General features: G+C 37.4%; 2 protein-coding genes and 2 long non-coding RNA genes across 4 annotated transcripts; 2 read left to right on the top strand and 2 right to left on the bottom strand.

Annotated features, from left to right (window-relative positions):
* Nucleotides 1-18,137: 18,137 nt before the first annotated feature.
* On the bottom strand, nt 18,138-20,047 carry LOC135746403 (uncharacterized). Its single transcript, XM_073815680.1, has 3 exons — nt 19,829-20,047; nt 19,025-19,309; nt 18,138-18,921 (listed from the first exon to the last, which is right to left on the bottom strand). Exons 1-3 carry the CDS (start codon nt 19,907-19,909, stop codon nt 18,889-18,891), a joined length of 399 nt encoding a protein of 132 aa, XP_073671781.1. The 5' UTR covers nt 19,910-20,047; the 3' UTR covers nt 18,138-18,888.
* Nucleotides 20,048-20,527: 480 nt separating this feature from the next.
* LOC135746449 (uncharacterized) lies at nt 20,528-23,075 on the top strand. The gene is made up of 6 exons (XR_010531571.2): nt 20,528-20,930; nt 21,071-21,144; nt 21,759-21,851; nt 22,020-22,083; nt 22,150-22,248; nt 22,920-23,075. It is a non-coding gene; the product is annotated as an uncharacterized lncRNA (long non-coding RNA).
* A 17,756-nt stretch (nt 23,076-40,831) lies between these two features.
* On the top strand, nt 40,832-53,107 carry hpxb (hemopexin b). The gene is made up of 10 exons (XM_065265061.1): nt 40,832-40,968; nt 41,449-41,471; nt 45,162-45,287; nt 45,390-45,547; nt 45,643-45,796; nt 49,065-49,280; nt 49,399-49,491; nt 49,929-50,059; nt 50,205-50,352; nt 52,682-53,107. Exons 1-10 carry the CDS (start codon nt 40,904-40,906, stop codon nt 52,906-52,908), a joined length of 1,341 nt encoding a protein of 446 aa, XP_065121133.1. The 5' UTR covers nt 40,832-40,903; the 3' UTR covers nt 52,909-53,107.
* A 10,062-nt stretch (nt 53,108-63,169) lies between these two features.
* LOC135746447 (uncharacterized) lies at nt 63,170-65,817 on the bottom strand. The gene is made up of 4 exons (XR_010531570.2): nt 65,352-65,817; nt 65,152-65,220; nt 64,943-65,054; nt 63,170-64,156 (listed from the first exon to the last, which is right to left on the bottom strand). It is a non-coding gene; the product is annotated as an uncharacterized lncRNA (long non-coding RNA).
* Between the last annotated feature and the right edge of the window lie 6,272 nt (nt 65,818-72,089).

Genomic DNA, 72,089 nt, shown 5'->3' with positions numbered 1-72,089 from the left:
GTAAGGAAATATAAGTCAATGTAAACGTATAACGTTATTTTATTCACATATACAAAGTGGTATGACAAAAAAGCACGATGCCAAATCGGGTTTTTTTCTGTTAGTTGCGAATGTATTCGTTATAGTAGTTAATTTACTAGTCCACGGGATGTTCCCGCCGAAATTGGATTTCGTTATTATGAATATTAATAAATTAATAGGAGGTGTGTTTTTATCAACTTAACCACTTGGTTGTTTTTGCTTCAGAAAAGCAACTAGTTATAAATTTAAGGGCTTTTTGGACAACTTCGGTGAAAAACTGTTGATTTCGTAGTTCAGTCAGCGTAACTTATATCCGAGAGGTCTTACAGGCGCCACAGACACCTATCAGCCTTTTGTAAGGAGGAGCAGCTCGAGTACGGTCCGGTGTCGTGAGCAATCCAGTCCCCCCGAGCAATTCTGCCCCCCTAGGACCCCAATTGGTACCTAGCAGTAATGCCTGGTCAAAAACTTGTCATCGCGATATCTTGATGCTAATGGCTAATCGAAGCTGCGTTAGTGGTGTAGCAAGCTAGGTACTTTTTACAAAATAGAAGCATACAAAATATTTTTAAAATAAAAGCTTACAAAAATAATATAATTAATGAACTAATATTCATGTTGCAAACACGTGAGCAGCACGTAATGACACACGTAATCGCCTAAAAACCCAATTAATTGCCTTACACAACAAAAACACATTTCAATTTTATGTTATTGATTACTAAGTTATCTGAACGTGAAACATATTTTTTTAAACCTCAGGATTAAAAAAAATGACATTACGTTATTACGGTGAGTGCAACTGGTGTTTGTGTTAAGCTATTTTACCCGATAGCTGTATGCTAAGCTGGTACGTCACGTTAAGCTAATTTAAAAAAATCTAAGAACGAGATTTGGTAGATCTCACCACCTAGAGCATCAGTTATATACTACTATATTAAACGGATAATTTAAAATAGACCAATTGTAATTTTAACAACATTCTAACGATATAAATCATCACGAAATTTTGAAGGAATTGTAATAAGGCGCTACAAAGGCTACCCATGAGGAGTTTTTTCAGCCAATGGAATTACGCGGGGTCCTAGGGGGGCAGAATTGCTCGGGGGGACTGGATTGCTCATGACACCTGTCCGGTCAGTGTTAGCTGCTTAGTTTCTCAAATTACTATTACTGATAAAGTGTTAAAACTTAGATGAGATGTTGGTGTTTTATGGCTCACGAATTCGCAATAACGGATACGTATAGCAGTTCGTGTTAATGACATTAATCCAAACTTATTGATGACATGATAACATGGGCGTCGAACCCAATATTAATCATGCTGAGGTTTTCTCGACGGGGTAATGGTACGGAAGCCGAGAGAGGACATGCACTATTATTATTTTTTCTTGCTTGTTTTCTCGTGATCACGACTTAATTTCTCGTGATCTCGAGATAACAAAAGTTGTTTTCTCGTGATCACGACTTAAATTTCTCGTGATCTCGAGATAACAAAAGTTGTTTTCTCGTGATCATGACTTAAATTTCTCGTGATCTCGAGATAACAAAAGTTTGTTTTCTAGTGATCACAACCTAATTTTCTCGTGATCTCGAGATTATAAGTTGATAACAACCACTCAGAACGTGTTTGTTGTTTGGAAGGCGACAAAAGCGAAATCAACATGGATGAACAAATTCGTTACTATTTTGATCAGGGACTCACTCAAGCTGAAATTGCTTTGTGTCTGTCAGTGATTGACAATTTTCACATTAGTGTTCGACATTTGAGAAGGAGGCTGTCAAGTTTACATCTTTATCGTCGAAGACAATATAGCGACCCTGAACGTGTTGTCAGGTTCATTGCCAGTCAACTTGAGGGACCGGGACGTCTGCATGGTTACAGAATGTTTGAAAGATGCCGTTTAAATGGTTTGCGGCTGCAGAAATGGTGAGCGATATACAGTTAAGTCTGGAATGGATCCATTAGGTGTGGAGGAAAGAAGAGGTAGAAGGTTGCGGAGGCGACATTACCGAGTACCTGGCCCTAACTATCTGTGGCATTTGGATTCATATGACAAGATAAAGCCTTATGGCATATGAATTAATGGCTGCATTGATGGTTTCTCAAGGCACATCATATGGATGCAAGCCTACTTCACCAATAACAACCCAAGAGTAATTGCTGGGTATTATATCCGTGCCGTTGCTGAAAGAGTCGGTTGTCCTCAAATAATCAGGTCAGATTTTGGTACTGAAAATGTACACGTTAACAGGCTTCAGCAGTTTCTCCGTGAAGATTCGACGGGAAGTGTTCATGGACCTTGTGTCTTTCAAGGAACAAGCCAGGCGAACCAAAGAATAGAAAGTTGGTGGGGTATAGACGGCAAAATGCAGAATATTGGATGGACATGTTCAAAGACCTGCAATCAACTGGGGATTTCACTGGCGATGCAACTGACAAAGGCCTTGTACAGTTTTGTTTTCTCTCATTAATTCAGGTAACTGCACATTGTTTAACTTGCTTATTTCCCTTACGAAGATTAACCATGGTTAAACACAAAAAAAAACATGGTTACTGTAAACCCGGGGTAGATCAATACACCAAAACCCCATGGTTACTACACTTTTACAACAATAAAACCATGGTTAATTTACGTAAGGGTTATTACAATTTATATAACTTATAAAACAACTTATCATAGCACACGCCTATGTTGTTGGTATTAAATTGTATTAGACAAGAGAGTCATTTATAGCTTATTATTCGAAAAGTAAAAACTACTAGCCTATTCGTATTTAACAAATTATCAAATTGCGACTTAAATACCGTTTTGATTTTTAAAATTACTGTAATTAAATGTATAGACAAACCGCCTCAATAAACTTAATCGAAGATTATCAAGAGGGTGGGGCTTCCTTGTTACCAAATATGGTTGAAATGGACTAAAATATATTTTAGCCTTCGTCCTCCCACTAAAATAATAAGGTAAACCTAATAAAATGAGAAAATATGAATTTACCCTTCAACACGCCCTTTAAGTCAGTAAGGCCGTCCCAATTCGAAGGATCAAATTAAAAATCAAATTTACTATACATATTATTATTGACGCATACTACATGCAGTTTTATAAATTCCTGCCCAGAATTTTATTAAAATCATCGGAATAGTGACGCTCGTCGCAGCTTAATGCATTCAGTGCTATTAAGGATTAAATTCATACACCTTATGGGTCATATAGCCTATATAGAGTTTTATTAACTCCTGCCCAGAAATTCATAAAAAACATTGGGACATAGAGCTAACACATTGATACAATGCTATATAAGGATCAAATTCATACATCTTGGGTCTTGCATTTTATTAATTCCTAAACGGTTATAATAATAAACATCGGGACATTAATGTAAAGCTTAACGCATTAATACAGTGCTATTTAAAGATCAAGTTTACTATATTCCTTATTAAAGAGTGATACTACATATACAGTTTTATTAATTCCTGCGCAGTATTTAAAAAAACCTTGGGACATTATGACACTTAATTTGCATGCTTATGCATTAAATACAGTGTTATTAAAAGATCAAAATCACTATATACCTTATTAATGAGTCATATACATATTCAGTTTTATGAATTCCTGCCCAGAATTTAAAAAAACATATTGGGACATTAATGTGACGCAGTAATCACTGTAAAAAATTATTCAGTGACTTTAAATCATTAAAATACCTTTATAAAATCTCTTTATGTCACTTCAACCCTTGGGTGTTTTTTTTAGTTGGACAAACCAAAATAAATAACTAAAAAATAAACAGAAATTTTGTGTAAAATTTACAGATATTATTTAGGTGTATACTTAAAGTCGCCATGAAACGGAAGATTGCCTTATTTTCCACGTGTTGACGTATATATCCGAGTGAAACCGGCATCTGAAATGAAATAAGGCAGGGCTGGATATGAATTTGTCTATCAGATCAGGGCTGGGTTTCCCCGATAACGATTGAACTTAGCACTTAAGAGCGTTTTAACGAACATTCGTTGTTCATTTACGTGCGTTTTCCAAAGATGCACGTGAAACGATCGCTCGCAGGTGGGTTTTAAGTGCTACTTATGAGTCGCTATCCATTCGTCAAGTGCTGAAATGTCACCTATAGAATGACTCGAATTTGTAGCAGAAGCTTGTTTAGGCTAATGATCTTCAGCCGATGTGCAATAATATTTGTATAATTTTCATTATTGCTCAATTACTTTTTAAATGTTTTAATAACTTGTGCGTCATGAAATGTTTTTTCCGTATTTAGTTAGAACTCGTCTCCCTGCGAAATGCCTTCTGCATTTTATATTATAGTTTAGATTAATATTATTATTTGTTGTTTATTATCTATGTTTATTTATTATTATGGATTATTGCATTGTACCGTAAATATTTATTTGGTTTCTTAATTAGATGCCATTTCCCTTCAAAACAATTTTTAGATGAATTGTAGCAGCAATCGGTAGGAACTATTTATCAATTTGCTACCAACTTTTACCAAAATACAAAAACTTTTACCAACTTGTACAAAATACGTTTTCCTTCTTTATTAATTTATGTTTAGTCATTTAAATTTGATTTCTCATTTGAATTTTAAATATATTATATTATATGTGAAAAAAAGGGGAATCCAAGGCACTCTTCATATATCGAAAGGTTAAAAGCCTTTATTTAAATATGGCTATAACATTAAAAGCATATAATAGGGCAGTAACCCACGCGTAGCGGCACAGATAGCCTTCTTCAGGGATTCCCCTTTTTTCACGTTTTTGTATACCCTACACCAAAGAGCACCTAACTAATTTTTCCCAAACAAAATTTTTTTTCAGCTATTTTTGAGCACTTTGGATTTTTTCTGATTTCATATTATATTATATATTTAATATAAAATAAACAAATAATAACCCAATAAATAAATAAACATTTAAAACATTACATTATCGTTATTGCAGGAGTGCAATTTGCTGGTTGTCCTGCAGGTGTCCTTGTAACTCTGTTGTCTTACGATGCACTTAAGAATTAAGGATTACTCCAGTGCACTCGTAGATCTACGATGATTTTCAAGTGCTACTTAGATTACGAAGCTTTTGGGAAACGGCCCGTAATTCTAAGATGATTCGTACGATCGTTTTTACGATCTACTTAGCCTTACGATGCTTTTGGTAAACCCGGCCCAGGTCTAAAAATGAGGTGCGTTCAGGCGCATTTTTGGCGCGTTGCTATTTTGAGGCAACTAAAACAGACTACGCCATTGACCAACAAAAACCTACAACGCGGTTTGCTTATCACATACATAAATGCGCAGCAGCACAAAAAACGCTTTTAAATATGAAAGATTAAAGGATTGAATGTAAAAGATTATAATTGAGTTTCTTGAACATAAATGATGACCGATTCTGAGACGTTAAAAGGCGCAAAGAGCTGCTATACCTGTAGCCTGGTAAGTGAATAAATGCTTTGTTTTAAACAAATGCATCGGTTTAAAATGTTTTTTTTAATGCTACCTCACGGATTTATTGTATATGATGACCTGTGGATATGGTGAGATGAGAAACATTTTTAAGTAATGCTTAAAAAAAACTGATGTCGCTGTCCAAATGCTGAAACGTGTGGAGAGCCGTTTGTAAATTCTTTATGTCATGTTAGTTACAAATAAAGTATTTTTAGAGTACAAACCTTTTCTTACTTGTAAATAATTTTTTGATGATATTGGATAGCCATACATTTAAAGCAATTAAAAGCCTGTTTTTTTACTTCCATGACAAAAAGAAAACGGGTTTTAAAGGTTTTAATAAAAAAAAAAATAACAATTTCAATACAAGTGAAAAACAACACAATTATTTAACATTAATCTTAAACTGGTGGTCTTCTTCCTCCGCGTAGTTTTTGGGCTCTATCTTACACCCGGCGCAATGCGCGACGCAAGTGTCTTTTGCTAATTTCCACCCTGCACAATTATCATTTCCACGTTTAGCGCCACGTTGTTTAAATAGCAAATGCATTTGCGCCCAATGTTGCGCCCATGGGCGGTCTGATCTAAAAACGAGGTGTGTTCAGGGGCCTCATTTATAAAGCGTTTTTACGCACAGATTTGATCTTAGATCGTGCATACGCTCAAATCCACTCCAACGCTGAGATTTATAAAACTCGTCTTTGACGTGGAAAAGTACTTACCTCCACGTCAGGTTCCGACTTGACGTACGCACGTTTCCTTGTGGCAGTATTGCAGGTAGGCATATCCGAAACTTTTACAGAGTCAGCATCATCTTTATTGGAGCTTATTGAGACGTTGTGTCCGAATCCGACCCGACCGACAATTTAACTGTAATTATTAAACCCGACAATGTTTTAATAGTGCGCTATTCTCAGCTACAATTCAGGGCCCGGTTCCCCGATAACGTTCACTCTTAGCGTGCTAAGAAGACTCAAAAAGATATATCTTACCAAAGTTGTTGATGTTCCTAAGTGTGTTCCCCGAAGTGTCTCTTAAGAAGCTTCTTAACACGCTGCCTCTAAGAACGACGTACAATGGCGCTGTCCCAAGTGAAGGTGCTGAATTATTTGCAATCGATCACTCAGGGATCGATTTTCCACTTCACGCGAAGGTGCATTACGACGTTAAGAAAGACAACACGTTATATACAAATGGAACATTACTCAAATTATTCCAGTCACATTTATTTTAACATAGTTTAAGTTATCCGTAAAATATAGACTATTAATTAAATGATCAAATTGTCAGAAATACGGGTAGACGAACCGGGTATCCCTCGCTCTTTATCCACCCTCCTTATCCCGTTGTGCGCAACCCGTTCTCACCAAGATGCGTACAAATGACACGCAGTGTGATTATCGTGCAATAGATACGCCAAATTCCGATTTTGCGTGCATATGATACGCCAGTCCTTCCCATTCACTTATATGGCGAATCGTTTCGTGACGTTTTATTTATTGTTTTCTCATTTGTTTTCTGTTTTTTAAACCATTTTCGCTTGGGTTTAGGGTTAGATTTCACATTTGTTTAAGCAGGTTATTTAATATACAGGTTTCTCTAAGTTTGTATCTATATTTAAGCCATGGTCGCTTGGAGTTGGGGTTAGAGTTGGGGTTTGGGTTAGGATGTCATTTTTATATAACAAAAAGTTGTTCTAACCCTAAACCCAAGCGAAAATGGTAAAAAAAAAACAGAAAACAAATGAGAAAACAATAAATAAAACGTCACGAAACGATGCAGTATTTCTGTTTAATGCGGTAGGCTATTGCTTACCATTAATGTTTTCAATAAAAAGCAACCTAGGTAGAGAATATGGTCTGAGAAGATCTAGCAGCTCCATAATGAGTTGTCTTGGAAGGCGATTTTTTTATTTAGCCTCGTCAGGCAAAATGTCAAAAGGTTTAAGGGTTGACGAATAAATAAATTGGCATGGACTTAACAGTTACGCGGCCGGTGTTGTGTGGAAGTCTGTTTCCCCTATGTTTCCCTTTAGTATAGTATTTTTATAGCATTTTTATCACATTATACGTTTATTATTTATATACATTGAAAGTTTTAATGGCTACTGAGATGTATATGTGTGCATTTATGTAATGTATCTTGACTGTTCTTGATTGTAAGTCATTTATTTTTACAGTATGAATCATATTATATGTATAATATATATTTATTATGTTTGGAAACATAACAGTTTTAAAACAAACAGTAGAGAAAAAAAGAAAAGAAAAGAAAAGAAAAGAAAAAGACAGGCTATGTTAAAAGACATAAAACTGTCACATATGAAATATTTAATAAATTGTATAATAGAATACATGATATTATTGCTTTTTAGTATAACCAATTGAAATCTTTAATCTTTCTAAATAAATTATAAATGTAACGTGATGAAAACGCTATAAACATAGAGGGAACAGACTTCAATGAGGAACAAACACCGGCGCCGTCTTTGATTCATTAGTTCTGATACCAAATAAAGTCAACTGCATAAATAGTCCTGTATCCATTGCAAACATATTTTATTATAAGTCTTAAAAATGTCCATAACATAAAATCATTGTCAGCATACCATAGTTTGACTTGCACTGCGCTGCGCTGATTTCTAAAGACTGCGACGATAGCGTTTTGCACTCAAACAACGCTAAGAGAGAGCTTACGAATGGTCCAGACCAACCTTACGAAAGTGTGACTTACAGAAGATATACTTCGCGTACGAACGTTTTGGGAATCATGCCATAGAGTTAAGAGAGAGGTTAAGGTATAGGTTAAGAACTACTTAGCGATAAGAACGTTTTGGGGAACCGGGCCCTGATTTGTTTGAACCACAGAAATCTGTTCAGAATTCTCTTAATGAACTAATGCAACAAGGACGAAGCATGCAAACCGCGCTGTTGGTTTATTCAGAATAGGAACATAATAAAAAACATGCAACAATGATGCACACAGAAAATTAACAAGAAGGAAAGGCATACTTTTCCAAAATAATTTAACAAGGTTTTAGAATATATTTTAAACAAAATATGTTGGCCTATTTTGATATTTTAAAATGTATGGCAATCCGATGCAAAAATGTGTCCATAGGTTCAGGAAACGATTTTCTAGTTCGTCATCTGTTCAAAAAATATAAAACAAATATAGCAAAATTGTTTCGCGGTGTTTAACGCATATGTAAATGTTACAAAACGTGCTTATTAAATGAAAGTAAAAAAGAATTCAATGATTAAAAGGACGTGAAAGGAACTACATTTTAAAGCCTCGATGTAGCCTACAATAAGGGACATGCGACATTTAAGAGTGATGGGTATTTAAAAAAATTCATATAAATTATTCCCATGCATCGATTTTAATGTTAAACATCTGTAAATCCAAATTAATCCATATGGAATATATTCAGACAGTTTATGATACGACCTTTGAATTTTAAAGTCGAAAAATCTCTTATTTTTACACCGCTGTGCAGGAGGCATGGCAAACTGAAACAAAACGTTTAAGACACAAATATTACGTTTACGTGTAAAAAAATATATTTAAATGGGTAACACTTTACAATAAGGTTCATTAGTTAACTACATTAGTTAACATTAACTATATGAACTGCACTTATACAGCATTTATTAATCTTTGTCAACAATTACTAATACTTTATTAAAATCTTGTTAACGTTAGTTAATGCACTGTGAATGCGAATTCAATTTTTTTAACATGGACAAAACCTTTATTTCTATTAACTAACATTAACAAAGATGAATAAATGCTGTAACAAATGTATTCCACTAATACAGTGTACTAAGGTCCACTAATAATCGCCTTAACTCGAGTGATATCAATAAAGTTTCCATGTTAGAATTTAGAAATATTAAAAACTTAAGCAATCAACAACAAAGATGTTTTTTTTTTTGACCACTGCCATTGTAATCAGAGAATTTGGCCTTTGATAATTTAATATTTATATGCTAAATAATTAAATTAGGGGCGTTTACAAGGCGGAGTTCTAAGAGCATTCGGCTGCGCACAATTTTAAGATCATTTGTGATTTATAAACTGCACATCTGGAAAAGAGGCGTGCACATGTTTTTTTGTGCGCACACTCCTTTCCTCTGAATCACACGTACGATCATTTCAGAAATGGTCTTAGATGAAATGTAGGATAGTTCCTACGTCGCACTTTTATAAATGAGGCCCCTGGTCTAAAGTCTAAAGTCAATGGCGCAATATGTTTTTTTGTTATTTAAAGGGCGCATTAGTAATATGCGCCTATAAACGGGAGGACAACGCGGATTTGCTAATCACACACGTGGATACGCAGCAGCACTAAAGCTTTTAAATATTAAAAATTAAAGCATTAAAATGTAAAAGATTATTATTGAGTACATAAATTATTGGACATAAATGAGGACCGATTATGAGACGTTAGAAGGCACAAAGAGCTGCTTCACCTGCAGCCTGGTAAGTAAATAAATGCTTTGCTTTAAACAAATGCATATGTTTTTAAATGTTTTTTTTAAATGGTACCTCACGGATTTATTGACTCTGTACCTGTGGATATGATGAGATGAGAAACATTTTTAAGTAATGCTTAAAAAAACTGACGCTGTCCAAGTGCTGAAACGCGCAGAGAGCGTTTGTAAATTCTTTATCTCCTGTTTGTTACAAATAAAGTATTTTTAGAGTATAAACCTTTTCTTCCATACTTGTATATTATTTTTTGATGATATTGGATTGCCATACATTTAAAACAATCAAAAGCCTGCTTTTTTACTTCTATGACTAAAAGAAAACGGGTTTTAAAGGTTTTAATAAAAAATAAAATTTTCAATACAAGTGAAAAACAACACAATTATTTATTACAATTATTATCTTCTTCCTCCGCTTAGTTTTTGGGCTCTTGCGCGACGCAAGTGTCTTTCGCTAGTTTCCACCCAAATTTTCACGTTTAGCCAGTGTTCGAATTGAAGGGGGTCTGGGTGGGGTCCCAGACCTCCTATAAGCCCTAAGGGACCCCCCATAAAGCACAAAAATATAAAGTAGGGGGGTCCCCTGGTTTTTATTAAAATTAAAATACTACATGAATTTAAAATTCTCATGTTGCGTGTCACAAAGCGAAACTGTCTTTATTTGTCCCAATTTCGCAATAAACTAATTCAAATGACTTCTGTCTGAAATAAATAAACTCGCAAGTGCGCCTCATTCTGTTTTCTGGAGGAATTGACAGACAAACAGTGGCAAAGCTATCCTCTCAGACTGACGGCTGGAAAGCAGAAGAAATCACGCTTAAATGATAATAAATGATAGTCTCTTTAATACTTAACACATCAGGGCAAATAAACTGCACTTGAGCGTGTTTGTGACCAACCGTCATTGATGACAAGCACACATACATAGCCATACCATACATTCGCACATTTGTGAGCGGCATTGACAATTACATAAACCCTGCGCGTGTTTGCTGTAATTGTTGTTAATGATAGAGAGCACAAACCATTTGATATTTAAGATTAAATAAAACTATCACTAAGTTAAGCAGATCCTACTTGTAATTGTCATCTATGTGAGTCGGCACTCAGCAGCACATCATCATTTCAAATCCGTTTACTTTACAAGATGAATTCTCTTGTTATGTTAAATATGAAGTTTACATTGCGTTGTAAAAATGATGAAATTATCTTCATACGTGCTTAATTCATAATGAGAACGTATTAATACATGTCATTTTTTATACAAACTATAATTCTATCTTGACATGCACATTATCTGCTTCATGTTGGTCCGGTTTAATTCAGAGGACTCATTGCTTTGGTGTATTCATTTTCATTGTAAGCCTTAAAAGTAATTATTTTAGATGCAATTTTGTAATATTTATAGCTTAAATTATCTAATATAATTTTTAAAAAATTTAAAATCATTTCGCAGAATTCCGCAGATTTTTCCAAAACATTTGCAGAGATAAAGCAAAAAAAGTCCGCAGATTTCGGCTGGCCCTGTTTATCGCTCAAATACGCATCATTCAGAAATAAATAACTATATTTATAGACAGTATCTTATGTGTTTTTTTAAACCTTGCAAATGTTAACATGCACGCGATTTTAAACAATTTGAGCACAAGATGTTGAAGTGAGCTGTTGTTCAGTATGTGCGCAAAGACAATGACGCGCACACAAACTTAAATGGACGCAACACTCATAAGCGGACGCATGGAGTCACACGTTTCCTAAAGCATGCAAACACAAAATTATTTTGAAATACCACAGTCTTGGCACCTATTCTCATAAAAACATTCAGTTATGTTTTAAAGTGAGTGCAATCAATTCAGAAAGAAATCAGATGTTTGTGTTGGTCTGAAAGTAGCAGTTCTTATCTGCTTGTGTTTCTGTCATTTATATTAATTAAACAACAGAAAACAAAGAAAAATCACTTCTGTATCTAAAAAAATATTAATTATACGATGAAGAAGACAGTGTTATTATTCATTTGATTCTATTTATGTACCTAAATATAACTTACTTTAATTGTAACTTTGTTATTTTCTATTTTTTATGCTCATAATTTCTTAACTTGTTCTTATGTTATTTTCCCACCCCCAGTTTTGCTGATCTGAAAAGTATTCGATCTATGACTCAAAAACGCAATGTAATCCATTTAACCACTACTATATAGTAAAATTATGTAATTTAAGAATGAGGTCCACCCTATTTTACCCCTATTCTGTGTAAAATTCCTGGCCTTGCCAGTGTTTCACACTAATTTGAGGGGTAAAAATGTTTAGGGTTTGAATTAAGGGTAATTTGGGGTTTGTTTGATTAAAACCATGATCAGATGATTGTTGATCAAGGACGATCACATCTTACTTTGTGAAATCACAGCGACCCTATGATAAGGGGGTGGGGCTTGGCCAGGGGGTGGGGCTTAGATAGGGGACCCCCCATAAGCTTTGACATAATTCCAACACTGCGTTTAGCGCCGCGTTGTTTAAATAGCAAATGCATTTGCGCTCCCTTTTGCGCCCATGGGCGTTCTGGTCTGAAAACGTGTGTTCAGGCGCATTGTTGGCGCGTTGCTATTTTGAGGCAACTAAAATAGACTACGCCATTGACCAACAAAAACCTGGTATACACAATAACAATTTCAACACAAGTGAAAAACAACACAATTATTTAACATTAATCTTAAACTGGGGATCTTCTTCCTCCGCTTAGTTTTTCAGTTTACAAAGTCCGTCATCTAAACAGGGATTAGACATAGCGCCAGCGCAACTTGATTTTAAAGCGGATGAGAGCTGTGACTCTCATTGGTTTACTGCACGTTACGCCCAAAATACTCCCATTACAATAGGATCAACCCTTTTCAACCATGCGCTTGGCGCACAAACCATTTTTCCCATCGTTAAATTAGCAAAAGTGCATTCGGACACGCTAATTAAGGGCCCTATTTTAAGATCTAAGCGCATTGTCTAAAGCGCACAGCGCAACGTCTAAATGGGCGTGTCCGAATCCACTTTTGCTAATTTAACGACGTGAAAAATCGTTTGTGCGCCGAGCGCATTGTCGAAAAGGGTTGGTCCTATTGTAATGGGAGTATTTTGGGCGTAACGTTCAATAAACCAATGAGAGTCTCAGCTCTCATCCCCTTTAAAAGCCCGTTGCGCTGGCGCTATGTCTAATCCCTATTTAGATGACGGACTTTGTAAACTGAACAACTAAGCGGAGAAAGAAGATCCCCAGTTTAAGATTAATGTTAAATAATTGTGTTGTTTTTCACTTGTATTGAAATTGTTATTTTTTTTATTAAAACCTTTAAAACCCGTTTTCTTTTAGTCATGGAAGTAAAAAAGCAGGCTTTTAATTGCTTTAAATGTATGGCTATCCAATATCATCAAAAAATAATTTACAATTATGTTAGATAAGGTTTGTGCTCTAAAAATACTTTATTTGTAACAAACAGGAGATAAAGAATTTACAAACGGCTATCCTCACGTTTCAGCACTTTGGACAGCGTTTTTTAGCAAAGAGTTTTTTTAGCATTACTTAAAAATGTTTCTCATCTCACCATATCCACAGGTACAGAGTCATCATATACAATAAATCCGTGAGGTAGCATTTAAAAACATTTAAAAACAGATGCATTTGTTTAAAGCAAAGCATTTATTTACTTACCAGGCTACAGGTGAAGCAGCTCTTTGTGCCTTTTAACGTCTCATAATTCCTCATTTATGTCCAAGAGACTCAATAATAATCTTTTACATTCAATCCTTTAATCTTCCATATTTAAAAGCATTTTTGTGCTGCTGCGCATTCATGTACTTTGTGATAAGCAAACCCGCGTTGTCCTCCCGTTTATAGGCGCATATTACTAATGCGCTCTTTAAATAACATAAAACATATTGCGCCATTGACTTTAGACTAGGTTTTTGTTGGTCAATGGTGTAGTCTATAGTTGCCTCAAAATAGCAACGCGCCAACAATGCGCCTGAACACACCTCGTTTTTCAGACCAGAACGCCCATGGGCGCAAAGGGGGCGCAAATGCATTTGCTATTTAAACAACCCGGCGCTAAACGTGAAAATTAGGGTGGAAACTAGCGATAGACACTTGCGTCGCGCATTGCGCTGCATTGCGCCGGGTGTAAGATAGAGCCCTTACACGTTGCGCTGTGCGCTTTAGACAATGCGCTTAGATTGTTAAAATAGGGCCCTTTCAGTTTACAAAGTCCGTCTTCTAAATAGGGATTACACATAGCGCCAGGGGATTTTAAAGGGGATGAGAGCTGAGACTCTCATTGGTTTACTGCATGTTACGCCCAAAATACTCCCATTACTCATTTAAAAAAAAGGACCAACCCTTTTCGACCATGCGCTGGGCGCACAAACCATTTTTCCCGTTGTTAAATTAGCAAAAGTGCATTCGGACACGCCCATTTACACGTTGCGCTGTGCGCTTTAGACAATGCGCTTAGATCGTTAAAATAGGGTCCCATATGTGCTGAACAGTGTGTATGTTTGAAAACAATGATCACCTGAGCGGTGACTTCACAAAATTATAATTTACAACAAAACAACATCAATAATATAAGAGCTTAAACCTCTATGACATTTTATTAACAAAAATTTAATTTGTGAAAATTCTTATAAATTTTTATTCTGTGAAAAAGCAGAAAACAATCAAAATATTCAGGTGCAAAGGATTATGGGTATTCCTCACATAACAAACTAGTAATTTTGTACATTAAAAAGTTAAATGAACTAAACTTTTTGAGCATTGGTCAAAAAAAAAAAATATTAAGTGATATTTACTTCATTGTTTATGTAAAGACAAAAGATTAAGAGTGTACATTTTACAATATATGAATCAATACAGAGTCATATATGGTCCATCCATATGGCTATATAATGTAAAATATAATGAATGTCATGCAAAAATTTGATTTTGACTATTGTTAATCAACCTCTCTAAACCTACGCATGAGCTTGCTTAACTCATAAAAAATACTTTGTTTCAATAAACATACATGCAATAATGTAATACAGTTTTGTTTGTATATCAATGTATTTTAATATATGAATCAATATATAGCAATAGGTTGTCCATCCATATATTTCTATATATTTTCAAATATGTGAGGAAGTTTCTGATACATTGAAATATATTTTTGAATGCATTGCAATAAATTCTAGTATATTGCGATATATTTTTGCTTCGTAAGGCGCAATGTACCAGTGAGAGTTTTGTTTACTTACAAATTTCCAGATTAACAATTTTCAATATAAAAATGTATGATATTTACAAATTGTTGGTCAAAGTATCAAAGTATGTTTGTATCATTGTACTGTATTGTACTAGGTTACTCTATTTATCCCTAATGTGCTTTGTTTTTAGGATGAACTGGACACTGTTGTAAACATGTGGAACAACCACCGAATTCGACGTAGCAATGGCCGTGACTTGCAACATGGGAAACCCTTCCTCATGTACAACTTACCAGAACTGTATCTATCAAAAGATTACTTGAATCCTATAGATCCTGAAAAAATGGATGTGATCATCAATGAAAATGTCTGCCTGTGGAAATCAGACATACCCTGTGACCGTGACTTGTATGACCTCTGTGTTCTTGTTATGGAGGAGAATAATTTACAACCAAGTGCAACAGCTCCAGAGGCATTGAGACTCTATAAAAATATTCGCCCTCTGATTAGAGAACTTTTAGGTATATAGATGATGCTTATATGGCATAATCATGAAAAGTGTATGTGTATAAAATGTAGTCATTCTTATGTCATGTATATAATGTTTTCATTAGCTGTATTTCATTAAAAGAAACATTTTATTTTGATATGTAATTAAAGCAATAGCAAAGTAATTTCAACAAAACGCAAATTAAAGAGTTTTAATAAAAGCAACTGAAAGATCCATACACAGCACAGATTGTAGTTTACAAAAATATGAATCAGTTAAAGCAAATTGAACAATTGTTGTGCAAATGTATTGCTTCGATAACATATGATTTACCTGAAGTACACACAAACATTCCTGGAAAACCCTTTGAAAACAGGATTTATATTAAACATTAAAATGTTACTTGCATGTGTGCAAACATATGAGTTGAGTCAAATAAAACAATTCAAGTGCAACTGTTCTGCTTCAAAAACAGATTATTACAGATACCCATATACTGTAAATGGAAAAGACTGATCGGAAAATACAAACATAGGCCTACTATTTCAGTCAAAATAAAATGACTCCTATTAGAAATAAAAACAATATAAATGTTTAAACATAAAAACTACTTTCAGTGTAGGATGCTTTAGTACATAAACAAATAATCAGTTGCTGCAAATAAAGCTTCATTAGCTTTATAAAACTTCATTGGCAAATACAAATTCAATGGCTTAATAACGCTTAACACTATGTAAACATTATACTGAGAAATAGTACAACACCCTTACAACCCTGTGCAATATCTGAGAAAAAGACCAATCATGAAAAGTGTATGTGTATAAAATGTAGTCATTCTTATGTCATGTAATGTTTTCATTAGCTGTATTTCATTAAAAGAAACGTTTCATTTTTATATGTTATTAAAGCAATAGCAAAGTAATTTCAACAAAGGGCAAATTAAAGAGTTTTAATAAAAGCAACTGAAAGATCCATACACAGTTTGTAGTGTACAAAAATATAAATCAGTTAAAGCAAACTGAACAATTCTTGTGCAAATGTATTGCTTCGATAACATATGAGTTACCTGATGTACACACGTTCATTACTGGAAAAGCCTTTGAAAACAGGATTTATATGTTTAAACATTAAAATGTTACTTGCACCCTATTATAAAAACTTAAAACAAAAATATGTGCAAACATATGAGTTGATGCAAATAAAACAATTCAAGTGCAACTGTTCTGCTTAAAAAGACAGATTATTACAGATACCCGTGTATACTGTAAATGAAAAAGACTGATCGGAAAATACAAACATAGGCCTGCTATTTCAGTCAAAATAAAATTATTCCTATTAGAAATAAAACAATAAAATGTTTAAACACAAAAACTACTTTCAGTGTAGGATGGTTTAGTACATAAAAAAATATTCAGTTGCTGCAAATAAACCTTCATTAGCTTTATAAAACTTCATTGGCAAATAAAACTTCATTGGCTTAATAACACATAACACTAGTATGAAACATTATACTGAGAAATAGTACAACATTGGAAAACCCCTATAAAACCACATTGTTCCATTAACAATAAATGTTCACAGAAACTTCATTAACAGGATATAATGTATTAAGATGAAAAAACAATAAACTAAACACTCTTGGTGCTGGCACTTCAGCCTAAACACTTGTATGTATGCATCTATATCATATCCATTATCCAAACTCCAGTGTTTAACACTGAGGAAAACTCTGACCTAAATTCTGCATAGGTGCTGTAGTCACATGCCAGTTCCAGTTGTTGTGTACAAGTGTGGGCAATAGGCCTTCTTGAAAACTCATTCATTTCTTTAAATGTTACTTGAATTGTCTTGGAAAGAAATAAATCGGACCCTGTGCAATATCTGAGAAAAAGACCAAGCTCTCTCTGGTCTCTTTCCCTAACAAATCGCAGGAGATGATGTGATACAGCTGTTTCAGATGGAGACATTGTTGGTGGGAATTTAATTGACTTTGCTACACTTCTTGCTTTTGGTTGGAGATTTTCAGTTATCTGGTCCAGTTTTTCTGCAGTCATGGTCTCCCCAATAGATTGCAGAATGGGTTGCCAACACTTTATTATGTAAGCTGGTTGCTGCATCATCTCTTTATGTGCAATTTCTTCAATTATTTTTTGAAGATTATTTTGATTTGGAAGCACAGAGCAGTTGTGACTGCTAAGTACACTTAGGACCTCATCCATGTCAGCACTTTGGAAGTCTTGAAGCGCTTCACTTAAGACATCCTTCTCTGTTGGGCTAATGTAATTGAAAAACACCTCCATTAGACTGGTCTCTGATGATGGAAGGGAAAGTGCTTCTTTGAGAAAAGGAGGTGCAAGCTGAATAGGCAAGTAGCCAAAGCGCAGCCATCCAATGGCAAAAATTCGTGCAACGGCTTCACACTCTCTGTCTTGATATGTGTGGTGCAAAGTGGGTATCTTATACGTTGTTCCACAAGTCCTTGTTGCAAAAAATGTCTCCCAGAATTCAGTAAGACAGTCTTGGAACACTCCATCTCCAATGCCTGCTTCCTCCTCACCATTTTCAAGTACACGTTTAAATGTTATATTGGCGTTTAGTATGTTTTTGTCTGAGAAAGCCTGAATCATATCATTTACACAGTGAACTCTGCGTACAACAATTGTTTCACTTTCAGTCACATTTCTAGGATTTTCAAAGAATGTGTAATTGTTTATTGGTTCCTGGGAGACAGTTGGCTGGAGTGGATCTTCTGTTACTGGCATGACCTCTTCTAGGATGCAGACTGAACCTGACTCAGATGGAACACTTTCAAGAAATGTGTCAGTCACCACATGATCAACATGTACAGGTGAGTATACAAGCGTGTCAGAGACCATGTCAAAGGAAGTGTCTAAATCATTACCCAGAAACACCACCACCTCATCTTCATCATTTAAGTTCATAGACGTAGAGGGAGGAGTGTGCAGATATTGACATGAGGTACTCGGAGCTACATCTGGGGTGGAGGATAGCTGGGGTTGCTTTAATGTTAAATGTCTGTCATTTTCTTTACTCTGATCACAATCCTGATCTCTGAGTCTTGTGCACACGTAGAGTCTAAGGATTTTATAATGTGTTGCCTCGTACAAGCTGACAATTGTCTGGTTTTCTTTAAGTGGTTCTTCAGAGCCACTGACACACAACATAAAGTTTAAATCATCAGCATTCCCTTTTGTTGATTCACCTTCAGGAAAAAAAAGTTTTTTTCCAATATCCAGAACATATGACACAGTGTCTTCTTTTTTAACAACAATTTCTCGTGTTCCACCTCCATTGGGTCTTCTTACCTGTTTGTAGCTACAATTTTGGTAGTGCATCCAGCCAAGCTCAATTTTCCTTGTCTTGGTTTCAGCATTTTTATTGCCATGTCCATACTTTTTTTTCTGATTGGAAATTGCTGGTAGATTCATTTTTTCTCTCAATGGGTTAATCAATTTCTGTTTTCTTTCTTCATTTCCATTTTCTTCTCTATTAAACTCCAGCCAGTTTTGTGCAAAGACCCTGTCACCATATCGAGGAATATACTTTGACAATTCTTTATCATTCAGTAGTTTGGCAACATTAGGATCAATCTGAAACACATCAACATAACATTTTTAGTGTTGTATGCATGCATCCAGCTGGAAAGATGAAAGAGCATTAATATGCTAGATTTTTAACATTATGAATATAGTAATTACATCCTTTACGAAAATTAACCATGGTTTTATTGTGGTAAAAGTGTAGTAACCATTTTTGGTGTATAGATTACTATCAGCAACCATTGTACTACATAGTAACCTCAAAATAACCGTGGTTACCATGGTTTTACTACAGTAACTATGGCTTTTTGGTTTTAACTTAAGTAAAAATATGGTTAATTTTCGTAATGGCTATTAGCCTAACCCACGTACATATTCATAGTACAATGAGCTGTGAAACGTCTCGAAACTTACAGCAGATCTAGTTTACAAAAAACTGACAGTCAAGAGCTTACATTTGATCTTCGTTTACAGTAAAAACTGAATTCAGTGTTATTAACGCTAACGTGCGTACTCAAGCTTAGGATTCCAAAAACCACAACACTTAACATTAATCATATCGCAACTTGCCTTATCTTCCTCCATTTTTGTGAGGTTCTCCTCTGGAACACCCCTCTCTCTCAATGCGGAGATAAAGTCCATCTTTTTCATCGGATATTACATTATTGTTTAATGGCGGAGAAGACGATGCATCGTGTGTGTACAGTTCCAGCAGTCAATTGAAACCGCCCCCAACCCGAAAAAATATACGTCATCGGATTCTGATTCTTTATGTCGAGATCACGAGAAATTTAAAGGCGGAGTCCATGATGTTTGAAAGCCAGTGTTGATATTTGAAATCGCCTAAACAAACACGCCCCTACCCCAATAGAATCTGGACCTTCTGTTGATAGACCCGCCCCACACATACGCAACCCGGCATTTGATTTGATTTGATTGGCTATAAGTGTGTTTTGGTAGTCGGCCCGTCTCCTTTTCCAAACCGTTTTTCAAACATCGTGGACTCCGCCTTTAAGTCGTGATCACGAGAAAACAACTTTTGTTATCTCGAGATCACGAGAAAATTAAGTCGTGATCACGAGAAAACAACTTTTGTTATCTCGAGATCACGAGAAAATTAAGTCGTGATCACGAGAAAACAACCGTTGTTATCTCGAGATCACGAGAAATTAAGTCGTGATCACAAGAAAACAACCATGCAAAAAAATAATAGTGCATGTCCTCTCTCGGCTTCCGTAGTAATGTGTATAAATGCAGTTATAAAATTAAAAGGGACAAGATAGTCGACGTGACCCTCATGTTTCCATGGCAATCACTCAATTACGCTTATGACGCTCACCTGCGGTCATTCGCGCAGTATCCATGATTTTAAGCGGCTTGAAACACTTAAGTTAACTCCTTTGTACGAAAATATCATGTCGTGTAAGTTTGCATGTTCTATTTGAATTGAAATACATTGTAACGGTGTAATTTTGCTTACTTGTTGAATAGTTAGCAAGTTTTAATGGAAATAGAAAATAATGGTTATCTAGACAAATGCTCTTGTTTTTAGTATATTTTTATAACTCTTTTGTAATGTCTTCGTTATCAGAGCCCTTCAAATTAGAATAGTGAGGATGATCTTGTCAATGCTGAGATTTTCATGCATCAGCAGCCACTACATCTGGATCAGGTAATGTTGTGTTAACCCTGCTATTCTACAGTATTTACTTAAATGCAGTATGCAAGTGTATGTATTCATGTTCTGATAAAAGTCATTATAGAATTCTCTTCCAATATTGCACTAATTTTTCTTTTTTATATTTTGTCAAGATTGAACAAGAAACAGACAGCAAGGGTTGTCAGGTCAGAAACAGAATGACACACAAACACAAGAAACTTCACAGGTGAGAATTGAGAGTGGCTTTTTAAAAACACCTGCTACTTGTTTCTCAAGACTGGTTTATCATTGTCATTAGGAAAATATAAGAAACTAATTTAGGATACAATGGTTACTTTTCAGCACAGCAATTAATTTCTTTTGTATGCCACTATTCCTTCTACAGTATGTAGGCCTACATATTTCAAACACTTTGTTTTCAGTATACAGAGAAAAAAGTTAATCCAGTGTTCAGAGTGGATGTTGATGCAAGTTTTATAGAGGCTTCATATTGACAGGAAAAAAATGGGTCTTTGTGGTGGTGTACATGACAGCATTTATTTGTTCTTATCTTTATGTATTATGGCTTTAATCATAATTTTTTTTAATTGTCAATGAGCTACCACCTACCCTGGTAATGCACCACCAAGATACCATGTTGTAATAGAAATCCGTAATTTACCATTTCTTTTTTGTGAAACGTTTCCCCTAAAACCTTACAATGAATTTAATATTTGTTTTGTAACCAAATCAAATTCTACTAATCCTAATAATTAAGATGCAGTGTTTTGTATTTCACAATTTGTTTTCTTTTTAAAAGGGGCTATGACTTGTTTTTATTTTATGTGTTTTAAATTGTAGGCAGATCAACATGCAATTTGAAGACGTGTGATAAAATACAGAGAGGTGAAGTAGTGTGTCTTTCCAGATCCCCAAATCATTCCTTCTTAAAAGGTAATGAATAGTGTTATGACAAAAAATGTAAACATTCTTAATTTCTTTAAAAGTTGTACTTGGGCCACAGTTTTCTGTATTTCTAACCAAAAGATTACATTTATATTTCTATACTAATGAAATTTGTTTTTCTTTTTCCAAACTTTATCAAATGCAATGATCGCTAAGATGAGCCTGAAGAGGAGATTTGGGAAGATGCTGTTTCGTAAGTCGCTTTGCCAGATCACCTGTGGTAAGTTTGTAAAACATGTATTAAAAATAGGATTAGAACATCTCCTAATCAAAAGTTTTTGATCAGGTCGGGATGTCTGCTAACAAGATGCCTTGCTGGTCTGGGCGAGTTTAAAGGCTTACACAGACAATCCAGAAGTTCTGAAGTCCATCTTTGATTTCATTGGTAAGGGACTACACAAAAGGCTGTTTGACCCACACGTAAAGCAACCTGTCAGTGTTTGCTTTGTTAAGCATCTCTTTTAGGGGTGTTGAAAATATAAAGTTAATATCACTTAAGCATTCAGTATTGGATTCATTTGTAACCACATCGATCAGAAGCACCATTCACAACCATAGTATTCTTTATCCTACTATGTAAGTCAATGGTGCTTCTGGTCAGTTTGGTTGCAGACATTCCTTAAAAAATCTTTGTGTTCATCAGGACGATTTAAGGTGTAGAAACATCTCAGCAACCTCAGTTGTTGCAAAGGGTCTGAATATGTATAATGTAAATATGATGTTTTCTTTTTTCATACATTTGCAAAAGTTTCTAAAATTCTGTTTTTACTTTGTAAAAATATCTAAACAATTACAGTATCATGCAACAACATAAAATTGAAAGTGAAAGGTGTATGATTTCTGAATGCACTGTAGATGATATTAATTGAACCTCATTGTCATCTTCGTAAACACAACAGCTTTGTTCTTTCATCAGATGGCTATGCAATGTTTCAAGTCAGACTATCAAAGAAAACGCATCTTGCCCTGATGTGCAATAACAAGATTTTTTTGTACATGGGCTAAAATGCAGCATTTTTTGAAAATTAAATATCTTGTGTTTTTTCCCCTCCTTAGATGCTGTCATCATATTAAGTACAGCATGAGCCAGAATAGATGGGTGGTGGTGGCCATAAGAAGACTGTCAACTAAACCAACAACAAAATTCATATTTGCAGTTTTTCTTGAATAAAGTTTTTCTATTCAGATTAATAAAATGACTTTTAAACATGATTTTGTTTCATATTTTATGATTTTATTATATATTTAGAAAATTCCACTTCTGCACTACTAACTGGAAACCTAACTGTTTGAAATAATGTGTTTTATCCATAAAAATATTTTTAACAGCTGCTTTCATGTTTATTTGGAAAGGGTAGGCACCTGCCATTTTATTTGTCCACATTTAAACTTTACCTTCCTTAAGTGTTTAGTTTTATGAATGGGGTTGTACTGTAAGTTATGCGTAGCAAGTTGCATTCATATGATAATTGCACTAAAAATGACACGTTTACAGTAAATAATTTAGTGAGTATTGCACTGTAAAGTAAAAATCTATATTTAGTGTTAAAAACAACAAGGAAATAGAAGGTTGAAATTGCGTCATGATATCAACCATAATTCACCTATGTTGAAAGTGTGACGTTGAAACAACGTCGTGATTTCAACGTTGAAATTTTTTGCAAAACCGAAAGGTAATCCAACGTTGATTCAACGTTGGTACCTGACGTTGATTCAACGTTGAATCAACGTTGAAATGCCGACTGGGTTGGTTTTCCATGAGACCAATGGACCATTTTTGTTCAGGCTAATGTAGTAACCTGTGGTACTACGTCTATCAATTATATCAGCTGCCCAATTTGCATCGCTGTATGCCTATATCAAGTTCTCATTTTCACCTTTTCTGTAACACAGTTCTTTGTCTTGTGTCCCTTTTAGATATCTCAAAACATGCTTGACCGTATTCCACTGTTCTGTGGTTGGTCTAGTAAAATACTGTGACAGTTTGCTAACAATAAAACTTAGGTCTGGTCTTGTGCATGTTGCCAGGTAGATTAAGCTACCTACTGCTTCCCTGTATTTCCTTACATGACTCATTTCTTCGGTACTACTACTACTACTTTACACTTTATTGTCCCCTTAGGGAAATTTTTCTTGGGCAATAGTGTATGCTGCATCTTCACATTTACAATTCACGTATCATCTGACATTCGCATGGATATGTAGTTACATATACAGCATCACAATCACACAATCCATGTTCCACTTCATCATAATAATCCCTTAGTAAGGGATTTACAAGAAAACCACCACATGGTCTCATAAATAAAAAAATCACCTAAACCACCTTATATCAAATAACATCATGATCGATCCAATATACCACCTCATAATCACACAGTTAATAGCCCCCCTATAATCACATGATTAAATCACATATACCACCTTATAAACACATGATCAAAAATCACATATACCACACTATAATCACATGATCAAAAATCAAATATACCACACTATAATCACATGATCAAAAATCAAATATACCACCCTATAATCATATGGTTAAAAATCACATATACCACACTATAATCACATGATCAAAAAATCACAGATACCAAACTATAATCACTTGATCAAAAATCACATATACCACCCTATAAACACATGATTAAAAATCACACATACAACCCTATAATCACATGATCAAAAATCACATATACCACACTATAGTCATATAATCAAAAATCGCATATACCACCCTATAATCATATGGTTAAAAATCACATATACCACACTATAATCACATGATCAAAAAATCACAGATACCAAACTATAATCACTTGATTAAAAATCACATATACAACCCTATAAACACATAATTAAGAATCCCATATACCATCCTCTAATTACATGATTAAGAAATCACAAATATTACTTCACAGTCATAGTGTTATGTAGTCACACATAGTTAAGGGATCATTAACACCACGTCATCTTTAGTTTTACACACAATGAAAGAGAACATAGATATGACAGGAAGCATCCTAGAAGGGCTATTTTATATTACTTGGATAGCACCACAGTATAGTAGTATACTATAAATTAATATAGTAATCACTAGTCAAGATTGAAGAATAAAAAATAGACATACACTAGACTAGACAATTTAAAAAAGTAATATAGGCCAAGTACACTCAGGGACCCTGACCCTTGCTGTTCAGGATAGAGATGGAAGCAGGAACAAAAGAGTTTTTGAAACGATTGAGTCTGCATTTTGGAACTCTATACCTTCTACCTGAAGGCAAGAGCACATACTCAGGATTTAAGATGTGTGAGGGGTAGGCCAGAACCTTGTGCGCTCCTCTGTACAGTGACTGTTCATATAATAATTGAAGGGATGGGAGGTCGTTCGCCCCTATAATTTTCATTGCAGTCTTAAAAATGTTTGAGAGTCTGTTCTTTGATTGTATAGAAAGGTTGCCATACCAGGCTTGAATTCCATAGGTTATTATGCTCTCTAGAACAGCTTGGTAAAACATTCTCATGATCTTTTTATTGACACCATACAACCTCAACCTCCTCAAAAATTACAGTCTTTGCTGGAGTTTAGCACATAGGTTTTCAACATGGATCTGCCATGTGAGCATATTTTCAATGTATGCCGAGGTATTTATAGGAATGCACCTGTTTAATTGGAGTGTCATGAATAACCACAGAACTGTGGGCCCCTGCTGCTCTGGGATCAAACACCAGTTCTTCTGTTTTTTTTGACATTCACAATCAGTTTATTGGCATCACACCACTGTACAAAGTTTTCTATCTCACGATAGTAAGGATGGGGATCTTTGTCCTTGTACAGTAGGCTCAAAATGGCTGTGTCGTCTGAAAATTTAAAAATATAGTTTCCAGTATGTGTGCTCCTACAGTCATTAGTGTAGAGTGTAAACAACACTGGTGATCTCACACAACCCTGAGGGGCACCAATGTGTGTTGTCTTTTGAAAAGGTGTTGTTAATCTTTACACACTGAGTGCGGTTAGTTAAAAAAGAGTGGTACCATTTGGTCAGGAAAGGGTTAACATTCATCTGAATCAGTTTCTCAATCAAAAGGTGAGGTTGGACTGTATTAAAAGCAGAACTAAAATCTACAAAAAGCAAACGTGCATAGGCATTGTTATCCTCCAGATGTTTTGAGATCAAATGTGTGATGCTATTTACAGCATCATCTGTGCCTTTTTTATGCCTATAGGCAAACTGCTGTGGATCCTGCTGTGAGTCTGTGTCTGCTCTGAGCATGGAGACCAAGATTTTTTCTAGGCATTTCATAACAACGGATGTCAATGCGATCGGTCTGTAATCATTATTGTCCTTTGGACATGAATTTTTTGGGACAGGTATAATGACAGATTTTTTCCACAGACTTGGAACAGTGTGAGTGCTTAGAGACTGCTGGAAAATGGGCCACCAAGCTGGGGTCAGTTCTTTTGCAAAAGTTTTTAACAAGAAACCAGGAATACCATCTGGACCAGTGGACTTTTTGGAGCACACCTGTTTAAAGACAGACTGCACCACGTGCTTTTCCACGTAAGGTGTATGTTCCGGGTCACACGAGATGGACTCCAGGGTGATGTTACACTCATGGGAATAATCCTCTCTCTCGAACCTGCTGTAGAATTGATTTAGTTCATTTGCTTTATTAGCTTCGTCTATGGATATGAATGGTCTCTTGCTGGGTGCCATATTAGTTATTGCTTTGACAGAATCCCACAGTCTTTTGGAATTTGATGTAGAAAAGTCTTCCTCAATAATGTCTTTTTGTCGCTTCCGGGCTGCCCTTAGCAGCTGATTGAGCTCTTGTTGTACTGTTTTTAGTTGCAGTCGATCGCCACTCCTAAAAGCAGCCTTTTTCCTGTTAATGCACTCCTTCACCTCTTTTGTTATATATGGCTTATTGTTGGGGTACATAATAATGTCTTTTTTTTCCACAATATTATCAACACAGAAAAGAATGTAACCTGTTGTTGACTCAGTGGCATCGTCTATGTTTGTGCTATGAAAAATACTCCAGTCTGTGCAGGAAAAATATTCCCTGAGTGTCTCTATGCTGTCTGCCGACCACACAGCCACGCTTTTGGTCAGTGGTTTGTTTTGCTTAAGCACAGTCTTGTAATTTGGTATAAGGTGTATGGTATTGTGGTCAGAGTTTGCTAAAGGTGGCTTTAATTTAGCAATGTACGCATCCTTAATGTTGCCATAGCATTTGTCAAGCATCTTATTTCCACGTGTATTACTTGTGACGTATTGTGCAAAGCCAGGGAGGGAGTGTTCCAGTTTACAGTTGTTAAAATCACCCATAATAAAAATGGGGGCATTTGGGGTTCGCTGTAGCTGACAGTGAACACAATCCGCGATAATAGAAGCAGCTCTCGCTGCATTACCACTCGGCGGAACGTATACTGCGCAAACAACAACATTCCCAAACTCTCTGGGGAGATAAAATGGCCTTAGGCTAACACAGAGTAGTTCGACATTTGGGTTACAGACAGTCTCTCTTAGTGTGTATTGTGTGCACCATCTGTTACTCACGAATATATGCACAGTCCGCCTTCTCTCTCTTTTCCCGATAATTCGGTCCTATCAGCCCGAATAAGAGAAAAGCCATCTATTTCCACAGCTGAGTTTGGAATGTCTCCGTGGAGCCATGTTTCCGTGAACACCATAAGACTTGTGTCCCGGTACGCGAAGCAGCCTTTGATGTTAATGTGAAGCTCCTCCATTTTATTCCGGAGAGACCTGGCGTTACACAAGATCATGTAGGTTAACGGTGGCCGGTTCTTCCTCCGTTTGAGTAGCTGTCTTACCCCTCCTCGTCTGCCTCTCCTCCGCTGTCTTTTAACGTTACGCCTTTCCAATTGAGTTAGGGTTAGGGTTGAGCTCTGGACTTACGATTTTGCATGTCAAATCTCTCAAGTATTTTCTCAACATACTTATGTTGCGACATTTTAACACAATCACAATCTTGCTCATAATCAATACCAAGAAAATATGTTAATTTTCCTAATGGCTGGTTCACACGGCAGGATAATTAGGCAGATTTTAGCCCCGATTCACCCCTTCCGACAATCTTAAGGATGCTCCGATAATCGTAAAATAAACTGATCAGATATTCTTGCCATGTGTGGTGTGTTTAGACTGCTCTCGTCTACTCGGAAGCACCTCGGGTCCGCTCCGATCTCAAATCGGGGATTTCCAACATGTTGGATTTTTTTGGCCCGATTTCTTCTCGTGTGTGGTGTCTCCCGGGGACAAACGAGCATGCAGCCTGTGGACTGTGACGTGTAGCCAATCAGAAAGCGAGGTGACGAGGAAGCGAGGATGTACCGGTGTCATGTAAACAAAATCACGGGTCACAACAACTCACATCCATATCATGATGTAGCAAGTATAGTCTATGCTCCCGTTGTCTTGTCTCCGCTTCTTTGACCATCGGCTTTTCTTTTGAGAACATTTTTGTCTGTTAAAAACAAACTGCAAACTATCGCCACTGCATCCTCTTCGTCCGCCATGATTGTTTACTCTGAAATCACGTTTGATCTCGAGAGATTTTGCGAGATTTCTCGTCTGACCTGGGACTGCTCCGGAGTCAAATCGGTTCGTGTGTGATGTGTTGATTTTGCCATGTGTTGGCGCACCACTAACTGTACGACCAAAACTGTTAGACCCGCGATGTTTTATCGCCGTGTGTGGGGTCTGTCAGGGTTGGAAAATCGGCCGACGATTTTAAATTTGTACTGTCTGAACCAGCCTTAAGTCTTTCATTCTTAATTTTGCACTGAGTGTCTCTTTCACATGATTAAGCACATACATATTGTTGGCTGCAATAATCAAGTCATCAACCCATATGATTATAAAAACTTTCTCAGTTTCTGTAACCTTTGTGTAAACACAATAATCAGTTGGATTTTGAACAAACTTGATTTCACAAAGATACTCATGCAACATTTGATTCCAGTTCCTGCCCGACTGTTTAAGTCCATACAGCGATTTTTCCAGTTTATACACCAGTTTTGTATTCCCTTGAGATTTTACCTCGTAACCCTCTGGCTATTTCATATAAATATCACATTCAATTGGCGCATGTAAATATGCTGTCTTTACATCCATTTGATGAACAATCAAATTTTCCTGTACTGCTTTCTGAATCAACACTCTGATACTCGTCATACTGGCAGTTGGAGAAAAAGTCTCGTCATAGTTCACACCTCTCTCTTGAATATAACCTTTAGCAACATATCGTGCTTTGTGTTTGTCCGTTCCACCACTATTTCTCTTAATAGCATAGACCCATTTACCCCCCACTAATTCTTTACCTTCAGGTAGACTGGTCAGGGAAAATGTTACACTTTCCTTTAATGACTTCATCTCTTCATCCATAGCCTTAACCCACTCATCTGCATTCTCTGATGTTACAGCTTCTTTGTATGTTTGAGGGATATTGCATACAAGTTTGTAACAATAATCAATGTCAGCTACATCACCTTCAAAACCACAAACATAATCATTTAAATAACCTGGCCTTTTCCTCTCTCTGGCAGGATTTCTCCTTTGTTCAGGTTTATCATCCATGTGTGTTTGGTTTTCGCACACTTCTGGCTCTTTCACTGTGACCTGTCCCTGAGAACTTTGCAGATTAATTTCAGGACTTTTTGATTCTCTTAGATTATTTCTAACCCCATAATCGTCATCAATCTGTATCTTGTCTGCCTCAGTGCTTATTCTGGGTAGAAACTCAACTAGTCTGCGTTTCTGTATTTTCCTGCTATCAGGATAGTAGATCATGTATGCAGGACTATTCTTGTCATATCCTACAAAAATGCCCTTCTCACATCTCAAGTTCAGCTTTCCTTTGTCATGTTGATAAGCTTAACATGAAATACCAAACTTCTGCATCCTAGAAATGTTCGGTTGCCTGCCTGTTAACATGAAATAAGCTGTCTGTTTAGTCCTGTTATTAAAACATCTGTTTCTTACTACAGCAGCTGTTTGGACTGCATAGGTCCACAAGGTTTTTGGCAACCCACTTTCTTTTAGCATGCACCTAGCCATATCAAATAAGGTTCTCCAGTTTCGTTCGGCAGTGCCATTTTGCTGTGGAAAGTATGGTGCAGATGTCTCATGTTTAATACCACTTCTACTCAATAAGGCCTGGAACTCCCTTCCTGCGAACTCTGCCCCATTGTCAGACCTAATGCATTTAACTCTCCCATATGGAGCCATATCAGCAAGAAATTTTTCTGTGGCGGTTGTTGTGTCACTCTTGTTTCTCAAAAAATATACAAAAATAGCACTAGAATAATCATCTGTGAAAGACAATGCATATATGTCCATCTTTAGACATTGGGTCCATAGGCCCTGCTAGATCAGTGTATACCATTTCTAAAGCTGCTTTGGCTCTTGCATCTGGTTCTCTGTTCCTAGTCTCAATAAACTTGCCTTGTGTGCAAATCTCACAACGTGGAGTAGGTTTGTCTGCTCTATTCTTAATTTCCAAACCATCAACAACATTCTCAAGCTTAATTACATCCCCATAATTGCAATGACCTAATATCTCATGCCAAGTCTGCAAATCATAACATTTTCTACATTGGTCATCACATTCATTGTCTATTGTGTAAATAGTACAGTTTGTTATGCACTTGTATGGGGAATTCAGTATCGTCTTTATGTAGCAGAACATTCTTTCCTTCTCTGAAGATCACTGTTGCTCCGTTCGAGGTGGCTGCCTTCACAGAGAAGATATCCTGTGGATATGTAGGGATGTACAACGCGTTTCTTAGTATTGTTTTGAAACGCCATCCCGTGTTGTCTACCAACCATACTGCTGCGTCTCCTCTTTGCTTGGCGACCCCGTTGCACCTCGTGCCATCAGCCAATTCCACGCAGTGTGTGTCAGCCTGGAAACTGCTGTCAAACCTCTGGAACTTTGCGATGTTTGTGATGATGTGTGAAGTTGCGCCTGCATCCACCATAAGGCCTCTTCTTACATCCTCGTGCCTCCACATCTCAGTGTCACTTGCCCGAAAAACATATTCCTTGTCACCCGGCTCCTCGGACACTTTTCTTGCGTTATCCCGCTGCTTTCTCCGCCTGAAGGTTGCATCGCGGTGTGTGGTAGTTCTGCATTGACTGCACCATTGTTTACGCTGGCACGTTCTTGCTTTATGGCCTTTTGTGCCACACCTGTAACAGACAATGTCAGCACTTGCAGCCGCACAGTCAGCTAAAGTGGATTTTGTTCCATGTGCTCTTGCTTTCATTACGTTGTCCCCGGGACCAGCTGTCCGCATATTTTCTATGTCCTCGTAGCTTCTAAGCCTTGTCTTAATTTCGGCAAAAGTCATTTTAACATCACTCTGAGTAACATGGATAGTAAATGGCTTAAATGTTTCTGGAAGTCCTTTCAAAACCATTGCTGTTAAAAGTTCGTCACTCAGTTCCTCACCTGCATTTCTCAAAGCAGTGATTGTAGTCTCAGCTCTGATGACATATTCCGTAACACTCTCACTTGACGACTTTTGCAGTGAAGTTAGCTCTGTGTACAAGCTTATTACCCGGGGCTTCCCTTTGCCAGCATAATATCCACGCAAAATCTCCAGCGCCGCACGTCCGTCATCTGCTGCTTCCCTCATGACTAGCGACAAACTTTTGTCATCTAAGAACTGTATCAGCTCCGCATAGGCTTCGCCGTTTTTCGCCGCGTCTTCCTCATCTTCGTCAGAAGGCTCATTTAAAATAGTCTCTTTCAGTCCTTGCAAACAAAGGTGACCCAAAAACTTTGTCTCCCATAACTCATAATTATTCTCATCTCCATCAAAGACAAGCCTTGACCAGCGGCTCGTTGATACCGCTCTTGTCTTTCTGTTCATGTTTGCAACCGTAGCTAGGTCTCTTCTGTCTCAAACTTAAACTTGGGTACACGCAGTTTTCGTGGCGACTACCCAGCCCTAACATCAAAACTATACGTTATCTGGGCCCATAACCTGTTAGCAGAGTAATTTACACAGACAACGGGGAATACTGTTTCACATCAACCAGTTTCTCTTTTTGAATGGCTTGCTTTATTTAAACAGAAACATGTGCATTCACTCAGTCATTGATTGGGTCACATGACATACACTCTGCAATGTGAATGCCTGGCTCACAAAAATAAAAGTAAAACAAATCAAATATAAATGAGAGCACAATACTTATAAATCTCAACATTTACCAAGATACTCACTAAGACAGCTACATTCACAAATGTTATGTGAATTTGTTCGTTTAAGCCAAAAGACGAACATGGGCTTATTTAAACGCGCTACCGGTGGTTAAACATAGCTTCAATGCCGCGCACGATGCGTCGGGTTTTCAAGTTTAAGGCTGTGAATCTAATAATTAAACAGCTGTATAATAGTCAGCGTTTGATTACTTACATCTTGCACTTCCACTCTGAGGAATCGCGCAGTTGTCCTCCTTTGAGTTGCATCTCTGTGTGTGATTTGATTAGTCATCTCGGAAGCAATTTTACTTTATCTTACTTAATATGGGGTGCAGTGCAGACCTGTTGGCTTGTGACATCACACTACCGCCAGATCGATTTAAATGCATACTGAGTCATTTACTGTTGAAGCGGTCTCGCGTTGCTAAGACGTAACATGCAGAACGAGCGCTGAGCGTTGAGTTAAACAAGACGAAGACCTCAATGGTGGGTACGGTCATGCACATGAGTGATTGAAAGATACCAAGGGGACTATTTTCGGGCGCTGCGTAATTTTAATGAATTGTTTGTTTTTCTCACTAAATCTGCTTATTGGTGCACTGATGTTGAACCATCTTGTATATTACAGCGAATACATTTATTTTTAAGCTTCTTTAAAGGGATTGTTTACCCAAAAAATTATATACTGCCATCACCTAGCAAGCAATAGCGACATTTGTCCGGCTATCCGTTAAGACCTGAAATTGAGTAACCCACTTCTAGCCGAAATAAAATTTAATTTGGTTACATCTCATTTTTGCCAAAATAAATTGTGAGATCAAAGTCAACAATGATAACAAGGGGTTTGCTTTCATTTATTTCATTTATTTTTGGGCTATGGTTAGACATCTAATAAATTCTCACTGACAGCCCAAATATTGCCTTGTTTCAGCCTAGATGTCTGGCCTGTGACGGCTATTAGATGTGGTTTACAAACTTGCTTTCTGGGTCATTTACTCACCCTCATGTTGTGCCATAGTATTTTTTGGGGGTGGATGGCATCAACTGTGTGGTTACCATCATTTATCAAAATATCTTCGTTTGTGTTTAACAGAAGAAAGAAACTCATAAGTTCAAGCTTTGAACAAGATGAGGGTGATGAAATGCTGACATCATTTTCATTTTTGGTTGAACTATCCCTTCAATAACATTTATATTATATATTTCTTTCTCTAAATATAGTCTTTTCATCAATAATTGTTTCACCAAAATGTTTAAAAAAATAATAGAGCTCAGCCATTAATTAATTCCTCTATCAGAAAGTAACCAACCCAAATCACAGTTATGGCGACTTGAAGTTCAGATGAAACAGGCAAAGTTTGTTTTAAATGTAATAGAATTCAACCTATTAAAATTTTAGGAACATTTCCACAAATGAAAACATTATAATTCTAGTATTTCTATTATAAGTCAACATGGCAATGCTGTTTATCTTGTGAGATTTTGAAATATCTTCTTATATTTGCAGTTCATGTACATATAAGGCTGTGTTGTAATTGTGTTCTCTGTTAGTCTCTTCTCCTCTGCTTGTGTTTCTTCAGTGATTCAGCTTGTTAACAGCGGGGCCCGTTTCAGTAAAGAAGTTCAACCAACTCTGAGTTAAAACTTGAACTCTGAGTTGACTTACCCTGAGAATGGAAATTCTGAGTTTTCGGTTACAGAACAGCTGATCTGAGTTAGTTTAATCGACTCTTGAGAAGGTTGACTCTGAGTTAAGCGCGTGCACAAACACTATGAAAAGCCATCATCAATGGAGCTCCGATATAACGATGGCAACAGCAATTTAAAAACAGGGCAATCCTTTTTACTACTAAAACTGAATGTGTTACTGCAAGTGTATAAAGCAAACTACAAGCATATATTTTAAAGAAAAGAGTTGTTGTTGCAAATTAAATCTAAATGCGTACATTAAATTTTTCATCACGCTTAAAATATCAGAAGTAAATAAACTGAGGACTGTATGTTATTATATTAATTTCATGCAGATGCAATCCCATTAACAAAAAGATGACAGCCTTTTATGCCCAAGTATTATGACTTATTTAATTTTTAGCTGAGTTGCTATGAACTTTACAAATGTTTGTCATGAATAAAACAGAAATAAGCCAAGCCAGTATTCAAACTCAGATCGCCGACAGTATGTCTGCCCAAACCGCTGCACACATTACTACTCACTAGACCAGCGGCTCGGATCAGATTCATAAGAAATGTAAAGGCAACTGTTCAGATGTAATGCTGCGTTTACACCAGCCGCGGTAGACGCAGGAAGCACAACTGATTTCAATGTTACGTCAATGTGAGGTCTCGCGACGCGAATAATGGCAAAATACCATTTGTGCATACCGCGCCAGGCGCTCAATTCACGCCATTCACGCAAACTAGACCCCCTGAATGAGGTGAAATTTACGTCTTCTGCACCGCGGTATGCGCAAATGGTGTTTTTTGTGCATTTTGCGTTTGACGCAAATTTACGGCTGACACCCGAGTTGAAAAATTTGAACTGGCGTAACTTGTGCCGCGTTAACCAATCAGGAGTCTGCTTGCTGCCCGCCCAGAGTCACTCATTCAACCTGAAGGAATGCTTGATATTGTCCGTAAGCAGCTATACGACACAAGTTTTTATTTCTATAGAGACAGAAATAAAAAGGACCTCGCTTCGAAGAGTGTCAGTGAGGACATTGGGCAACCTGGTAAGTTTTAATACACATTTCACTTTTGAGTCACGTGGCGTTTATCGACCCACGCCGTTTATTTTCCCCCTATAGTAAGGTTACCAAATACAAGCCGGTAACTCTCTCCATAAATGCACAATCAACATCAGTCATCTTGCCAACAGAAAACCGCATAGCACTTGCCCCTCCCACAAGAATCAGATTTAGCCTCTGACGTCCACCAAATGCTTGATTTTACCGCGCGTCTACTTTGCTCTTGACGTGTGAATGCATTCTAACTGTTCAAGCGGCAAACTAGGCGGCGTAGACGCAATTTTGACGCCTCAAACGCGTTGGTGTAAACGCAGCATAAGAGCACAGCCACAAAGGCTGATATTAGTCACTTAAAGCTTCACTGTGTAAGATCTACTCCCATCTAGCGGTGAAATTCTATATGACAACCAACTGAATATTACTTTCTAGCCCCCCCATTCGGAACGCATTTTAACTCGTACGGTGGCCGTGTCATGCCAAGGTTAACATGGCTTCCAGTAGCTATAAAGCAAAAGCAATGAAAAAAATGAACAATTTGCAATGTCCTTTGCCTGTGATCCATCAAAGCACACAGATTTATGTTAAACATGGAAAAAGTCTGATTTTCATGATATGTCCGCTTAAAATCACATACATCCATAAACGTAGCTTAGACACTCCTTTTTCATCGACGCGAGAAAAAATATCCCAGGGGCTGTTACACTTGGTATTAAGATGTGTTTTCGACGATCGGATCACAAGTGGATGAGAGAGACACATCACGTTTACACTTGGTGTTTAAATCCATCTCTTTTTGTCCATTTTCGACCGCTTCTCTCCAGAATACTGAGGGGATGGTCTGTGGACGAGTCCCTCTCCTGTCATTTAATCATGAGCAGGAGTAATGACGGGTTTAAATGGACGCAAACTAATTATGTCAGAGTCCAATGCTTATGTTTTAAGTAAACATGTTACATGTCCGTGTATATGTAAGAGCTTTCTCTGATATTGGTGAAATAAGATCGCTCAACTTTCAGACGCATGTAAAATGAAACGAAAGACGCGCAGATCAGCGGCGTTAGTTTTATCAATGAAAGGCTAAAAATAGGGCTGTCACTGTGTGTTTGTGCTAGAGGTCAGAGAAGATGAAAAACATTTATCTCAGTACCTCAGATTACATAAATGGGCGGAGAGACGGCGTGTGGCTGTTCGAACACATTAAAACACATGCATGTTTACACTAACAAGTGTTATGCATAATCATGCTATAGTTAGCAAGGGAACTATAAAACTTCAAGTTTACAACGTAGACTGTACATACAGAGGTAAACGAATATGCTGAATTACCTGTGGAAAAGCTATAAAGTCCAACTTCTGTCTAGTGTTAATTTCGTCAGACGAGACGAGACGGAATATGTTCGTCAACGACCTTTTTTCCATGACTAAGACGAAACGATGACGAGACTACACACATATTCAAAAACGCTGACTAAGACTAAATTAACATGTATTTTTGTTGACCAAAAAAGACGAGACTAAAATGTTTTGCATAAAATAAAAACTAAGATAAAATCTCTCTTCATTTTCGTCTTCAATCGTCTCTACTACATTTTATGCAATGAGGTCATATTTAAATGTGAATTCATTCATAAAAAGACTGCGTGCTCTTATTATGAAACTGCGCGTCTGTCATAACCCCAGACAAGCTCGCGCTGCTGAAATCTCCATGCTAAGTGTTCACAATATAACATCCATTAGCAGTTAGTCTACAAACGTATTACATATGAGAAATATTGATATTTCTCCGTTGTTTCCATCGGATTTTGTATCAAATAATCTTCATATGGTTTTTCAACAATTGCACGCACACGCAGCGTGATTCTACTATTGAAAAGGCATATACGCGATCAGGTCAGTAAGAGAGACTCTCATGTGTAAAATTAGCCCAAACACATTATGATTAATATTTCACAAACAGCTAAAAAGTTTAGTGTTATGCAGCATTGTGTTGATGTTTTTGTGTCGTATTCTCGTGTACCTGTTGTCTTCAGTAACTTAGACGGCTTGTCTTTCTGATCCACATTCGCTATTTACCAACATTGTTGATAATCTATACCTTATATTATTCAAGTATTCTGAATGTACAGTATATTGTGAGGACACAAGCTTATTATAAGTTACTGATCGCTGTCTGGGTGCTTTCCTATCGCCCATCACTGAATGATTGGTGACGCAATTTACACGCAATAGAGATACGTCACCGCCATTAACAAAGTTGCATTCAACAAAAATCATTCAACAATTGTAACCAATATTTGAGATGTGTTTAACCCTATTTGACTAAAATGGTTATCAGAAATAATCTCAGAAATAATTTCTTTTTAAAAAGACAAATTTTTTTTAACCAAAACTTGACTAAGATATATGAAGTCTTCCTTTGACTAAAATTAGACTAAAATAACAAGACTTTTAGTTGACTAAAACTAGACTAAAATGACGAGACTTTTAGTCGACTAAAACTTGACTAAGATACCTTGAGTTGTCTTTTGACTAAAACTAGACTAAAATGATGAGACTTTTAGTCGACTAAAACTTGACTAACAAAAAAAGATATGCACAAGACTAAGACTAAATTAAAAATAGGTGACAAAATTAACACTACTTCTGTCTCCCTTGAGTCCCATCTAGGAAAATTAAAATTACTCCAATATTGACTTTGGTCTTGTTGTTTTTCCTGTCGCGTTGTCGTTTTAAATCCCCTTTTCGCTTCCTTGGCTACGTGTTTTAATGTCCTCGAAAATAGGTCTTCAACAGGCTTTCAAATCAAAGCATTAGATTGCGGGATCATCACAGTTTGCAGCTGTTGCAGCCGAAGGATTCAGTCTGCACAGGTCGCATATGTGGGCTGCATACGTCATCAAACCTGGTTTATTTAAATTAACTGAGCATAACATTCACAAGTCATAAGCGTATTACATAAATTTACAATTAACTAAGAATAATTGTCAGCTTTATAATTGTTAATATTCTGAAATAAGACTGTCTTGATGACGTATACCGCCTACACATGCAACCTCGGGAGGCTTCAGCTAGCGGCCAGCGTGAGTGTAGTTTGAAAGCCCGAAAGGCGGAGCTTGAATTTCAGGAATGTCCCTCGTCGGCGAATGTATTTCAAAGATGGAGGCACAACATGGATGCGCCAGTCGAGCGACTCGACCGTATGTATTTTAAATAGCAGATTCTACACTTACGAGAATACTTTGATTAGTGGGTGGGAAGTACCGTATTTTCCGCACTATAAGGCGCACTTAAAAGCCTTTAATTTTCTCAAAAAATGACAGAGCGCCTTATATATGGATCAAGGCAAACTCCGGGTCAATGTCAAAATGTTCCGCGGTCGGCTTCCGCGAGTATCAGACTGTTTCATTTACAACATGTTTACTGAATTAGGGAAAAGTTCCCTTCCACGTTTGGGAGAAGAGTGAGCAAGGCTGGGAGATATTGTTGATATGCAAATCAACGTTTGAACAACGTCACCATGGTGAACTGATGCTGCGTCCGAAACCGCCTACTACATACTATATAGTACGCGAAAAGCAGTAGGCGAGGCGAGTAGTATGTCCGAATACATAGTATTCGAAAAACAGTATGCGAAAAGTACCCGGATGACCTACTACTTCCGGTTAGATTTTGCAGTGTGCATACGATGGACGCTTCACTATCCCATGATGCCCCGGACGAGGAGTTATCCAACGAAGAAGAAGAGGCACGCGGATGTTTTCGCGCTGAAATGACATGACGTGATGACGACGTATGTCACGTGATGTAGCAACATGGCGGATGTAGTACGTCCGAATCTCATTCATACTACCCGGATTCATACTATACAGTACCTACTGTTTTAACGCCAACTAAGTAGGTACTTCATCTACTTCAGTACCTACTATACAGTATGCGGTTTCGGACGCAGCCTGTGTTTTCAGAAGGCTTAATAAAGTTTGACTTTATCTGACATTCCCTTTAGCACAGCTCCATCTAGTGGATGCATAACGCAAACCCAGTCAAAAGTTTGACTGCAGTATCTTTTATTCTATGCGCCTTATAACCCGGTGCGCCCTATATATATTAAAAAAATTCTAAAATAGGACATTCATTGAAGGTGCGCCTTATAATCCGGTGCGCCTTATAGTGCGGAAAATACGGTAATTACCCATGAATGAGCACATACTTTTGAAAGAAATACATAAATAAACTGTTTCATTGCATTAGGTAAGGTTTAATCATTCTTATTTTCTGAATAATTTCTGTGTATTTTAATTTTTAATGTAAGATGATGATGGGTGATGCCGTCTGTATATCGGGCATGAGTTTTTTTCTCTCTCTTTCCTTTTCTTCATATGATAGTCATTGTTGTTTAAATAGTTTTGAGATTGTATTTAAACAATATATGTTTACATAATGTTTTAAGTTGAAAGTGATCAACGTTATGTGAATGTAGTGGAGTGACGCTATCACTTGTGCGCCAGCTTGTGGTGAAAGATGTGCGCTGCATTTTGGCAGCTGCTCAACTTAATCCATCCTTGCCAATCTCTATCTAAATACATGCTTAAACTGTTTCATTGCGTTAGGTAAGGATTGCAGCATGTGTTTGATGAACTTGGACTGTTTCATCATGCTGTGATTGTTTTGGGATTCGGGTCGATACGGACGCGATACGGTGGAATTTGCTACGGATGGACTGCACACTCACAGACTCTACTACTAAAGTTCGTTTTTTTCAGCGTTTGGATTCGTTGTGAAATCTGTAGGCTTTCTCTCCTTTATATACACTCACACAGACTGAACTGAGCTAAACACATTTCTACCTCAAATTGAAAACTTTGGTACTTTTATATTTGGATTCATACTGTTTGGGATATGTATATATATATATTTTTTTACTTCAATTGTTGAATGATATCTGTTATTGTTCAATGGGTCAATTGTGAACAAAAAGAAAAAGTTGCACTTGCAATACAGTTCAAAGGTATAAAGAAGAAAAAGGATAGTAAATACACTACTATTCACCCAGGTTAATTATTGTGTTCGTGCCTTTATTCAAGCAGTTATATATATAAATTAAATAAAATCTGATTTCATATAAGTGCAGACACACTATTCTTAAACTATTTTTTTTTTTTGTTGTGTGAGACCCCGAACCCAGGACTCCAAACATTAAGAAAAGCTGTTAATTTAGGTTTTTGGTGATCTCAGACCTAGTAGATATTTTTCCTCATTTTCTTTCAAGTGAATCCAACGAATGGGTTACACAAGGATGGTTTGTTGTTGCGTCGAGCAAAGGACAAAAAGCTTGCACTGTGTGACGGAATTCCTGGAGCTTTATAATACAAGTTTACGCTTCTACAGAGACATCAGAGGGAAAGCTGTCATGGAAACACAATTCAAGTTGGCATGTCAGGTGTGTTTTAAGTCGGGTAGCTAGGTAGGCAGCTTAAGTTAAATGGAGACGTTCAACATCAGCGTCTGTATTCCTCATCCGCTATTTAACCCAAATATAAATACTGTAGTAATTTATAGTAAAGGTGGGAAAACAATCAAATGACTAGACGTTTAAAACTCCAACTGAACGTTTTGAAAACTCCGCCTACTACGCAGCGCACACCGCATCCTATGTGAAACCCGCATAATAGTTGCATGTGGTGACCACATAAATGAAGATGTAGGCTAATGAGACATTGTCCTAAGTCTGAATGTAATATCTTGCTGCATTTTCACAATAAAACTGAACCTTTTTTAATACAACTTTTTAGTAGTGGCCATTGCATTGTTCTCTAGTTTTGGCTACATGTTATGTTGTTGCTGGCAAAAATCTGTAGGTATCTGACAAAATGAACACAATTAATACAATCTGAGGAAAACCCAAATGTTGTAATACTGGCATTTCTAACCTCTGGTCAGGACATTGTGTCATGTTTACCAAATAATATCTGAACAAACATTGTTTCCACCCACTGAGAGGATTGGTATAAAAGCCTTGCGAAGCTCCTGTCTCAGCTGACTTTATGACTACAGTTCATCATGAACGTTTTCTTTCTGTGTCTCTGTGTGTGTTTGGCTCTTCCTCGTAGCTATGCAGCTCCAGCGTGAGTATCTGATTTTCTGCATCTGCATTGCTTGTTGGAATGCAAGACTGTAGTGTTTTTAAATGATACATGCTTATAAATTATGTTTTTAAATTGTTGTTTGCTCTTACATATACATACACTTTAGTTCGTTGTTTGCATAAACGCTATTATAAAAAAATTATGTTAGTGCACAGTAAACAGATATCCTTGAAGTCCTTTTATTGCCTTTTAGTTTAATTTTCGTCTACTCCTGTTTGCAATGTTTCAGATGAAAATCAATGACACTGATCACATATGGACTGATCAAAGTCCACATCTCTACTTTTATGCAAATGCACAAAGAGTTTATTGTTTGACCAGTAGGTTATGCATCACATAACTTATGTGTACAGAATTTAAATAGAAGAAAAGTCCAGACAATATTTATGTTAGTTTGTAAATGCTTACAGTGTGATTGGTTTACCTGTAGTCTCAAAATGTATTTTTTTTTTAATGCAGGCACCTTGATGACATGATGGCAGGTACTCATGCAAATTTAATATCACATGTTAAACATTTGTGTAATATAAATAATAATCAGGAGGTTTAGAAAAATGTTGATGTTGTAATACCTAGGCCCAGTTTCACAGACAAGTTTTATACTGTAGGTTAAGCCATGATTAAGCTTTTAACGTTTAACCTTTTGTAATATGACATTTACATTAGTGCGTTTGCATTTAACAACGTATTCCAAGTGCATACTGTAAGTGCTTAAAAATAACACACTGTCATGTTAAAGCCAGCTGACACGATATATGTTGTACCAATAACAACATATATCGTGACAGCTGGCTTTAACATGACAGTGCATTATTTTTAATTTTATTCTATTAAACAAAGGTTTGCAACCTAATTAGTTTAGTGCCACAAACTATTATAAACAAAATGCCAACTTTTTTTAAACACATATCTTGATGGATATACAGTATTATAAGTGCTCTGTTTGAGCTGACTGCACCAGCAGAAAAAATGTCAAAAAATGGCCCCAAGCTATCACTGGGGCAATTCTTCCTATAAAGGTCCTAATATGAACTCTTTAGGTGCAAACTTGTACTTTTTGAAACTGTACTGGCTCAGTGAGAACTAGGGATAATTTTTTGAACCTTTATTTCTGACAGCACAGGAGCTCAGATATGAAATTCAAAACAGATCGCTGAAATGGTTAAAATGTTATAACACTGTACTGTAGCTGCCTGCATGCGCAGAAGGCAAGCTATTATTAGAGAGATTAGCTTTTATGCACTTATGCATAACTGGTCATGTTTTATGTGTTTACAGTCTGTATAGTGTGGACTGACATTTTTTCTCAAATGCCAGTATTGACTGTTTCATCGGACACACGTGCGTTGCTGCGGTTATGTGTCTGCTCTGAACTTTACATCCGGTCTCTGTTTGTTTGATGGTCTGACAAGTGGCTAACATGAACTCTGGAACAAATTCCTCTTCTAAAATAACAATTGTGTTGGTTTCCTAAAGACAATGGGAGACGTCGATCTTGGATCACTGCTATGTGAAGGGAGGTTTGGCATTCGGTTTGTAGTTAACATTGTAGACATTATAGTACACATTTTACACAGTAACATTACCTCAGTGTGGTTTTTCTATATGCTTTAGATATGAAATATGAACTAGGGATGTGCATTTATGTCATTTTTTCATTTCGATTAATCCATAGGTCTGAAGAACGAGTACTCGATTAACTGGGGCGGGGCAATCAAAGGGGAAAATAAAAATATTTTTATTAAAAACACTCAAATAAAACTAAATTTCGAAGAAACTATGACAGAACAATGAACACATACTAGATTCCTAATTAATGAAATGTTTTTAACAGAAACCTCTAACAGGAAAAGCTGCGTGATGAAGTGAAACTAAAGGGTTAAACACAAACTGAAGCGCTTTCTATATGACGCACTCTGCATAATATAAGCCTTTATACAACATAAATGTACAACGTGCATCTATCTGCATAAAATGCAAGACTTCAAGTTTTCAAGTTATCTAAAAAATAAGAAAGTTTAAATCCCTTTGTGGATGTGCATCATAAACAGCGCACTTTTAAACACATCCAGTCAAAGCACAAGCTTCATAGCATTAAGCAGCTTTAAGTCTTTTGCTATCATTTTGGCGTTTAGCTGTGTCGTGTCGTCCTCTTACCTCAGTCAAGATGCTCGTATGGCTCTCTGGTATCTCTTGACATTTGATGTTTAAATATAAGATGATAACCCATTGAACTTTTGACGGCGCTGTACATTTTGCACCTGGCTGACTGCATTCACGGCAAACTTTTAAACCTTTTAAATGTGAGTTGTGGCCGGCTTCACAGGATCAGCGGGCTGCGGCGGGTTGCTGCGGTGCGGTCGAGTGGAATTATCTGTTTGTTTTTGAATCACGCATGGTAATGTTACTGAGGTCATACGTCGGTCTGCGTAGCTCGACACGACGTCAAACACGCATCTCCAGACCCAGTCTTTACTACCACATGTGCTTGTAACGCTAACCAGACATCCAATGCCACCATATCCACAATAAATAAATAAATAAACCCACATGATCATCGTTTTCGTGATCGATCATTGATCCCTGCTGAAAAAACCTAGCTAGTGAACACCAGCTAAACCAGCATCAGCACCAGCATTAGCACCAGCTAAACCAGCACCAAACCAGCATAAGCACCAGCTAAACCATTATTAGCACCAGCATCCCATGCTGGTCATACCAGCATATGTTGTGTTTTGGTGCTGGTATGCTGTGACCACTAGCTAAACCAGCATAGACCAGCATAATTCCCATGCTGGTCCATGCTGGTTTGATGATGTTTTTTTCAGCAGGGATGCCACGTTCGAGTACCCAAACAATCGAGTACTCGTGCCCATCCCTAATATGAAATACGTTAATCTACTTGTTGTTTATTTAGCTTGTTATCAGAAATGAACTAATCTTAAAGCACTTTGTTGTTATTGATTCTTTGCGGAGTTTACCGGAGGTTACGTTTGTTCCACGAAATCCGTTTGTTTATGTAGTTACCGCTGAAACCGACGAGGATCAAGTCCATTTTAAAAGCCAATACATGGTAACATAAACAGGGCCTTATTTAGTTACATTAAGACATTAAAGTAGTTTTTATAAACATGCCTTAGAAGAAAACATTACTGGTGTGCAACTGGAGACAAAACAATGGCATTTATGTGATATTATAAGTATTTATAATATCACATATTATATATCACGTATTTTAAGATTTGTTCTAAGATTTTTAGGGGCTGTCCACACGGAGACGGGAATCACTGTATACGTATAAATTTGTTATCGTATCGGCGTTTCATCCACACGGATCCGGCGTTTTGGGAGACAGAAGCCGCTATTTTTTGAAACCGGGTCCTAAAGTGGATAAATCTGAAACCGACACCCTTGCGGTTTCGTCTGTACAGCCAATCCGTATATTTTGTGAAGCGAAAACGTCATCACATCACGTGTCGGACTACGTGATTGTGTTCGTGCTACAGAAGCTACTAAAGCCTACTAGCTTTATTACAGCAAAATTTATTGCTTCTATGCAATTGTGGTGACAAACAAGCGATAATGGACAACACCATACGTTGGTTATGCGCATGCTCAAAGTCTTCTTCTCCGTGTATAGTGTATATCTGTGGCAGAATTACAGCGCCCCATACTGGTCCGGCATATATACTACACCGCTTTCAGTCGGTTTCAGCGGTTTCGTGTTTACGGATAATTTTTTTAGAGCAAGGAAAAAAAATTATCGGATAGGTAATGCACCGGCTTCGTGTGGACATAGCCTTAAGCTATTTGAGTTACTTTTAGCTCAGCTTTAAGTCTTGTCTGTGAAAATGGGGCCTTAAGTAGCTTTATAAATTTGACTTAGAATCATTGCTGGTGTGCATCTTGAAATAAAATAATGGCTTTGAGTCAGAGTAAGTTATTTTTAGATAAGACAGCTCAAACATGCATTTTAGCTTTAGGCTGCAAACCTTAATGTTATGTGTTACTGTTAAGTATGTCAAGTTGTAACTGTCAACTGGATGTGTAACAGCAAAGTATTTCCTTTTATTCAACCAAATTCTGAAGATGTTGTGAGTGTGTTTTATATTTATGTAATAATAATTTCTTTAAATAATGTGTTTTAAATGTATGTAATCATATTTGAACAGATGCCCCTAAGGATCATTCACATCCTAAAGGGGAGGACCACCATGATGCACAACTTGACCGCTGTAAAGGCATTGAGTTTGATGCCATCACCCCAGATGAAAAAGGAAACACTTTCTTTTTTAAAGGTCTACAAACAGTCCTCTCATTATTAACACCCACAAGAAACTTTCATATCTTATTTCATCAGGAGAATATTTTATTTGTTGTTTTTTGCTCTTTTAATGTAGGTGACCATCTCTGGAATGGTTTTTCTGGCCCAGCTGAACTCTCCAATGGCACATTCAAGGAAATGGATGAATATCATCACCTGGGTCACATTGATGCAGCTTTCCGCATGCACCATAAGGATGACCCCACTGCTCATGACCATGTCTTTTTCTTTCTGGTGCTTTTCATAAACTACATTTAATAAATCATCAAAATCCCTTTGTAGTCAGACATGCAATTTAATGCTAATAAAAGTTTTGATTTTCTATTAAGGATGACAAAGTGTTTAGCTATTACGACCACACTCTTGAGAAGGGATACCCGAAGGAAATTCAGCAGGAGTTTCCTGATATCCCCAACCACCTAGATGCTGCTGTTGAGTGTCCCAAAGGAGAATGTGTCACAGATTCAGTGTTGTTTTTCAAAGGTAAGGCATGGTTTTGCTTTTCTATTAAAGGTGACATAAGCCTCTTTCACACAGTAATACTGGTAAATTACCATGAATTTACCAGAATGAATTTACCAGTAAATACAAAAATGTGCTGTTCACACATGCAGTGCCATTCCGTCTTTTTACCAGTAAGACATCATTCACACATCAGTATCAAAATACCGGTAAATTCGTTGAGAAAGCGGAAGTACCTGTGGCGCGCGGCGAGCTCAGTGTTGTATTTGTAAACAATCCACGTCGTTCATATCCACGGTCCGTATTTTGTTGTTTTCACGTCTGTGGTAAACTCTGACAGTTGCTCATGACCAAACAACATTGCATGAGGCGACGTCAAACCGATGGCGTTTTAAACAACAGTACTTTTTGCACATTTATTAGGCTTCACATAGGGCGTGCTAAGGACATCGGCAATTCGGCAAGTAGGTGGTAAGCTGTTTTAAACAACTTTGGTGAAGAAATGTGGACGTAAACTTCAGGTGTGCTCGACTTTCCAGCAGTGTGTGTGTGGAAACGTCTGTAACAGTCTGGAGGTAAACGCGTCATCTGTTTTAAAACATTATGATTGGCCCAAAGCTGTCAGCGCGGTCTGACGTCGTCCGTTCTAAATGCCGGTAATCCTATATTTTTCGTTCACACATAGCGCTTACCGGTAAATTACTGGTAATCTTACAACCTGTCTTACTGTTAAATTGGGAGCACTGATTTACCGGAAAGGTTCTGTTCACACATGATGTGTTAACTGCAATTTACCAGTAAATTACCAGTAAAGACTGTATGTGTGAAAGGGACTATAGAATGATTGAACGGGGTATTTATTCTTGTTCTGTGATGTGACATGTAGACAAAAATTTTTTTTGGGGTCTGTAATGCCTTAGAAGCTTCCTAAAAACCTCTCTCAGATAGCTCTATTAGGGTGGGGGATTTTAAACAAGTGGTTTTGCACCTATTTGGCTCCCTCTACTGGCTTAACTTGCAATCTCATTACTGATTGGCTGACTTTGCTGCCACTCAAAAAATTTAGCCAATTATTTTAAAGTGGAGGGCCAGTTAGATGCCTGTGATGTCATAAGCATCAGTTTTTCAGATTGGGCTGTTTTAAGACATAAGACTCTATATGTAAGTGAAGGTAAGGGTTGCTGTCCCAGTGGTGATACCCGAAATGACCTATCTGAGAGGTACGACTTGAACCAGAGAAGCGCTGTGTCCGAGACACCCATAGACATGAGGTGTCAAAGTGGCAGATAGATCCAGTAAGATTAGCTCAAATGATTTGGAGGCTGCCCTTGCCTGCCTTAGGGCTTCAATGACTGAGAGCAGCACAGTCTCAGTGGAGTGACCACTTTTGAATACAGACTGATTGCTATCCAGGAGGTTATTCTGTGTGAAGAAAGAGGAGAGCTGGTTGAACACAAAGCGTTCAAGAGTCTTGGCAATGAAGGGAGGAAGAGAAACGGGTCTGTAGTTCTCTAGCATAGCAGGATTGAGTCTGGGTTTCTTCAGCAGCGGGGTTATCCAAGCCTCTTTAAATGCTATGGGGAAGGAGCCAGTGGAAAGGGATGAATTGATAATGTGCGTGAGAGCAGGGATAACTGATGGAGAGATAACCTGAAGGAGATGGGTGGGTATGGGATCTAGCGGGCAGGTAGTCGGATGGTTAGAAGCCAAGATCTTGGAAACATCCGCTTCAGATAGGAGAGAGAAGAAGGGGAGGGAACATGTCTCAGAGGTTTGAGCATGCGCAAGAAGTGGCGGCTCGGATAACTGACTGCTAATAGTTTTCTTCACAAAGAAGGAAGCAAAATCATCAGCCGTTAAGTTGGATGAAGGTGGGGGGGCAGGGGGACAAAGAAGGGTAGAGAATGTCTCGAAGAGAGTGTGAGAGTCAGGCGAGTTGTTAATCTTTGAATGGTAGTATAGGGTCTTAGCAGAGGAGACATCCGTAAAGAAGGCGGCAAGAAGAGACTGATAGAGACAGAGGTCAGAAGAATCTTTCGATCTACGCCACTTCCTCTCTGCAGCCCTGAGTGTGGAGCGATGCTCACGGAGAACCTCAGATAGCCAAGGAGCAGGTGGTGTGGCCCGGGCCAGTCCAAATGTAAGAGGGCATAATGTGTCTAAGCAGGATGTAAGAGTGGAACAAAGTGTGTCGGTGGCATTGTCTAACAATATCTAACAGAGAGAGTTGACTGGGAGCATGGAAGCGATCGCCGAGGATAAGCGGGAGGGAGAGAGTGTGCGCAGGTTGCGCCGGAATGTGGCCAATGGGGGATCGTGTGAAGTGACTGGGGGAGTTAGGTCGAGCTCAAGAATAATGAGGAAGTGATCAGATGTGTGTAGTGTGGTGACCTGGGTGTGGTAAGTGGAATAGCAGCGTGTGTAGATGAGATCTAAAAGATTACCAGACCTGTGTGTTGGTGAAGTAGCGACTCGCTAGAAGTCAGGGTGTTGAAGTCAGCTGCCTGTGGTTTCTCCAGGTGGATATTGAAGTTACCAAGTACTACTAAAGGAGTACCATCCTCTGGGAATGAAGACAAATGTACATCCAACTCCTCCAATAAGTGTCCAAGTTGACCTGGGAGGCGATAGATAACTAAGAAATTGATTTTAGTAGGGTGGATGATAGTAACAACGTGCAAATCGAAAGTGCAAAATGCAGTGGGAAGAGATCTCTGGACCTGGATCCAACCCCGCCCCCTGGATGTCCTGTTCTGCAGTGAGGCACTACTGGATTAAGGGGCAGTATAATCCTCTTCTGACATCATAAGGGGAGCCAATTTTCAGTAACCTATTTTTTTCACATGCTTGCAGAGAATGGTTTACCAAAACTAAGTTACTGGGTTGATCGAAGCACTGGGGACCCAGTTATATCACTTAAACATTGAAAAAGTCAGATTTTCATCATATGTTTCCTTTAAATGCATTACAGAGAGAGAGAGAGAGAGAAAATAATTGAAAGCAAAATTGAGTTTTAATTACAACAAACCACCATTATGGCACATCTGCTATTCACACATGCAACAGCTTTCTATCTTTTATCTGTATTGCTATTTACAACACATAATTCAACACAAAAATTCAGTTAAGATATTGGTATGGAAAATCTAATCTGTATTTTTTTCACAGCATTAAAATATAACCTCATACACAACTTTACACTGTTTGTCTTTAATATGCAATATGGAAGTTATTAGTAATCCAGGAATTTGCCAGTATTTAACCAATGTTTTACCATAAATCTTTACAGGAAATGAAGTTTATCACTTTGACATCAAGACAAAATTGACTAAGACGAAAGTGTGGAGTCATTTGCCAAACTGCACATCTGCCTTTCGATGGCTAGAGCACTATTACTGTTTCCATGGACACAGCTTCACCAGATTCCATCCGGTTTCTGGAGAGGTGACAGGAGAGTATCCTAAAGATGCTCGAAACTACTTCATGAGGTGCGGTGAAGGCTTTGGTGAGTTTTTATGTATATCTAGTAGAGTGTACCGTATCTATACTTTTATTTGTATTGTATATTTATGTACTTTATTCAGAATTAATTCTTGACTTATGCAGCTAAATTTGTTTCTTAGGTCATGGAGCTGGCACAAGAAAGATGAAATGCAGTGAGATCAAGTTGAATGCGGCCACCATAGATGATAAAGGAAGAGAATATGCATTTCAGGGTAATTAAAGTTGCCTGGGTTATTATTATTCTGTATACAGTATAACTTTCATTAGATGCCAAGTATCAACTCTTCAGAGGAACCTGTCTGTTAATCTGTTAATGCTTTTATTTGAAGCCCAAACATACTATAGACACCACAGCATCACAAGCATGATTTGTGTCACATCTCCATCTACTGGCAAAATATAGTATGTGCTTTTGTTGCCACATCCAGACAGTCCCCATCATGTCAACTTGTCTTGATAATAATGCCACTTATAAGTCAAAAGTTTTTAGCAATTGGATTTAACTACTTAGTTACTCTCCTAAAACCATCATCAATCATGTCCAAACAATATGCCATTGGTGGGCTTGGCCATGTAAAGTTGATTAATAAAACTTTTTCATTTCCTTTCATTTTTTCTGCTTCAATTTAACTTTACACATACTGTACAGGTTCAGTGTACATGCGTTTAGACGAACACCGTGATGGCAATCATCCTTTCCCTATTACCAGACAATGGAAGGAAATCTCTGGTGAAGTGGATGCAGTTTTTTCCTATGGTGATAATATGTATTTCATTCAGGTAAAGTTACACTGAGGTATTCATTGAATTATTAGAGAGACTTTAGTCTGGATTTCACAGACAGGGTCAGATTATGATCAATTCTGTGTTTTAATAAACCCCTTTAAATGAATCATTGACCTATACTGTATATATTTTTTGTCAGGGAGATCAGGTTTATATCTTCAAGTCTGCAGCCCATTACACTCTCATTGAGGGCTACCCGAAACCTCTAAAGGAAGAACTGGGCATCGACGGTCCTGTGGATGCTGCATTTGTATGTGGAGATAACACCATTGTACACATTATACAAGGTAGGTGACAATATAGTTGTCCATAATGGTTGATGTTTTACAACAATCTATTAAAAACAGGCTCTGTCATTAACTTCTTTAACTTTGTGGACCCTGTCCCCGGTCCAAAATTACTTATTATTTACTTAATATAAAATATTCCTTTAAAAAAGAAGGTTTGAAAGTCACGACCACGCGCTGCACTTTCTTTCTCCGTCCCGTTGTTTAATAATGTAATTATTAATGAACCATCTTTTTATATCTAAAAAGTTTGCTCAAAAATCACAAAGATGTTAGCAAAAAAGCAATGTGAATGTTAATTAAGCCCATTGCACGAGCAAAGCTCAAGCTGACTCTAGATATAAAAAACGCAAAACTCTAATATAAAGTCACCAGTCACTGGGACAGCAAGTAGACTTTTGAATCTAAAATAATAAGTGGATTAAGCTCTTTTAATCTGCAAGAGAGGAATTAAAAGAGGCACTTTTACTGCTTCTGCTCTATCTAAAAAAGGAAAGAAAACTACATAAACCATAACACACCGATTACATTTATAATCTCTAGACCTGCACTTTCTATCATTAATATACTATACATATTATTGTATTCAAAAGAGTTTGATAAAAGGGGTCATCTACACAAGTATTGCTTCATATGTCAGTGCAAAAACAGTAAAGTGTTTTGTGATGCTTTGACAAACGTTGTCAGCTTTGTTCATTTATGGTTGGATTTATGAAATATAATGTGAAATTAATATAAATGAATGCAGCCAGATGGAAGGCCCTGGATACGTTTCAGGAGGTGGCCAGGAAGAAGAGGAAGAAGGAGTAAAGCAAGAAGAAGTGCTAGATAGTTCAATAAGAGTTTTGGTTTAACATAAAAAATGAAATTGAATATTCCAAATTAATGTCGGCGTCTTTTGATTTTCGAATTTCATTTTTCTCTACAGTATATACCTAGTTTGGTAGGGATGGCAGGGGTCGGTGGCAATGTAGCCTAAGTATCTGGATATTTGCCTGGGTGTGAGGGCTTAGATTACCTTTCTCTTTTTTGAACATACATGTGTTTGCATCTCTGTTTGTTTAATAAAGTAGTATAAATAAAGAGTGGCGGATCCAATAATTGAGAACGCAACACAGTCCCGGGTCACAGTACAAAATACTGCGAACACGTGATACCTTCAGTAAATGAAGATCACCACAACCATAGACTGCAACACAACACAGCAACAGGCAAAGGAGAAGTGGGAAAAATCAAAGAAAATCTCAGAAATTCCTTAACAACTTAACATTGTTTGGCAAACTTTCTTGTGGCCTACTGAAAAATTTTTTTCACACTTGCTTGGCTTATCATCTTTTTACCCATTTCACATCAGAAAAATAAATGAACACAAGTTTAAGTATTTTAGTTTTTCTTTGCTGGTAGGGACGTGAAATAGGTATTAATTTTTATATAAATGGTCTTAAAAAGGTCTTAAAAAGACTTGAATTTAACTTGAAGAAACCTGTAGGAACCCTGAACCAAATCTCCAAGTCCCATGTAAACGCAGTTGTCTGCATAGTCGGTTTATTGATTTGCATGTAAACACATGAAATTTTTTTTTACAATAAGCAGATTTTTGATAGTTATCCTCTTATTCTGTGCACGTAAACATACTCATTGACCAACTAAAACCTGGTTTAAAGTCTAAATGGCGCAATATTTTTTGTTAAAGAGCACTTTAGTAATATGCGCCTATAGATGGGACAACAACGTGCATGGACATGGATGCGCAGCAGCACACAAACATTTTTAAATATGAAAAATTAAAGGATTAGAATGTAAAAGATTATTATTGACTTTTAGAATATGTGAAGAGCTGCTTCACCTGTAGCCTGATAAGCTGATTTTTTTGCTTTTAAAAAGTGCAAATATTGCATTTATTTTTAAATGTTTTTTTTTAAATGCTACCCCACGGATTTATTGTTCATGACGACTTTGTACCTGTGGATATGGTGAAATGAGAACCATTTTAAAGTAATATTTTTCAAAACACAGTGCTGTGCGAGTGCTGAAACGTTTCGGATTTCCACACATTTGTAAATTCTTTATCTCCTGTTTTTTACAAATGAAGTGTTTTTACCTTTTTCGCATATTTGTAAATGATTCTTATAAAAACCTTTATAGTGATCATGTATCATACTGTCATCTTATTCTTACTTATTTCTCCATTACTGAAATAACTTTTAAAAGAACCAAAGCCTTGGTGTTTCCCATATTAACAGTAATACATCCCAAGGTAAACTGCACTTGTTGATGATGTACTCTTCCTTTATTACAAATCTCATGTACGACTCCTTTTCTTCCTCAGGTCAAAAGATGTATGACATCGATCTTACAGCAAGCCCCAGAGCCATTACTAGAGAGATGCCCATTCCCATTCCTAAAGTTGATGCGGCCGTCTGTGATGCTCATGGGGTAAAGGTGTTCATTGGTCCAGAGTACTATGACTTTGGCAGCCCAATGGTACTAGCTGTAGCCAAGATGATCCCTAATCCTCATAAGATTTCCCCAGAAAGGTTTGGCTGTGAAGAATAAAGACTCTGAAGCTTATGGCAAGGCGACAACTCATAATGCAACTTGCAGACATTTTTACTATTCATATAATTTTGCTATGTCTTGAAATGTAATAAAATAACACATGGTCTGTTAATCCTATATTATTGAATCTTAATGGTCATACCTACTACTATGCATACTCCAATTTAAGAAAGATTAAAGATTTGTTTATTTCAAATTTTGTTGTGTTTGCCTAAAGTTCACTAAACTTCACTTTGGGTGATCTGATTAAATTTCTAGGATGAGTTTGTTAAAGCACGAAGGCCAGAAATGGTCGACTTCTTGTGGGGTTTAGAGCTTGGCTCCAAGAGACTCTTTTGTAGTTCTTGGGGTGATACATGATCCTACCACATATCGTATCGTTTACCATAGCTAGGGGGGCTGCTCTCTTGAATTTTTATAGGTGGAACTATAGAGCCATTTTTACACCCCCAGTTCTGAAGCCTATATTCAAATGTACATATTCACCACATTTAACAAGTGTGCAACGTTTCTTGACTTTTTGAGCTACTTCAGGCAGTCAAAAATGCGAATCTTTTAGTGATACTTTGCGAGACCGCCACGGACACGGCCTTTAACGAAATGTCATTGTTGTCGCTATTTATCATCACAACAGGTCTTGAGCAGTGATGGTAATAACGGCGTTATAATTAAACAACATTACTAACTAAAATCAAATAAATTATGGTGAATTATGGTTTTTGAAAACCATTGTTGTTTAAACCATGGTTATTTTGTTGTATTTTGTTGTCTAATTCATTCAACAAATTTTATATTGGGGGCATCCAAGTTATTTGAAATATTTGAACTATTTTTAAGTAACGCAATAGTTACTTTGCCTGGTAATTAGTTACTTTTTTAATGATGTAACTCAGTTACTATTTCTGAAAAGTAACTTGTAACTATAACTAATTACTTTTTTAAAGTAACGTTGCCAACACTGGTCTTGAGATTAGAAATATGATGAATATATTGTTAAATCTCTAAGAGTAGTAAGCCACAGCATAAAACATGGTATTTCCTGCTGCATCTAGGTGGCGCTATGACTTTATCTAAATATTGCTAAGTTGATGTGTTCAGGCCAGACCCTTATTAAACATGTGACATCTGAGGCTGCTAGGAGAATGTATGCTTGAATTACAACATCATCTTGTTTCATGGCGAAACATCACAATTTCACAGGCCACCACAAAAACGCCCTTCAACGAAAAGTCAAGATCTTCGTAATTTCTTCATTGCAGAGGGCTTAAGATCAGTCTGACCAGATAAGATGATGATTTGATTAAATCTCTAAGAGCAGTAAATCACAGCGTAGAACATGGCATTTCCTGCTGCCTCTAGGTGGCTCTATGACTGTAACTAAAAAATTAGCATGGCAAATGTGTTCAGGCCAAGACCCTTATCAAACATGTGAAGCATGGGGAAGATTGGATATTGTATGCCTGAGTTAGAAAACTTCTTGTTTCATGGCGAAAACGCCTAAATTTGTCAGGACGCCACGGACACACCCTCAACTGAAAAGTCAAGATCTCCGCAATTTAACATCGCAAAAGCCTTTAGATGAGATTGACTAAATATGATGATGATCTGATAAAATTTCTATGAGGAGTTCGTTAAAGTACTGTACGAAGCCTGGAAATGCCAAAATGTAAAATGTCAGATTTCCTATAGGGTTTAGAGCTTGGCTCCAAGATACTTTTTTTTGTAGGTCTTGTGGTGATAGATGATCTTACCAAAGTTCTTATTGGTACGTTTTTCATAGCGTGGGGGCTGTTCTCTTGAAATGTTGCCCTATCGAGCCATTTATAACGGCCCACTCCTGATGCATATACTACATGTAAATTTTCACCACTTCTGATGCGTGTGCCAATTTTAATGAGTTTTCAAGTATGTTTAGAGCTTCCAAAATGCAATTAATTTCGGAGAAAATACTAAACTGAGCAAAAACAATGCACCCACTCCCCACTTTGCACCCACTCCTCAAGTGGATGTGGCTTGAAAACAAAGTTTTAATGCACTACAAACAGCGAAGACACCAAATTTCTGAGGCTCCGCCCGCACCTCCTTGCAACTCCAGGTATGTCCGGGATCTGTCATCGTGCTAATATTGCTAATAGAAACTGTCAACAAACACTTCCTCATTCGATAATGCAATGCACAGCTGACTACGGCAGCTGGTTTAGTCCAAAATGTGCAGTACTTTAACAGTTAGGTCGGTTAGATCTCAGATCGTGTAGTCACCACAAATGAACCGCTCTAGAGTTCATTTGAAAGCATGGGTGTCTCTCACACACTCAACTGGGTCTGGTCAGCACTCTTATTCATAATATTTTATTCACGATTCAACCGAACTTAACAAGGCAAGTGTGAATGCACCCTAAGATGGCCATTGGCTGCTCCAGTCCATCACCTGGCATATCCTGGCGAGACAATACATAGTAATGAATAAGAGTGCTGACCAGACCCAGTTGAGTGTGTGAGAGACACCCCTGCTTATTCTGCAATTCCTGAACTGAGTGAATGTATAAACCCTGTTGTCTGAGCATAAATGAGTACACCACTGATTGTTTTGCATTTTGTAAGCTGCATGTATATGAGAAGGACAATGTTGTGTGTGACTGTGTTTATATGACATCCCTGCTTGAGAGAGAGAGAGAGAGAGAGAGAGAGAGAGAGCATTTTCTGAAGTGTATGTAAATATCTGGTTTCAACTGTATATGACACCCCTGCTCGTTGCATGTGTATGTGCAAGCGTGTAGCCAAATACCAATGTCCTCTCTGAAACATTATTGTCATGATTTTATGTCATTTTTGTGATATGCTGTCACATGTGTGTGAGATGATAAATTAGAATATCGTCAAAAAGTTCATAAACTTCAATAAATCAATTTTTACAAATTTTACAGTAAAACATCACAATCGATGATGACATTGTCGCATGGCGGGAGTGGGTGGGTGTTCCACTTTAACCCCCTGGGGTCCAAAAACGCGGCGATGCGTTTTGACGTGTTTTCTCCTTATGGCAAAATCAACTTAAAATACTCCATCATTAATAATCATACACTTACGTGTTTGAAATCATTTGAAACTGTAAAGGGTCTTCTTAAATATGTGTACATTCACAATAACAACAGATCTTTGTGTTTTTGTCAAATAAAGAAAATAAACGGTGCGCATCAAAACATTTCTGTCTCCGCCAGCTGTCAATTGAAACGGCAAATACTTGTCACACAAACATGATACACATATCCAAATAAAGCCTGAAATGTCTATTTTTAAACAAGCTAATTATAATCGAAAACAAATATTGCCTGTTTAGTTAATCTGCTTTGAAGTAAAGAGACAGTTTTCCCTGGCTGACTTCATTCCCTTTAATGCGGTCACGCCCACAGGCAGTACACGCTGTTGACATGGTAATGAAGACACGAGCAGCTCAAATATTAAAGTGCCCATCTTATGACTGCTTTTCCACAAGTTAAATAGGTGTATGAGTTCAATGAAACATGTTTCAAAAGTTGTTTGCTCGAAATAGCTTGTAGGAAAAGATTGTTACCCATCTATAGTAGCCTCTGTTTAGTGCATTTCAGATTGTGCCATTTTGAGGTGGTCATTACATATTTATGAACTGCTGCTCCTTTGGCCACGCTCCACTAATAACGTCATGTGCACGTGCTCAGTGGTATCGTGAGCAGTACAGACCATACTGTTATTATTTTTATAGATTATTAACGGTTTATGTTGCCAACAGACAAATCAAGCAAAAAAGTATCACTAATAAGTACACTACAGGAGAAGAAACTCATGACACATAATGATTCCAGATTAAATTGTGATGTAGCAGTCTCAACAATACACTAATTTTCCCTGGACAATGCATACATATTCCCGTTATAAAATATTTTCAAACGCATTATTTTCGCAAATGACACAAATTTAGGCCCGGCGGGGGATGTATATTGTTTGTGGACAGCATGCTATTGCTAGAAGCTAGCGGGAGGTCCGGACCGTATCTTGGGAAAGTGATAAGAGACTCGGGGGTACGTTAGCCTCGTCAGAAAAGCCAGGTCGGTAAGGCCCGGTCTCGGTTAGTTTGGCAAAACACTTTTTAGTTTGGCAAAGCACTATTACTTAGTTCATGTAGAATTGTAAAATAAAGCCGTTAGATTTTTTTTTACTTTTGAAAAGACGCTGCAAACTATCTAGCCTGCAAAAAATATCTATATAGCCTACTGTCTACAAACAATAATATTAACATTACTATACATTTAAAAGGTATAATTTACAGGATTAGCATCAATGTATGGTCTCTGTTTTGAGATACAGATGAATGTAGTATTTTGTGACAGAAGATGACAACATGCAAAATATAAACGTGACTTCTTACCTTTTGTGTTGATATAACGATTGCGAATTGAATCCAGTCTGTTTCAGATGTGTGAATAATCCATGAAAACCGTCTAGAATACATCCAATGACCATTTTTGTCCACAAATGCGTATTATCCATGAAATATAAATATATAGTCTTTTGTTTACATCAGATTTCGCATGAACGTCTTGTAATAGAAAATAATATCTCCTACAATCTTAGGACTATTTACGTCGTAACAAACTGTATATGAGATTACACTTTAGGTTCCAATAAACACCCGTAAAACTTTGTTTTTAAAAGTAGGCGGGAGTATAATTCATAATTCAAACGGAATGTGACGAAAAGGCTAGTTACAACTAAGCTGATTTTGAAACGGTGCAATCTGAGACTCAAGGTGGAGGACATTCAGAAACCTGTGTCTCACTCAAAACAGCATGGATGGATTTTTTTCCAAGTTTGTGTGCGTGTGGAAGCATCAGAGACACAAATAAACAATCCAAAAACCAGAAAAAAGTGAGTTTTTTATAATATGGGCACTTTAACAAACCGAAAAAATAAAGTTTGATCAGATTTCAAGACTTCACCGGATGTTTGGATGATAAACTTTACACACACACGTGAGGAAGATAGAGAAGCGTTTATCTTTAACGTTAACGTTACCTAAGAAGAAAAACAACGGAGGACGCACTGGAGGAGGATATATACTTGAAGTAAGTAACAGTTAATTTATCCTCATTTATATTTGCTATCATGTAATATGTTTATGGCTTGTGCAGTTCAGCCTACATAAGCAACCTCAGCAGACGCGCTTCGGATTGAAAAACATTTGCATTGTTTACAAACAAGGACGCGTGATCTCACGTAATGGCGGATTTAACTGTTACATGCTGTACAGTGTTAGACACAGTTATTCACTTTCGTATCCTTCATGGCAACTTTGAGTAATGCTGCACTGCGGGATCTGCTGTAATATGATTCCATATATTGTTTACATGCAACGCAATTCCATAAATTGCACTTTACATGCAACATCGTTTTTTATGAGCACCGCGTTGTTTACACAGAGACGCAAGCTCGCGCACATGGACGCCATATGTGATGTGTTTTTAAAGTTCGAGTCTTTCAAACTCGTTTACAGAAACGCGTTTAAAACAGAAGCTAGACGATAAGGGGATGGGCATCTGAAAACAGTCATCTGAAAACAGGTTTTTATAATACTAATCACTGCAGATGTTTATCTGAGATGTTCTAAATTTAGTTTATGTACATGATAGTTTATCTGAATGTAGTGCTATCAGTGATATTTACCCATCAGTTATGTATGTAAGGGTATTTCTGTGGACAATTAATGCTAACAGCTGTTAATAACTCTCTTACGGTCTGCATCCCTCTTATCAGTACAGAATTATGAAGTAGAATAAAAAATATTCACACTTTTTGGACATAAAGTTATATGGTAACATGAGCCACATGAAGTTTACAGCTCTGTTGTTTATCAGTTTCTTATACAAGTTAAGTTTTTAGAGTTTGTTTCCAAATAAACTGAAAATGTCCTACTGACCTTCATTTCTATTTTGATTATATTGTTAACTTCTTAATAAACCTCAAACAAACATGTATACATTTATTTGTCCTCATTCTTTACTGTAGTTTCTTTTCACATTATGCAGCTCATTATGCGATTCTTTTGTTTGCTAGCGGTCAATCAATCCTTCTCGCATACGGCCTCTCTAAACAAAAATACAAGTCTTACAATTTTTAAATCAATATATTGTTTTATGTGAATGAGTAGGCAGGATGATTTTCACATCATTTTAAAGAAAAAACTGTTTAGAAAAGTCTTGTTAAAACATGTTTAGTATGGTTTTTGTCGACTTATATCAGTGACTTAAAAATGTAGTTTTATTTAAAACCACGCATAAACATTTTTCTCTCAAAAATACAAACATGTACATACATGTAGCTTATATAATATTTTAGCCCAGTTTGTGCTGAACGCAGTTTTATGAGACACTTGCCATTAATATGTTTAAAGCAACTGAAAAAAGACCAAATGTAAGAGCATGTCAGAACCTCTGACAGTGTCCCAAAATGGTCGGACGCCAGAGGGTTAAAGTGGAAAAAAGTTTTCTATTTACTTAGTTATTTTACTATTATTTTACTATTTTACCGGGCGAGTAGACGTCACAGTTACGTCACTGCAAGCTGTGCGCGCAATGTGGTGGCCGAAAAACAGTGGAAAAAATTACACAAGTGAAACAAGCAAGATAACTCACTAGAAAATGTCTTGTTGTGCTGTTGAGAGTCAGAATAGGAATACCAAAAAAGATGACCTTCATTTTTATAGAATACCATCGTCGAAGACACCATTTGAAGATAAACGTAGGTAGGGTTGTCAAGGTTCATGAAAAAAATCCGAACTGTTCGGTTCGCTTGTCTCGGTTCAGAGCGTGTGCGTCACACGGTTCGACGGTTCATGGCATGCGCAATGTATGTAGACTCATGCCCTGTATGTGACCTCAGATAGCATGTTTCCCTTTCGCAAATTGCGCGAAAGAAGGGGTGACTGGTGTGGAGAGTGAGTGCTGCAGGTCATGTTATGTGTAGAAATGGCAAGTGGGAGAGAAAAGGAAGTCTGCCTGGAGTTGGAGGATGCGCCATTTTGCTAGCGTGTGAAAGTTGCATGATCTTATTTCAGAAATTGCCCCTCAAAGTAATCAGGACAGAAGTGGTAAAAAGTGGACAAAAGAGACAGATTTAAATATTACAGGTGTAAAGGTTATGTTTCTCTCTCGTCCACAAATACTCTCTGCAGTATTTAAACAGCCTCTCAGTGATCAATCTTATAGCTACACTGAAGTTGACAGTTTGATAAATGCAAGTTATCTTTGTGTGCTATAAAGGCACATAAGTTCATGTAGATGGCAATACATATTCACTTTTTTTGCCAAATAAATGGAATTAAATCATCAATGTCTTCACTCTTGCTGTATCAAAATCTCACCTGGCTTTCCTCAGAGATGGTCCCAATAATGTGCTTTAAAGTCAAATTCAGTTTGTGCATGATAACATGATATAACTTGTTTTAAACTATATTCTAAGTTATGGAAAATTAATACATTAATAAGATAATACATTTCTATAATAAATAACAAGAACCGTACAGAACCGAGAACCGTGGCAATAAAACCGTGATACGAACCGAACAGAGGGTTTTGTGAACCGTGCCACCCCTAAACGTAGGTGTATATGGTTGCAATAAGCCCTTAAATGGACAGACTGGAGTGAAAAAATCATCTGGAAATCTATTAATAACTAGAAAAGACAATAATTAAAGATGTCATCCAGTATTCTGTCAAAGTCTGTTGCCTCTGTGTTTCTTATAGCGTTTTTGTTACATTTCTAATTTGGTAAATGGACTGCATTTATATAGCGCTTTCACAGACCAATGGCCATCCAAAGCGCTTAACAAATTTTCCTCACATTCACCTATTCACACACTCATTCATACACCGACGGCGGTTTCAGCCATGCAAGGCGCCATCCAGCTCGTTGGGAGCAGTTGGGGTTAGGTGTCTTGCTCAAGGACACCTCGACACTTGGTCAGGGAGATAAAAATATCTCCAAAATCAGTGTTTTTATACTGTAGCCGTATATGGCCTTCTAGTCCACAAGCATTCTTCACATCCTCAATGAGGTCTTTCACAGCATCGGGAATGTGCAGCTCCATTCTCATGCAATCATTTTCACTGACGATGACCAGCAAGCACACAGCTGTTTTTTCCGCCATGGTGTCCTGAGAGAAATTAGTAATGACAGTAGATGGACAGAGCAGAGACAGAAAACCAGAATGAAAGGGAGGGAGGGAGACGGAAATAGGGAGAGAAAGACCATAACATTTTTAGACAATTAGCAAAGTAAAGCCTAAACGTATAGGCCTATTCAAATTAGAAACGTGGCAAAAGGCTACAAAATAATTATGAAATATTAGAGCACATGCAAAGGCAGCTAGCCACATGAAATTCAATGTTGTCAGCACAAGACTAATATCATATGTACAAGAAAAATGAGTGCATGAAACTTAAATATTGAATTACCATTTGGACTCAAGAATTTTGTGTTGGATTTTAAGGGACAAAGACGTAATACCACTCGATAAATTCTGACCTTAAACATGGATTTATCTTTTCAAAGTAATGAGCCTCATTCCTCCAACTGTGTAGTTCACCAATGGTTATGGATCGTTCAGTTCATTTGGATTGAGTTTTATCTCCTTTATAGGGCTTATGAACTGAAGCCATGTCCCACAGTGTTCCCAGAGCCATGCAGCCAGCTTCTTGACAACAAAAAACAGTGTATCCTGGACAACAACCATTTGTGTAATCTCCGCAAATTCAGGCATCCCGGCCAATGAGCCATGTGGGACAATTGTCCCGTTCCTGTAGTTGAGGCTGTTGTAAGAAGCATTTTGAGTCAAGAACACGGCATCCAAGTCTGCGTATCTCCGCCTGGCGGATGTAATGTCCTCTTTCAAAACATCAAGGGGAACTGATGAACCATGTGCTACTTGTAAAGGTGATTTAGGTATGCTGTAGATGTTAAGCTGATGCACCATGGCAAATTGATGCCTTTCTCATAAAGAAAGCAGCACATTTTTGAAGCAACCTGTGTGTCCCACTACTCTTTTGAAGAAACTGTGCTTTGATTCGAAGCGTATGGTCCCTAGTTCAACTAATGCTTAGTTCACACTACATGATTTTAAGCCAGATTTAAGCCCGATTTGCAAATCGTCCGCTCGCCGACAGGTCGGGGTGTGATCGGGTGCAAATCGCGGGGGATTAGCGGGCGATCGACGTTCGCCAATCTGTTGGTATGAAAGAGCCAACAACGCATCAAAGACGCTCGCAGACGGCTCGCAGACGCGTCGCCGACACCAGAAAAATATCTAGCTTGTTAGATATCTGGAGCTGTCGCGCGACTCGACCTCCTATGATGTCACGAGCTACAGCCAATCCGACGAGGGGTTGACGTCACACGGAAAGATGAGCAGCATGTCACCAAGAAAACATTGAACTCAGGCATAAATGTCTGTATGACGTTTCACATATATTTACCACAACTGCGCTGAGAAAAAGAAACGGTGGAGAGAAATAGCAAACGCTGTAAAACAGCCAGGTAAGCAAATGTTATTATTACATTATCTAAATGTTATAGGGTAAAATGTAAATTAATTGGTCATATTTCCATATACATGCATATTATAGAAGCTAGCGTAATCCTATTTTTGGGATATGTCTGTAAAACATTATAAAGTGTATAATTCTTTTTACTGTAATTCTGTTTATTGTTATATATTGTGTATTAGAGGATATTCAGTTACATTACAATCTGCCTTTTGTACCAGTCGAAAGAGCTTGTAAAAGGAATAAATTCTCATATTTAGTTTGAATAGACAAATAAAATAAAGTGTGGAGGTAAATATTAACTGGAAACATTGCATTTATTTTTTGATTTTAGACTTTACTGTTGCACAAGTGGACTCACAAACAACTAGGGATACATTAACTTCATTTGGGAACCATGGCTTTGGAATTGAGGAATATTCAAGACCCAGTTCTCTTATCACATCTCAAAAGAAGCATAATGGTGATGCTATACAACGCCCAGGAGACTGACAGAAGCGGATCAATGTTGTCACCTGACCAACCTACCCTATGCATATCATGCATGACATGTGCGGTCCGGTCCCGATGTGTTTTTGTTTACAAACGATTGCCTTTACTATGTATTACATTTATCAATAAGGTGATTAAACTTGTTGAAGGGTTTAGATTGAATTTCCCAGTGCTGTTTCATGAAATAAATGGTCTATCGAAAGTAATACATTTAATGCAACAAAGTATAAAAGTATAAAACACATTGTCATATTTTACAAAAAACGCCAATATGAATAGTGCTTTATAGCCTTGCATTGTTGTTTGTGCAACTTGAAAACAATGTAGGACATTTGAATGTATATTATGTGGACAGACAAAATATACATTGTTAGAACACGTGCAGTGCACCAAATTAACACAATTAAACATTACAAAAATCCCTATGTAGAGCCCTTTTAAGGGCTGGGTGATATATAAATATCGTAATATAATTGTGTGTGATTGGCTGTTAGATTAATCCACATTGAGTAAAAATGTCCAGAGCTTATCATCACAATCCCCATAAATTTTTAGCATGATCAGATATGTTGAAGTTTAGCGCCGTAGTATAGAAACATTGTTAATGTTCTGTGAATAATGAGTGTGGATCAAGAAATAAAGTTAGTATAAGGCACTTAATTGCAACATGCAGATTGCCTTTATTTGTTACATTCCTGCACCTTTTGATTTGTATGCAATTAAAATTAATTGAATAATAACACAACAATAAACAGAATACTTAAAACAATGAAAAAGTGAACCACATTGTGTTCTTTACAAATACAGGACTTTAGAACACACAAGAAAACGAATGTCCTAAACTGACAACAACTGGCTTTAATCTGCTGTTTGCAGGGATAACTCTACATCAGTTCCTTTTAAAATGTGTTGAACTTGCCAATAAACACTACACGCTGGTGAGACAAAGTAGTCCCGCATCAGATTGCGTTGCACTTTTACTGTTGCCATACAATTGCGATGTGAGGTGGTGTTCATCGGTTGAAAAGCACCCGTCCCACTATTCTTCCATTGCCCATCAACCATGTTTTGGTCAGCAGTCTGCTACAGCTGGAGTGGTAGCAAGTACCCCAAAGCAATGTGGAAACTGCCACTTCCTTTCGAAGTCCACGGCTATGCCACTCTCCTTCCGTTGATGGTGTCTAAAACAATAGGACACACCAAATGTCACTGATTAAATTATTATATATTCAAGACTACATTTTCCAATGGATTTATTTGCATAGTTATATGTAGAACAAACACCTTGGGTCTCATTTATAAAACTGTGTGTAGGATCCTTACTAAAAGTCTATGTATGCACAAAAGCCAAAAATGGCATACGCCAAAAAATACAGACAAAGCAATGTTCCCTTTCTGCAAGTGTGCGTACATTAATTATCTTCTGATCCCACCATGCAAGCCTATTCTCCCATTAAGTTTTTTTTTTTAAAAGATCACAACATTTGTGTGGTAACTGGCGTACGCATGTTTCCAGAACTGTTTTGTGCATACGCATGCTTTATAAATGAGACCCCTTCTTACTTAATCCATATAAATAAGTATAAAGATAAACTAGGGACTAAACAACATGTAGAATAACAAATATTACAATATAAGGTTTGGAAGTAATTTTATATTTATTGCTGTGTTAACATAATTCATGTTTATACACAAAATACTTTAATATACACATAGTGTAAGCTCAGATAAAATTATGAAATTAATGTATACAGGCATGTATAGACATAAAAATAAATATTACTTGTGCTTTTCGGAACTATATCCCTGTTTCTAATAATAGTTTTTACTAAAATACTTTTATCAAAGACAGTCAACTGCCGATGTCCACAATGTTATGGCTGTTCTTTTTTTAAATGAAGTAGTAGATAGATAGATAGATAGATAGATAGATAGATAGATAGCTTTATATTTTGTAATAACCCTACCTTCAAGAAATCGTCCTTTATAACCTGGTACAGAACAGCTATCCAAAACTATTTGTGGGATGGTGCTGGTCCCCCATCCTGGACTTGAACCTGAGGGACTTGAACGTGTCACCTGCATGACACCAAAAAGTTCAAAAACATACCCAGACAGAAAAAAAACGTAATGACAACATTCAGTTCATATTCGTTTGAAATGAAATCACACAAACCTGTTGCATAGAATCGCAGGGTCAAAGACAAACGCTCTCCAAGTCATGCTTTGCGAAGCCTGTCCTATTCTATTTGAACGATAATTAAATCAAGAAACACAGCTTTTAAACACAGTAGACAACACGTTGATATTTTAAATGTGATCATAGCCAAACATAAGCATGCAGCTATATTTCCTATATAAACAAGCTGTACTCACCTCCAACTCTTAAATCCCTGCTGTCCTCGTGTGGTGTTGATCCACCTCTCCACATACACATCTCTTCATTTTTTTCTTTTGCGGCTTTGCATCGCGCAAACGGTTTGCAGCACGAATTTCTGTCTGAAGTCTATATATACAAACAAAAGTTTTGCGCGTCGTCTTCATTCTTCTTCTGTGGGTTTACTGGTGCGCGTGTTGTTTCGCGTCATTTCCGGTTTGTTTTATCGCGTGATTTTTCGTGACAAAACGTGGTTTGTGGACAAGATAGAATCGCCGGGTGATAGAGTTGTTCTCAACTCGTGTAGTGCGTTACCTCCTGTTGTGGGGCAGTCACGTTATGTCGTGTGGTGTGAACTGATCAACAACGTGAACACTCCTGATTTCACAGAGAGCAAGTCATGTAGTGTGAACCGCACAGTTCGGACCAACGTTTTAAAGTCATGTAGTCTGTACGAGCCTTAAAGGTCCCAACTCACAAGGTAACTGAGTGTAGTGCTGCAAAAAATTATGTTTCGGCAAGAAGTCTTAGTCAGGGAAAACCTCCTTAAATCTGACTTGGTGTTCTGTGATCTTAAAGCTTAAGTATGCAATGGATTCCTCAGTTTGCACGGGAGAAACAACAAAGTCCACAATGTCCTTCAAATCTGAGAGTAGTTGCCAGGCTGGTTCTCCTGCAGGCACGGTCTGTCCGACTAATAGAGGAAGAAATCTGATTAAACAAATTTTCATGGCAGTTACCCCCAACTCTTTTCCTGGAAGCAAACGTCACTGGAACAGCATGGGGGCGATTTGTTTTATCAGTCCATTGGTAAGGAAAATCTCCTATTACCTTATAAAGACATGACAAAGTCAAATATTTTTTGGAAATGAAAACATAAGGCAATTTCGAAAGGAGCTATTCCCTCAAATAAGTCATGATTGATGTCAGGGGGGAAACCAGTAGTTACATCAAAGTTAAGTTTTTCTGACAGAACACACAGCCTTGACAGCACAATAGCTGTTCAAACCATTGTCTTTAATGGTCTGAAGATGACCTGTGTGAGTGTCTTGAGTTCTAAGAGGGAAACTAACAGTCTCAACTTTCTGACAGTCTAACCTACTAGCTGTACAAAATCTGCTAAAGTAACTGCCAGAAAAGCTCTCCACACAGTAAAATTTGCAGTGTTAAATTAACTCTTATAGAGTTGAAATTAACACTGTGCCCGAGTGTATTTGGTCCCACTCAGAATTGGTGATAAACTAACTCTAGACATAGTGTTAAATTTTTTGAGTAAAATTAACTCTATTTTTTTTAGTAGAAATGTAACACTAATCAACACCGAACAGTGTTACAACAATTAACACTGCTGATTATAACCATAGTCAAAAGCATGTATTCTGCCAGCAAGATCATTAGCACTCAGAAAATGAAGCTGAATGTACTGCAGAACAAGTTTAACCTCTAACTGTGCAACTCCTTCTAGAACGTTGTGCATTATATCCACTGAAAAATTGTTGCCAGTGTTGAAATATTTGAGAGAATTTAACAAACACACCCGTTTAACACCATAAATGTGAGGTAATGAAGAGTCAGTCTGTATTGTCTCACAGTGCAAAGAATGCATTTCAGTAGTTCGAAGTACAACTTCTGGGTTATCTTTACAGAACACAGATTGGAAGCAATCTTTTTCAAGGAGACAGAAACGACAGCAATATCGAGCCCCAAATGACTCAAGGAACCCAAACAAGCCATGTAAGCCAAGATTATACCCAGTGACTTGAACAATCGTACCCCTAATACAATTTCCAGATACTGGATTCTGAACCCCTCCTGCTGTCAAATCGTGTTCCAAGAACTATTTCTCTTGGTTCAACAGTTCCCCATTTTTCTGTAAACAATGTCTTTCTTTTGGCATCAGAATTTAACAACGTAAATGGGTTTTTAGTTCCTCAAAAGAATTATTTTCCTTTTAGTACCAGTGTCCTGTGAAGATAGACAGAGCAAAGCTGCATCCTTAGCCTGACTATGAATTTCAGAAACAACTTCTTCCATAGATGAAACAAAACTATTTATAGCAGACTGACTTAATCCAGCAACGTTTAGTTGGGCAACAGCAGACGCACACATATCGAAAGTGCTCTTATTTGACTTTAACAACGCAGATGTTGTGGCCACTTCTCCAGCATTGCTAACCTGATCAAATGTTGCAGAACTACTCTCTGCATCTGCCACTGCAGTGTCCAAGTTGTCAATGATGTCAAAACTCTGGTCACTTTCTTCGGCATGTTTTATGTGTAGTTGTTTCCGAAAACCTGAAAAACTACCAAACACTGACCCACATCCTGACTCTGCACATTTAAGGTGAAGATTCTTTCCAGGAACAAAACCATGAACTAATCTGAAGTGCCTAACAAGTAATTTTGAACCATTGAACTCGGCCTGACAAGCAAAACACTTCATCTGGTCTGAATACCTTAAGCCACCTAGCTAAGAAGCCTTGCTCTAACCTCCGCAACACGAGGACTCTTTTACTTTGCCAACATCTATGTTGTACACAGTTGTCTGAATGAAAGTGTACATGTTGTGTAACATAGTGTTGTAATTAGTGCCAAATACAAAGTGTGCCTTAACCAGTTCATCAAAGGCACCAAGAGAAGAGGTTGACTTGCACGGAATGGCATGCTGATCAAGAAGGATGAAGTACTGATGAACTGTGTTCTTCTGAGGTCCCACAGCCAAGAGATAGGGTTGGTCACTCCCAGTGATGTTTCAAAGATGCTCTTCAATGTTTGTTCCACTCTGACAACCAAACAAAAAACGAACCTTCTTGAAGACAACAAGATGCCACTCTGCTTGAGAAGCAGACACCTTTCCTGGCCTTTTCCTGCCTTGAGCAGAAGGTCGGATCAAATGCAAAAGCAGTAGTATGGAGGAGAGATCACTGTCCCAAACTGTTTAGACACAAGTTAGCAATAATGAAAATTAATTAACAGTACAAAAAAATGCATTCTACCATAATGGTCCTTTAAGTGTTAATCATGATAATAACTATTACTGAACAAATTCTGCAATGTTTAAATTAACCTTAAATATCTTACCAAAATTAGCACTCTCTTCAGAGTCATCAGTGGGATGTTCAGCAGTTCTTGCATATAACTGGTCGTTGGAAGATTTTAGCAATGCTGAATAACCTTTTTCTTGAACATGGTTGGTCGCCTCTCCAGCAGTTTAACTGACACTGCTCCCCCAAACATCAGAACGAAGTCTTGTTCAATCTAACAAGTGGACAAAAAAGTGACCTACAGATGTGGCCTTTAAAAACGCACGTTTTCTCCCGCGGCATTCGCCAAATCGTCTCGCGGAGTCTCGCAGAATTCTGCAAGTGTTTTCGGGGGGGCTACTTTGCCTTTTCCCTTAATGTGTTTCGCTTCACAGAAAATCCACCAGGTGGCGCATAAAAAACTAATTTTTTATATGCGTTGTCACTGCGGTTGTTTCCAGAAGTTAATAAGGGCATTGCTGAATATTTAACATTGTTATTAAAACAGCAAAGAGACGTCAACCCCTTCTTGCCAGCATAACAGCGCATACATCTATTAAGATGACTGTACTAAGTGCAACAGAGAATTTAGTGTGAGCCTAATACACTTAACTCTATTTACAATGAATATCTTAATTATTTGTGTTGTCGAATTTTGACAACGTTTCATTGTTTTTTCATAATATTAATAATTATGTCAGTTTTTCTAAAAGTATTAATATTTTAAAGAGATTCATGTGGTATAAAAATACATGTTTTAAAGTTAAAAATGTTGTAAAAATATATTAGTATTATTGTTCTTAATATATTAAGAACAATAATATGACACATGTATATTGCGCTAAAATGCTTTACATATGGAAAGAGGAATTCTACTCAACCACCACCAATAAAGTTTAAAAATTATTATTAACATTTCGACTTGCTCTCGCGGTACTTTGATGTCTTCGTTGCCGAACTGTCTGCGCAGCGCCACATAAAAAACGCCCTTTGACTCTTTAAGGCAAAGTACCAGCAACATGAGAAGTGGTGGCACGCAAAAGAAAGTGAAGGTACGCAGTACGATAAAATATAAAGTGTGAGGAACTGCGAGCACTGGTTTAGTTATTTACATCCTGTGTTGCTCTTTCACCATTGTGCACCCGCGCACTCGCTCTGTAGTTTGTAGCTCGCGCTCCGGCTTCTGTAAACAATGGCCGTTTCTCAATACCAAGTAGGGGAGAGTGGGACAAAGTAAACCAGTGGGTAAGTTGACCCACCCCCTTTATCTAGGCAACCATACAGATTTGTAGCCGTGTGACCACAAATACAGGTAGCAACCATAATTTATATTTGGCTATGTTAAAGAGAAGGACAAATTAAAGAGTTATGATTAAAGTATGATTTTTTTTACAAAAACAGTTTTTATCATATCAAAGTAAAATTTATACATACCAGGTATAATGGCTGTTATATCAAAGTAGATTTATCCAGGTCTAAATATTTATACCATAAATATTGGTGATAGGCTAATGTATAAAACCATGTGAATGATTTAGCTAAAGATTAGCCTTAATTACTAAGCTAGGCAGTTTCCCAAAACGGTGGCTGTGGGGCAAAGTGAACCAGATGGGGTAAACTGAACCAGGGGTTCAACCCCACCATGAGGCACTGAAACCATTGAATATGTTTCATTAAAAAAATCTTTCTGTGTAGTTTCTGAACGTAGACATTACAATATTAATTAATTTTTATTTTATGCATTTGGCGTTTTGCAGGTCCATACTGAAAAAAACAAACTTACCACTCAGAAACGTCCATTGACAATCTCCAAACAATAAGTTGTTCCTCAAAATCTGTATTTTCATCTGATACGGACTCAAACATGAGTGGATGACATCAGAGTACCACGAGAGTTCAAAACCAACCTCCTCCGCTTTATTTCTCGCGGTACTCTGATGTCATCTGCTTGTCGGCTCTTGCGGTGCTGCGTAAAGTTGACCACACCTAAAAAATGTACTGCTAAACTCGACAGAAATGCTCTGTATATACCAGCACCTCCTTTGTTAATTGTATAGCAGGAAAAGTTCTATTTTACTTCTCAGCGTGAAAAAAGCTTACAAGGTTTGGTGTGTGAGCTTGTGAACTGACAGAAATGCGTGTGTCTCATGGTGAATGCGTGGGACTTGAGAGCCCAGGTTATATCAACATATGTCAAATTAAGTTACCCGATATCCACTTAATTTTATAAGTTATTAATATTCATTTAAAATAGAAAAAGAAAACTTCGGCAATGAAATGTTTGCCAAAAAGCATGCATTTGTATGACATCAAAGTCTATCACCTAAACATCGATAATCCTTGTCATGTTACTTCAATATGATACAGGATATGCTCAGCATGAAGTCGAGCACACACATTGTCGTCAGTATGGCCTACATGAAACACGACTGCCCTCTACAGGTTTTTGTATTTCCTGCGTCCCCCACCGAACCCCCCTTCTGCGGGATCTCACAGAATTTCGGAAGTGCTCGCGGCATTCTGCTCTCAGAGACGCGCATTTTTAAAGGCCACATCTGTAATTACCTAAAATATGTCTCTGTGAGAACAAGTCAACTTATTATTAAATAGAAACCTATTTAAGCACTGAATCACTTTTTATACATCAGAAATACATTTATAAAAATTGCTCAAAATTATTATGAACGCATACCAAGCCTTTAATGTCTTTAAAACGTGGAAAGACTGTCAGTATATTGTTCGAGTGCACAGGGTCAAGAACCATCCCACGGCGATAGTTCAATTCAATTCAATTCAATTCAATTTTATTTATATAGCGCTTTTCACAAAAGTCAATTGTGTCAAAGCAGCTTTACATAAATAGAAGCAGTGAAAAGCACAGAAAACGACAGATAGCACAACAGAATACATGATAGCATGAGCAGTTAAATTTGCTGCGGCTATGACTCAATATTATAATTGCACGTATTACTAAAGCAACGTATTGAAGTTACCCAAAAAGGCTGCCTCCCTGGGGTGAAAAACCCCCTAGGAGAAAAAAAACCCCGGGCTTTTATCCGAGGAAAAATAAGTCCTAGGAGGGAAAAACCCTTGGGAAAACGTAAACGGAGATTAAGCGGTTCTGCCGGTGATCGTTGGTCAGGTATCAGCTGGGCATAACGTTGAAGGACGGCCAGTAGATCAGAGGTGTGCCGACTTTCACATCTACCGGGACTGGGTCTGTTTGTCTCGTCCTCGGGTCGAGGATGAGACAGGGAGAGAAAAACAAAATCGTATTAGCGTAGCAGCCGTTCATATGTATTGAAGTGTCACACAGTGATGTGGTTTAACTCAGCTTAGTTCCAGACAGACTAAATATTGCGGCATAATTATGTTATCCACAGTTGAGGATTTAGCAAATTGGGGGCCCAATGCGAGGGTATTTATGGTAAATAAGGGTCACCTTCCGATCTTTAAGAGAAAATGAAACCTGACGACCCGTTTGACTAAGGCCTAAAGCCCCACTGTCGTCGTTAATGCAGGTTCAGTGGCAAACGGGTCTATATTGTATACCATTTACAGGACCAGGAGAAGACGCCAAAAAACATCGCAACCCGACCATACGTGTTAACCCGTTTGACTAAGGCCAGAAGCCCCACTGTCGTCGTTAATGCAGGTTCAGTGGCAAACGGGTCTGTATGGCATACTATTCATAAGACTTACGATAGCGCCAAAA

Source organism: Paramisgurnus dabryanus, chromosome 9 (genome assembly GCF_030506205.2).
Source record: "Paramisgurnus dabryanus chromosome 9, PD_genome_1.1, whole genome shotgun sequence".
Taxonomy (NCBI): domain Eukaryota; kingdom Metazoa; phylum Chordata; class Actinopteri; order Cypriniformes; family Cobitidae; genus Paramisgurnus; species Paramisgurnus dabryanus.
The sequence above is the reverse complement of the archived record's forward strand: the minus strand, read 5'-3'. Positions and strand labels throughout refer to the sequence as shown.

Coding starts and splice junctions, on each gene's coding strand:
- LOC135746403 (XM_073815680.1), bottom strand. CDS start 19,909: ATGAAAAAGATGGACTTTATCTCCGCATTGAGAGAGAGGGGTGTTCCA. Junction 19,310..19,828: donor CAAAAATGGAGGAAGATAAG/GCAAGTTGCGAT, acceptor GATGTGTTTCAG/ATTGATCCTAATGTTGCCAA. Junction 18,922..19,024: donor AAAATTGTAGCTACAAACAG/GTAAGAAGACCC, acceptor TTTTTCCTGAAG/GTGAATCAACAAAAGGGAAT.
- hpxb (XM_065265061.1), top strand. CDS start 40,904: ATGAACGTTTTCTTTCTGTGTCTCTGTGTGTGTTTGGCTCTTCCTCGT. Junction 45,288..45,389: donor AAACACTTTCTTTTTTAAAG/GTCTACAAACAG, acceptor CTTTTAATGTAG/GTGACCATCTCTGGAATGGT. Junction 49,492..49,928: donor AAGAGAATATGCATTTCAGG/GTAATTAAAGTT, acceptor CATACTGTACAG/GTTCAGTGTACATGCGTTTA.